General features: G+C 33.7%; 3 protein-coding genes and 1 long non-coding RNA gene across 4 annotated transcripts; 1 reads left to right on the top strand and 3 right to left on the bottom strand.

Moving 5' to 3' along the window:
- Positions 1-5387: 5387 nt before the first annotated feature.
- LOC149217609 (uncharacterized) lies at positions 5388-6409 on the bottom strand. The gene is made up of 4 exons (XM_089390307.1): positions 6334-6409; positions 6114-6243; positions 5936-6009; positions 5388-5839 (listed from the first exon to the last, which is right to left on the bottom strand). The coding sequence occupies exons 1-4, from the start codon at positions 6407-6409 to the stop codon at positions 5388-5390; spliced, it is 732 nt and encodes a 243-aa protein (XP_089246433.1).
- Positions 6410-21558: 15149 nt separating this feature from the next.
- Positions 21559-22461, top strand: LOC149217608 (putative carboxylesterase 17). The gene has a single exon (XM_089391385.1). The coding sequence runs from the start codon at positions 21561-21563 to the stop codon at positions 22086-22088; it is 528 nt and encodes a 175-aa protein (XP_089247511.1). The 5' UTR covers positions 21559-21560; the 3' UTR covers positions 22089-22461.
- Positions 22462-24374: 1913 nt separating this feature from the next.
- On the bottom strand, positions 24375-25009 carry LOC149217607 (uncharacterized). Its single transcript, XR_016250685.1, has 2 exons — positions 24826-25009; positions 24375-24742 (listed from the first exon to the last, which is right to left on the bottom strand). It is a non-coding gene; the product is annotated as an uncharacterized LOC149217607 (long non-coding RNA).
- A 19247-nt stretch (positions 25010-44256) lies between these two features.
- On the bottom strand, positions 44257-45337 carry LOC149217606 (strigolactones hydrolase CXE15-like). Its single transcript, XM_089391384.1, has one exon. The coding sequence runs from the start codon at positions 44942-44944 to the stop codon at positions 44555-44557; it is 390 nt and encodes a 129-aa protein (XP_089247510.1). The 5' UTR covers positions 44945-45337; the 3' UTR covers positions 44257-44554.
- Positions 45338-72089: the final 26752 nt, after the last annotated feature.

Here is a 72089-nt window from a genome sequence, read left to right as displayed (position 1 = left end):
TCTTCCGTATATCCCTAACTTTCCTGTATGTGCATACCTTTCATATATACACGTCGTTCATGTATCTGCATCGTAGATGCGCAAATTCCATATATAGAAATTGGGCATATACGGAAATTTGGCATATACGGAAGATATGCACATGTCTTCCGTATATGCACAGTTTCCGTATATGTGCAATTTCTGTATATTGAATTTGCGCGTATACTATGCAAATACACGAACGATGTGCACATACGGAAGGTATGCACATACAGGAAAGTTAGGGATATACGGAAGACATGGGCATGTCTTCCGTATATGCCCAGTTTCCGTATATGCGCACATCTTCCGTATATGCCCAGTTTCCGTATATGCGCACATCTTCTGTATATGCACAGTTTCCGTATATGCGCAATTTATGTATATGGAATTTGCGCATATACGATGTAGAAGCATAAACGAAGATGTGTACAAATTCCATATACAGAAATTTGGCATATACGGAAACTGTGCATATACGGAAGATGTGCGCATATACGGAAACTGGGCATATACGGAAGATATGCCAAACTGGGAAACTGTGCCAATGGTTGCAAGCACTGGTCTGCTCTCCCAGATGTCTAAGGTTCTTGGCACCTCCAAGGAGCTACCATCCCCATTGGAGCCAATGTTAGTGTCAGTCTTTACAGCCTTCCTACAGTGATCAAATATGCTCTTACAAAGTGTTCTCAGAGTGTCAAGGTCAAATTTTGTCATTTCAGTGAGTCTTCAAGCAAAATTTGGTCACTAAGCATTAGGGCTAGGGTTTGCCTAAATGTCAGTCCATGTCATCATTCAGCTGAGCCTATCATCATTCAGAGGGTTTTCATTGTCATGTCAGTGTCTAATGAGTCATTTTACACCTTGTTCATGCTTCATGTTGCGCCCAGGCAAGGTCATTTCCCTCTCCTAGGGTTTTGAAGGCAATTTCTCTTGGGCGGTCAAATCATTAGAAAAAATTGTTTCTAGATGTTCATACACCTTCCCCTATCCTTAAAGTACCTTATCAAACACTTCCCATCCCTTAGATCCGCCAAATTGCTCATTTTTGCACAAACCCTAGTTTCTAGCTACAATCTGGCAATTTTCTAGGTTGGGCCTGTGTTTCACTCTTTTGAACCCCTCCTCTCACTCAATCTATGAGATTCCACTTTCCCCTACTTCCTAACATCCCTCCCCACTCCCAAAAATTTCCCCAAGAATTTAGAAGCCCCCTATCCCCTTCATTTCGCTCCATTTCGACAAAATCCCTTGTTTCACACATCGGGACAAGTTTCACTCAAAAGCTGTTTCTGAGCAATAAAAGATGAATTTTGGAAAACTGAGAGATGTTTTTGTCCATAACATGCCAAAGAAAAAAAACCTCCTTCACTTTTTACACAGGTGTCATGGTTTGAGAGAAATGTCAAAAATACCGGCGAGAACGAAGGTGCTCCAAGGACGGTTGGCCAAAGCACAAAAATGAAGGAAAACGCCCGATCCACTCCAAACTTTGGCCAAAGCCTCTTTGACTGAGCATGGTACTTGATTGGGGACTCTCAGCCCAAATTTCAAGAAATTTGGAGAAAATTTTGTCATTTGTGATTTTTTTGTGCAATTTACAGGTTTTGGCCATTGGAGTGGTCTCACCCCACGCGCGACCACTCGGGAGGACTGCTCAGAATCACAAAAAGTTGACATTTTTGGAAAGGGCATGCAAAAACTAGAATTACCTATACTTGGGGTCAACTTGATTTTGAGATTTGGGCCTCCAAAAGCTCAAAATACATCAAAATTTTGACTTTCTACCCACTTTTTGAGTTGCAGAAAGTGACCTTGGGAGAATTGACTTTTGAGGGGTCAAATCAACTCCAAATCCAGAAATTCCACTTGGGATGGAAAGTAGACACACAAAGCTTTCCAATGAGCCATCTTGAACTTGATTTGGACAACTAGAACCCACTCAAAAAGTGCTGCAAAGGGGCGCGACCACTCGAGCTAAAATTGCCAGTTTTGACTTTTCAGGCCTGCAAACTCTGTTTTTTACCTTGGTTGATCATTTGTACTTGTAAATGATGGATGTATGGATAATTTTCATGGCACATTGATAGATTTAATCTCTCTTAACCCTTCTAAAAGCTTCCTTGATGTAAATAGTGAATATTTAATGCATGGATGAGTTACCTAAGTTTTAGAGGCAAGTTGTTTTGACTGCCTATTATCTAGTGCTCAGTTTAGAATTAGTTCAAACTGCTCCTAGGAAGCTGAGCTCGACCCCTAGAGGTGGGGAAAGGAGTTAGATGATCTATATTATGCATTCTCTTGCTCATTTTCATGGTTGGACTCTTGAGGGAGAAGCTCCTATTGTATATTTTACTTGTATCTCTGCAATTTGAGGAAAAGGAAGGCCAGGGTTTTGCAGACATCATTGTGGATTCTTGTGGATTGTTGTGTTGATGGTGTGTTCTCTACATGTTATTGTAAGTGTGTTTATGTGTTCCATCTCTTTCTTTGCTGCTAATTGAACAGATGAAGTGATAAAGTTTGAATTCATGCATGCCATGCTCAGCTTTTAATTTTGTTCAATATCTATGTTTTCCACTGTCTAAAGAGGATTCAAAGTTGTTGTTTGCCCTCTTTAGCTCCTCCTCTATCATTCCTGATCATCCATCTCAGATTAAGGCATCAGCACTCACTCTTACCTTGCCCCAAAGATCCCCCTGCAAAAACTGAGCCCAATCCCCGCACCCTGAATTGCACTCCCTCCAATTGCCACCAAAAACCCAAAAAATCTTTAAATCAACCTCCCTTATCAATTTACTAGCCTAAAATCTTTATTCCTAATTGGTCAGCTTATCATATTGAAAGATCTACCGAATCTGACCCGAGAGAGCCTTCTCATACCTCGTAGGGCTAGCTACGAGGTGAAATGGTTTGATGTAGCCTTGAGAGTTTGTCTATCTCAGCCTAGGTGAATTCCAAGCGCTAACAGAATATAGGCGCCTGGTTTCATCATTAGTAAATGAGTCACTGCCCGCTAGTTCACAACCATGTTTAGTCGAGGATTATCGATTCAATTTCAAATTCCAAACCGGCAATGGCACGGATTCAAGCTCTATGGGCGAGCCTTATACAGTCTCCAAAGTATGCTAGCTGGTTGTCATCCTCGGCTTGCCTTCCATACTAGAATGAAATAGCACACTTCGAAATTCAAATTTGAATTCAAATCAAATGGGTAGATGAGTATTAATGTCGACGGACTGGATTACGTACTATCATGTATGTTATGTCCATGAAGTGCATTCTCATCAGTATTATATGGTCATGGAGCAGTCGGCGGAAATAATCACGTTATTTGTTGCCAACAACCAGGGAGATGGGAGTCCCCATATCGAGGCGGCCAAAACCCACTGTCAAGGTACTGTCTCTCATACTCTTAAGGTGTAATAAATATCGTATAGGGGTGGAAATAAGGCTTGCCGAGTATATGACGTTTCCAAAATATTTGACTAATCACATGGCCGTCATCAATTCATTAGTAAGGACCAAGTATAAAAATAATGAGAATAGCATGAATGATTCAAATTAATGCAAGAATTAAGAAATGCTGCTAAGAGTATTTAGGTTGATAGATGTTGGTAGAGTAACTTTTTTCAATTTAAATGTTTATATATATATTAGATATATATTCGATATAATTTTAAATCACATTTATTTTATATACCTATAAAATTATTATTTAAATTATTAAATAACATAATATAAATGTAAATTAAAATAATCAATTAAAAAATCACAATAATTTAGTTTTATCAACTATATTTATTAATATAATTGCAATAATAATAAATAAATTATTAATAAACAAGTGTTATATAGCAGCTATTATATGTTGTTTAGTTTTAATATAATTAAATTAAACTAAAAGTAAAAGTATTAAATTTAAGTTAGTGTTAAGATTTAGTATCTAGTTAATTTAAGTTTTATTGATTGGTAAATTGAGTATTTTGTTAATAGCTGCATTATGGTGGTGGAGAATTCAATCTTACCCAACAATAATAATGGCTTATTGTGCTAGTAGTACATTTGTCGTGAAGGTAGTCTAGAAGGTTTTACATTTTCCACAAAAAAGTTAGATAGATATATTTTAAAAGGTATTTGTTCTTGCCAAAGTATAAATAAATATTGTTCTTGCGAGATATATCTATGAAACATAGATTGAATATATTCCTTAAAATATATATATATATATATATATATATATTAAAATTGAAGTTGATTTATTTACTAAGTTATTTCTTATTTGAATTGAAAATTATTTGAATTTATTATCAATAATTTTATACTTATTTGTTATTAATATTAAGTAAAATCACAACTTTTTTTACTATAAGTAAAATTATTTGTTAAGAACAAATTTTTAAGTGTCAAACTAGTTGTAATATATATTAAATAAAAACTTATTATTTGAATCAATTTTCATTTAATTATTGATGAGTTTATGAATATAGTTATTTATTTCAACTAATAAAGCCTGCATGTACCAATATTTGGTAATATTGAACTTGTTAATTAATAATATTTATTATAAAAGTAGTTTGAATATTATAAAATAGTTAAGTAATGTTTTAGTTAATTAATGGTTGATAAGATTTTATTTTGTTATTATATGAAACTGAGAAATTTTGTTGGTTAGTAATCACTAGAAACTCTGTACATTTACATTTACATATTAATCTTATTTATTTTATGCAAATATTTGATTAAATTATGATAAACAGTACTTGATAGTATTTAAGTGAATATGAAAATGAGCTATTTGCAAGGATTTTAATATAATGATTTTTTATGAAATTTAAATATGAAAAATTTTAATCCTAAAATCATGACATAGATATTACAATTGTATCTAAAAAATTATCACACAAATATAAGTCAACTACTAATATAATGTTAAACAAAAATTGAAAGAGAAATATTAAAAAATGAAACTTGAATCGATAAATAATTTTAAATATTACAGAGAATCTGCAATTTTCTTTTTATTATCAAACACAAAGTAATAGTTAATGAAAATAATACTTTTACTTAAAAAAAATGCAGCACACCTCTCTTAACAACATTTACTATAGTTTTGGAATGCATTGATTGCCACTCTACTTGGTGGAAAGTTTCAGATTGAAATCCCTAAAATTTTATTGGCTCCATTCCCTGTCACGGGATTTATTCATGGTGTTCCAGAAAAAAGTTTGTCCACAGCTCATTCCTTCCGCACGATGTTGCAGCCCAACTTTGTCTAAAGCTCTCTCCACCCATGCGTAAGTGATTGCAACGGGTTTCATGTCTGTAAATAATTGAATTCATGAATACATTCTTTGTCTTTTTCGTTATTGTAGTTTTTTTCCATTGCTCTGTACAAGTCTTCTGATGTAAAATCTGTTGAACAGACGAACAGAGAGGGAGCAAATTACAGTATTGAGACGACTGCTTGTTTGAAACAATGAACTCTCGGCTAAACTAACTGCATCTCCCCCAGAATAATCGTAATGAGGAGATTGCTGGTAACCTAAACTCGACATAGAATAGAGAAAATGTGTAGCTGCTGTTTCGACGGCATTATCAGCCAATGGCAAACCAATACGCTCAAATTCTTCGTTTCCGATGGAATCGTTCACAACTAGGTCGCGCCATGAGAATTTCCTGGTTTCTTGAATGTTCCATAATTTGAAGGCTTCATCTGATATATGATTACTGCAGCCCTCATCGTTATAGCCATTTGCTCTTACAATTCCACAATGTCGCACGACTATTTTTATTTTAACGGTAGTGCCTTTGAACACTGGATTTTGAACAGGAACAAGAGATTTTGATCTTGTTCTTCGATTTTCTCAAGTCCTGGGTTGAGATTTGTTCATTGACAGGCACAACTTCTTGCCCATATGAGTGTTCCAGTAATTCTTGATTTCGTTGTCTGTTCGACCAGGGAGCCGTCCTGGTATTAGAGACCACCTGCAAATACATTGTATAGTTGAGATTAACTCAATGGAAGATTTCCAAAATATTTCAAAACCTAAGAAAACCGAAAGTGTCATGTGCACTGATTTTCTACATACCGATTGCCAAGAAGACGATGCAACCGAATAATGAGCTCCTCCTCGTCGGGAGAAATGTTACCACGTTTAATGTCGGGGCGAATATAGTTAAGCCACCGCAACCTGCAACTCTTTCCACATCGCTTAAGACCTGCAAAACAAAACCTACCCTCTCATTTAGCCTCTCAATGCACATTTTGTTTGCAATAAAAATTGCAATTAGAATTTTACTGAAACTCACCTGCCTTTTTAGGGATATTTTTCCATCCATTGTTGCTATGAATTCGAATGTATTCAGAGAGATTCATATCCTCCATGGTGGACCAAGCCCCACGGCTAAGACCCTTTGAACAACTAGGGGATCTAACCATCTTCAATATTCTTCCGTAACCCATTAAGGCTAACTCAAAACAGCTGATGGTCTGCTCTGACATGGGACTGGCCTCCTCGCTTCCCTTTGAAAATAGCGCGCTTCGAAATTCAAATTTGAATTCAAATCAAATGGGTATATGACACGAGACTGTCCTCCTCGCTTCTCTTTGGAAATAGGGCGCTTCAAAATTCAAATTTGAATTCAAATCAAATGGGTATATGAGTATTAATGTTGACATACTATCATGTTGCGATCAAGGCCGAGACTGAGGTAAATGTGACGGAGGTTGGTAAATGTGGTCATCAATACGCCAGAGGGAGGCCAAAGTGGCTGCGGGCAGGGTCGCCGTCGAGGGGCAGGAGCATGGCAGCCGGAGAGGGATGGATGCGCCGGATGGATGCCATGATGCATGGTCGAGGATGAAAGGGAGCCATGACGTCAACCACGCCGTTTGCTGCTGTAAGAGGGGGTACCTCCATAGCATTAACTTTGCTATGGAGGTGGAAATAGGAACCGCCGTATCCTGATAATGGGTTTTGGATGCCTATTTATTAGGCTTAAGAGTACGAGGGGTTTTGGACGCCTATTTATTAGGCTTAAGAGTACGAGAACCAGTATCCGATAGGGATACTAGTCTGAAATAGCAGCTGCCTCCCGATAGTGGGTTTTGTCTGCCTCGATATGGGAGCTCCCATCTCCCCGGTTTCTCGGCGACAAATAACGCGATTATTTCCAGTGACTGCTCCATGACCATACAATACTGACGAGAATGCGCTTCATGGACATAGCATACATGATAGTACGTAATCCAGTGCCTCACATTAATACTCAGCTACCCATTTGATTTGAATTTGAATTCAAATTTGAATTTCGAAGCGCACTATTTTATTTATTTCAATGCAGATAACTGGATTTCAGCGATTCACCAGGTTAGAAAAGCTGGCCGCGCCGGCAAACAATAAATCCCATGCTATTGGGTATTGAATGCCCTCTAAGAGACAATATTTAATGCACTCTAAGAGCTTGACGGGACAGCCCTGGTCGTTCTCCCGGATACATACATGGACAATGTAAGATTCCTCCGCCTCCGCCTTGATCGCCACCGCCACCACCATTCCATAAGAACGCTGGCATATACGATACATACGATACAGGATATACAATGTACGCATACGTACGCATTTAATTGGCGAATTTGAATTTTGAGTTTGAATGCGAAGCCCGCTCTCAAAATTTTAATTTCTATAGCTGTGACCGCCTGGAGGGTGCAGCAAAAGGCTGCCCGTCCTGCTCTCTGGAGGGTGCAACGAAATGCGGTCTGGTGGTGTCGGTGGCGATCATGGCGAAGGCGATGCCAAGGTCTCAAATCCTCAGCGCGGTGGTAGCACTGCTTTTGAGATACTGGGGACTTCTCTGCAACAGTTGCACGAAGACGCTGAGCCGCAACAAGATATACAACGGCTATTCTAGCAAGGGGGAGAGCAACTTCTTCTGTGATGGTAGTTACGAGCCCTACCTGTGGATACACAATTCCTCTCATGTTGCTAAATATTTCATCTCACCCACGGCAGCCAAACAACTATACATTAGTTTCGATAACCTTCGTGAATGCCTGGAGATGAAGATTTATTTGGATGGAGGGAACGATAGTTTCTCTGTACTCAAGATGCCCAGAATCTACTGAGGTTCTCTTTAACTGTTGAGGTCAGAATATATATCTATATACGCAGTGCAATATATTTTCATCGAACTTTTTCTTTGTTTAAATTTGTTGAGTTTGTTTCTTCTCAGCAACTTTGCTCAGTTACTTCCTACAGAGATCACACATTTTCATTTATTATGTCTTCTGTGTGCGTTTGCAGGTTTACATTTACAGGTAATGGCACGTAGTTATTTTATTGTGAATACCATTTATTTTCTGCTCTGCCAGAGAGGTTTACAATGGCATAGTCTCGGTTATGCTAGATAAGTTTACACTGCATAGTCTCGGTTTCAGAGGAAAAATTTAATCATTGCTTTGGCAAAACTGCTGAGCATACTGGAGCTTTCTACATATTTTTTCAAACATAAGAGAGAGAAAATACCGAAAGCCAGAAACAACTGCTATAGATCTTTGAAAGAAACTCTGGAAAAATGCGAAATTGTTTTGCTTTTTTTTAATGATGTCTGCTGAAACTTTTACAGGTTCATGGGTTCATAAGATGTCTAAGTTGGACCATTTGTAATTTTGCAAATGATTTTTAAAGTTTGAGTACTCGTGTTTTAATATATTCTGGAAATAGAATTGTTATATATCTATATATGTTTTGGTCGTAATGGTTGTGAGGAGGTTATATTTGATTTTAATTTTTTTAATGGTTATTTTAAAATTTGAATGTAATTATTTTTTTAATGGTTATTTTAAACTGTCATAGAAATCTCCTAGCTGGATTCTAGAGATTTGCTAATTAATTTTTATTTATTTTCTCTATTCTCACTTTTTTTTTTAAATAGGTAGGCATCATTTTTCTCTCTAGACTATATATCTTAGATCATGTATCTTTAACTTTTACATAAAATATGTCATTCTACTTCTAGTCACTCACCCAAATTAGAATTTAATATTTTCTATCTAATATTTCTAGACAAAAACTATCTTCAGAAAAAGATCATGTATCTTTAATTTTTACATAAAATATGTCATTCTACTTCTAGTCACTCACCCAAATAAGACCTCAGGACTGAGGGAGAAGGATCCTCTGGATTCCAAACTCGAAGACACTGGCGGGGATGCAGTTCCAAGGAATCACGCATTCTCACACTTTTTGGGCTCAACCAATCCTTCATAACTTTTTAAGCTCCACAACCCTAACCTATTCCCTTAAGTCCTGATAACTGGAAAACACCTCTACTGGCTTCTTAAAACTAATCTTTGATGAGGCCTCTAGGAGTAATCCTAGCCTTGTTAGTTTTGGAGGGGTATTTAGAGATATTATGGACAAACTACAAACATTTATGTTGGAAATATAGGAAATGAAATTAATAATGTGGCAAAACTCTTGTCCTTGGAGTAAGGTATAATAATAGGCAAGCACTTTAACTATCAAAAATTGATCATTGAGAGGAATTCTAAAATTGTTATCCTAATGATAAAAAATCCTACAAAATGGACCCAAGATCATTGAACAAGATCACTATATTGACTATCTGGCTTTGAACAAGATCACTGTCCGGATTAGGTACCCAATCCCACGGATTGATGACTTTCTGGACCAACTAAAGGGGGAAAAATATTTCAGCAAGATCAACTTGAAATCAGGATATCACTAGGTACCAATCGAACCCTTCGATGTGTGGAAGACTACCTTCAAAGACAAGGAGGGCCTTTTCGAATGGTTGGTTATGCCTTTCGAGTTGACGAATGCTCCTGCAACCTTCATGAGGTTGATGGATGACATCTTGCGGCTATTCACCAATTCATTTGTCGTGGTATACTTGGATGACATCCTGATCTTCAGCTAGAGTTGGGAAGAGCACCTCCACCACATCTGAAAGGTTCTCCAAACACTGCGGCAACACAAGCTATGTGCCAATTTGGAGAAATGCACTTTTGGGATGACCCAGGTTCAGTATCTGGGATACATTATTGATGAACGGGGGTGCAAGTGGATCCAGCCAAGATCCTAGTCATTCGGGATTGACCAGCTCCAACCACTCTGACAGAGCTCCGTAGCTTTTTGGGTCTTGCCAATTTCTACCGCAGGTTTGTATTGGGATTCTCTCATATCACTTGGCCCTTGAGTCAATTCACCAAGGGAGGAGCGAAAGAAAAATTATTTTGGTCTGAATCTCAACAAAAGGTGTTCACAGATTTGAAACATCACCTTTGTTCTGCACTAGTTCTACCAATTGAAGCACATGGAACTTCAGTTGCTGATATTCTTAATGACTTTGTTGATCATGAAACTGACAATGATAATGTGGTTGAAAAATATATTGTTACTATTTCACTAGGAAGCAACAATGACCAATTGACATTGCCAAGCCAAGTAACCCCACCATCATGGCTGGTAGAAGCCATATGAATATAAACAAGCATGGTGTCATAAGAACGAATGAAGAAAGCATGAACATGCCTTCACAACAAGTAGAATTAAACAACGAAATTGTTCATTTTTTTATGGACAATAGATCAATGGAAGAAGATAGTGCACATAATGAGGAATCATATGAAGAGAATAATATAGTTCAATTAGTAGTCCCAGATATTGAATGACAAGTGTCAACCAATGGCATGCATCATGCAGGGAATGAGAAGTTACTTAGTTGGTTACTAAAGCTACCAGTGGAGATAATGTCAATGAAAAAAAAGCATGGAACACTAGGTAGTCCTCGTTTGGGCCAAAGTTCACAGTTACTCACCTCATAAACTATATAGCCCTATTAGTTGAGTCTAAAAAAAAGAAACTTGACATTCAAGAATTAAAATGGAAAAAGAAGGATTTAGTCAAGGAAAAGAAGGCAGCAAGGATCGCTGCAGCACTACTTCGAGTAGAGGAAAGGATTGAAAGAGAGAAAGTAAGGCAATAAAAGGACCATAAAAAACAAATAGAAAGGTAGGAAAAGAAGCAAGAAAGGCTCAAAAAATTCTTCAAAGAGAAAGAGGAATAACAATTGACAATGATGCAAACACAGTTAGTGAAACCAGGATGATGTCAACCACATATTGCCAAATTGCAGATAATACAAGATTATTCCAAGACCTCATAAAAATTCAAGTGCCTTAGTATCAGAATGGGGGTTAACCCACTTGCTATATTCCTACTAGTGCAGGTGTCAATCCTGTGTATGCTTATCACGCAAGGAACTCAAAAAGTTTGCACACTGAAGATTTTGGAGGCCATCTAGACTAGGGGTGTGATATGTTTTTTGTTGTAACCACATTATGATGTGGATTTTGGATGGATTGCCTCTTTTTCTTGTCACATGAGGATTTTGGCTTATAATCTAGGTCGGTGTATTCCATATTGTTTGCAACATTGTAATCAAAAGCCATTTTAGAAGCAACATTCATAGTCTATTTGAATGGAGAAATCCTAGCTTGGAATGAAAATGGAGCTTTTGTTCTGCCATTACATACCAAATTATCCACAACATCACATTTTTCTCCAGGTTGCTAAATAAATGACAAATGAGGGAATAACGGTATCATGAAAAACTTAATTTTTATAATTTGAAAACTCCATAAAACAATGAACAACAACAATAAACAATTTAGGTCAATGCAAACATCATGACTCCATTTATTTTGGTGGTCATTTTCAACCTCCTAATTTCTCCCTCACTATTACAATTGAAAATGCATTCAATTCCATTTGACAATGCTTATGGGGGATAGCTCTGCTTCCCTTGCGATTGGGTTAATTATAAACATCGTGAGTCCATTGAATAAAAAAAGAATTCTTTAATCAAACAAATTCACAGCTGTCCTGTTATGACCAGAGAAGAAATTGTGAGGAAAATGTAGTGGATGACTAATTCAATTCAATTTTGTTGATGTGTCATGACTACATTGGATCAAACAAATTCAACATTTTTTAATCAAACAAACTCAGAATTGCCTTGTTATGACCAGAGAAGAAAATGAAATCAAAACACAGTGGATGACAAGAAAGAATACCACACAAACTATTAAAAAACTTGATTTTCCATGAATCCATTGAATCAAACAGATTCAAAACTCTTTAATCAAACAGATTCACAATTGTCTTGTTATGAATAGAGAACAAATGGTGGAACAAACATAATGGATGACAAGAAAGAATCCTAGAAGCATCTGGGCATGTTGAAAAGTCTCAAACGCAAAATGGAACTCATCCTCAACTTCCTTAGTATTACAAATTAAGAAAATTTGTTTATCCCAAGGTGTTTTTAACTCCACAACTCATGTCATTACTTATTAGTCAACTGAAACATATATCATCATTCAAAATCGAGACAAACAAGTGGATTAAATATGAGTGTCAAGTGTAGATTAAATTGTTGAGAAAACTACAACCTAATTTGAGCTAAACCTTATCTGTATAACTTTCTATCTTTTCAGGCATAAGTTAATTGTAAGGAGGTTTAATATCAAGGCCCCTCTCTAAGGATGATTTTTCAAATACAAGCCTTCAACAAGGAGATAGAAACTATGAAGTTGCCAAACAACTGTGAGGCTTTTTCTTAACGAATTTGATGATTATGGCTCAAACCGAATCAAAATGAGATTTATGTAAATGAAAATTGAGAAAAGCGACTATACTTCACCCTTTTGTTTGCAAGAAGAAAAAATACCTTACTTCCATTACTTAAAACAAAAGAGGTTACAAGTAGCATAGATCGGATCATCAACAACAAAGAGATCAATGTCCAACTTAAGTCTTTCTTCCAGGGCAGAATTCACCAAAGAAACATAGATAACAAAAAAAGACATTGTTCACAAAAATTGAAAACAAATTAGACCAAATTATAGTGTAATTTGCAATGTCCAAGGTACCCCAAGGAGTGGCTCAAAACTGTTGAAAGACCAAGTCATAAATTCTAGAATGGACAAGAGATATTTAGCCGGGAGGCCTGCGAGTTACCCATGTTATATCTCCTCTCATTTGTCTCATTGAGTTCTTTCAAATCAATCGCTCTGCACAACACACCAAGATATTGCAGCATGGATCTTCAGAAAGTCTAATACCTCTAATATGAAGGTTGGGGCAGAGGTCCTTATTGAGGCATAGCTAGCCATATTGCAATGCATATTTATATATGTGGATAAAATAGAAGAAATCGAAAAATATGGCGAAAAAGACTACCCTCGCTGAACTATAAGAAACACAAGATGACAGACGAAGGTGAACCCCAAAATCTTCCTAGTGAGATGGAAGTAATCATAGAATGTGCAATGGATTAGGGCCCAATTACTAACTTCGGGTGGGGGATTTGACAACTTTTGAAAGATCAAATGAACAAACTTGAGAAATATATAAACCCCCAAAGAAGTAGCGCTTTTATATCTTTATTTTATGCCCAAGGCGCGGTTAGGGCCATGGAATGTCGACAAAGAAGGTTTTCAGGATCAAAATGACTTATTCTCTTTGGTAGTCAGACTCAAAAGATGAGGGTTCCTCAAATTTATGATGACCCACAAGAAAAAAAAACCCCGCAAAAAATATAGTGAACCTCAAGCATAAAACCCCGGAAAAATTACATTGAACCCAGAGCAAAAATTTAGTGAACCCCATTCAAAAAAACCCTGCAAAATTTATAGTGAACCCAAGAAAAAATTACAGTGAACCCTAAGCATAAAAACAAGGAAATATTTACAATGAACGCCGAGCAAAATTTACAGTGAACCCTATGTAAAATTTACAGTGAACCGTAAACATAAAAACACCAAAGAGCACAAACTTCCCATGGTTTGAATGTGTTTAAAAACACAGAGTTAGCAACTAGTAGGAATGTAATCCTACCAGGAAGTCATCGACGAAGCCACCAAGCTACACAAACCATGTTGCATCAGTGTTGAAGACCTCAACCCTTCACGACACCTCATCTGCGAACCCAACCATGCTCACTTGTCACAAAAATCGCAAAGGTGTTAAAAATAAGTGCAAATAAACCAGTGAAAATGCCAGAAAAATTCACAAGCAAGAGAACTTAACCTCGAAAAAACCCACTGGAGCGCGAAAACCCCGTGTCCACCATGTCCATTGTTGAGCTGATGGAAATTTGGGGCTCGGTCGACAACGAACGACTGTACCAAGCACTAGTGTACCACAACCATGGAGCAACGAGACATAAAAAATGAAGCCTTGAATCACAACCTTCAAACCCATGAATCCCCCACAAATTGCTTCTCTCAGCACACAAACCACTTCTCTCAGCAATGAAACCAGTCGAGCGCAATCACCGAGTGTATGTTGACCAACATCAAGGCATTGATCGAACAACAATGGGGTAGAAGAACACCCACACACCGACCCCAAGCAAAATAACACAGCCTTCCAAATGCAGTAAACGCTAAACCCTAAAAGAGAAGGAAAAACACGAGAAACGAGGCGGGTGTTAATTCCCCAGCTACCACGACAAGTGAGACGATGTGTTAGACACGTGTCGTACAATCGATTCAATACTGAGATGTCATGGCAGAAAAAAACACGCAACAATTGATGTCCCTCCCCTAGTTTTTTTCCTAATGCAACTCTTCTCAGACTCGCCTACTCTTTTTTCAAAATTTGAAAAATAATTGAATTTAAAAAAAATTACTAAAAAAATGAAAAATTAGCAGTAATAGCATGGCTGATGGGATTTGAGCGCACGTAGCTGGTCACAACGTCGAACTCTCCCCACTAAAGCAACGATGAAGCACTATACTTTAATTGGTCCATATGTTTATAAAATGAATAACTAATTAAAACTGTACCTGTGACACCAAAATGGGCTTAGCGTGACATCAACAGTTTTGAGCCACTCCCTGGGGTACCTTGGACATTGCAAATTACACTATAATTTGGTCTAATTTGTTTTCAATTTTTTTGAACGATGTCTTTTTTTGTTATCTATGTTTCTTTGGTGAATTCTGCCCTGGAAAAAAGACTTAAGTTGGACATTGATCTCTTTGTTGTTGATGATCCGATCTATGCTACTTGTAACCTCTTTTGTTTTAAGTAATGGAAGTAAGGTATTTTTTCTTCTTGTAAACAAAAGGGTGAAGTATAGTCGCTTTTCTCAATTTTCATTTACATAAATCTCATTTTGATTCGGTTTGAGCCATAATCATCAAATTCGTTAAGAAAAAGCCTCACAGTTGTTTGGAAACTTCATAGTTTCTATCTCCTTGTTGAAGGCTTGTATTTGAAACCTCATCCTTAGAGAGGGGCCTTGATATTAAACCTCCTTACAATTAAATTATTCCTGAAAAGATAGATAGTTATACAGATAAGGTTTAGCTCAAATTAGGTTGTAGTTTGCTCAACAATTTAATCTACACTTGACACTCATATGTAATCCACTTGTTTGTCTCGATTTTGAATGATGATATATGTTTCAGTTGACTAATAAGTAATGACATGAGTTGTGGAGTTAAAAACACCTTGGGATAAACAAATTTTCTTAATTTGTAATACTGAGGAAGTTGAGGATGAGTTCCATTTTGTGTTTGAGACTTTTCAACATGCCCAGATGCTTCTAGGATTCTTTCTTGTCATCCATTATGTTTGTTCCACCATTTGTTCTCTATTCATAACAAGACAATTGTGAATCTGTTTGATTCAATGGATTCATGGAAAATCAAGTTTTTTAATAGTTTGTGTGGTATTCTTTCTTGTCATCCACTGTGTTTTGATTTCATTTTCTTCTCTGGTCATAACAAGGCAATTCTGAGTTTGTTTGATTAAAAAATGTTGAATTTGTTTGATCCAATGTAGTCATGACACATTAACAAAATTGAATTGAATTAGTCATCCACTACATTTTCCTCACAATTTCTTCTTTGGTCATAACAGGACAGCTGTGAATTTGTTTGATTAAAGAATTCTTTTTTTATTCAATGGACTCACGATGTTTATAATTAACCCAATCGCAAGGGAAGCAGAGCTATCCCCCATAAGCATTGTCAAATGGAATTGAATGCATTTTCAATTGTAATAGTGAGGGAGAAATTAGGAGGTTGAAAATGACCACCAAAATAAATGGAGTCATGATGTTTGCATTGACCTAAATTGTTTATTGTTGTTGTTCATTGTTTTATGGAGTTTTCAAATTATAAAAAGTAAGTTTTTCATGATACTGTTATTCCCTCATTTGTCATTTATTTAGCAACCTGGAGAAAAATGTGATGTTGTGGATAATTTGGTATGTAATGGCAGAACAAAAGCTCCATTTTCATTCCAAGCTAGGATTTCTCCATTCAAATAGACTATGAATGTTGCTTATAAAATGGCTTTTGATTACAATGTTGCAAACAATATCGAATAAACTGACCTAGATTATAAGCCAAAATCCTCATGTGACAAGAAAAAGAGGCAATTCATCCAAAATCCACATCATAATGTGGTTACATTAAAAAACATATCACCCCTAGTCTAGATGGCCTCCAAAATCTTCAGTGCACAAACGTTTTGAGTTCCTTGCTTGATAAGCATACATAGGATTGACACCTGCACTAGTAGGAATATAGCAAGTGGGTTAACCCCCATTCTGATACTAAGGCACTTGAATTTTTATGAGGTCTTGGAATAATCGTGTATTATCTGCAATTTGGCAATATGTGGTTGACATCATCCTGGTTTCACTAACTGTGCTTGCATCATTGTCAATTGTTATTCCTCTTTCTCTTTGAAGAATTTTTTGAGCCTTTCTTGCTTCTTTTCCTACCTTTCTATTTGTTTTTTATGGTCCTTTTATTGCCTTACTTTCTCTCTTTCAAGCCTTTCCTCTACTCGAAGTTGTGCTGCAACAATCCTTGCTGCCTTCTTTTCCTTGACTAAATCCTTCTTTTTCCGTTTTAATTCTTGAATGTCAAGTTTCTTTTTTTTAGACTCAACTAATAGGGCTATATAGTTTATGAGGCGAGTAACTGTGAACTTTGGCCCAAACAAGGACTACCTAATGTTCCATGCTTTTTTTTATTGACATTATCTCCACTGGTAGCTTTAGTAATCAACTAAGTAACTTCTCATTCCCTGCATGATGCATGCCATTGGTTGACACTTGTCATTCAATATCTGGGACTACTAATTGAACTATATTATTCTCTTCATATGATTCCTCATTATGTGCACTATCTTCTTCCATTGATCTATTGTCCATAAAAAAATGAACAATTTCGTTGTTTAATTCTACTTGTTGTGAAGGCATGTTCATGCTTTCTTCATTCGTTCTTATGACACCATGCTTGTTTATATTCATATGGCTTCTACCAGCCATGATGGTGGGGTTACTTGGCTTGGCAATGTCAATTGGTCATTGTTGCTTCCTAGTGAAATAGTAACAATATATTTTTCAACCACATTATCATTGTCAGTTTCATGATCAACAAAGTCATTAAGAATATCAGCAACTGAAGTTCCATGTGCTTCAGTTGGTAGAACTGGTGCAGAGCAGAGGCGATGTTTCAACTCTGTGAACACCTTTTGTTGAGATTCAGACCAAAATAATTTTTCTTTCGCTCCTCCCTTGGTGAATTGACTCAAGGGCCAAGTGATATGAGAGAATCCCAATACGAACCTGCGGTAGAAATTGGCAAGACCCAAAAATCTACGGAGTTGTCAGAGTGGTTGGAGCTGGTCAATCCTGAATGACTTGGATCTTGGCTGGATCCACATGCACCCCCCATTCATCAATAATGTATCCCAGATACTGAACCTGGGTCATCTCGAAAGTGCATTTCTCCAAATTGGCACATAGCTTGTGTTGCTGCAGTGTTTGGAGAACCTTTCAGATGTGGTGGAGGTGCTCTTCCCAACTCTAGCTGAAGATCAGGATGTCATCCAAGTATACCACGACAAATGAATTGGTGAATAGCCGCAAGATGTCATCCATCAGCCTCATGAAGGTTGCAGGAGCATTCGTCAACTCGAAAGGCATAACCAACCATTCGAAAAGGCCCTCCTTGTCTTTGAAGGTAGTCTTCCACACATCGAAGGGTTCGATTGGTACCTGGTGATATCCTGATTTCAAGTTGATCTTGCTGAAATATTTTGCCCCCTTCAGTTGGTCCAGAAGGTCATCAATCCATGGGATCGGGTACCTAATCCGGACAGTGATCTTGTTCAACGCCTGATAGTCAATACAGTGATCTTGGATCCATTTTGTAGGATTTTTAATCATTAGGATAACAATTTTAGAATTCCTGTCAATGATCAATTTTTGATAGTTAAAGTGCTTGCCTATTATTATACCTTACTCCAGGGATGAGAGTTTCGCCACATTATTAATTTCATTTCCTATATTTCCCACATAAATGTGAGTAGTTTGTCCATGATATCTCTAAATACCCCTCCAAAACTAACAAGGCTAGGATTACCCCTAGAGGCCTCATCAAAGTTTAGTTTTAAGAAGCTAGTAGAGGTGTTTTCCAGTTATCAGGACTTAAGGGAAGAGGTTGGGGTTGTGGAGCTTAAAAAATTATGAAGGATTGGTTGAGCCCAAAAAGTGTGAGAATGCGTGAGTCCTTGGAACTGCATCCCCGCCAGTGTCTTTGAGTTTGGAATCCAGAGGATCCTTCTCCCTCAGTCCTGAGGCCTTATTTGGGTGAGTGACTAGAAGTAGAATGACATATTTTATGTAAAAGTTAAAGATACATGATCTTTTTCTGAAGATAGTTTTTGTCTAGAAAGATTAGATAGAAAATATTAAATTCTGATTTGGGTGAGTGACTAGAAGTAGAATGACATATTTTATGTAAAAGTTAAAGATACATGATCTAAGATATATAGTCTAGAGAGAAAAATGATGCCTACCTATTTAAAAAAAACAAGTGAGAGTAGAGAAAATAAAAAAAATATTAATTAGCAAATCTCCTAGAATCCAGCTAGGAGATTTCTATGACAGTTTAAAGGATATTCAAATGTGGAACATGGAATCCATGTTCCAGTAATTTATTTGTGATGGTTCTATGTTGTAGAATCCATCTGAACCATAGTGTCTATTTAGGAATTTTAGAAGCTCTTGAAATATGAGTGTGGAATTTTAATGTTCTGATGAAGAATATCTACTTGAATTTTCTTAATATATGCTTGATCATATGTTTTTCGGTTTGCCTATTTACTTGGGACCTGCTTTTAATAGAATTTTGTGCATTTGATTTATCGTTTGACTCCTGGTTTTTAAAATTTTCAATCGCAGATTGGCTATGTATTTTTTTTAATCAATAAATATCCTCTTTAAAATTCATTTTCAAAAATTCTCTTTATTTACTAGTTGTTCATACATTTAAATGGATTAAAAATTACTAAAATTTTAAAATTAATATTTTAAAGTTAATTAAATTGGTTTGAATTTATGATATGTTTAAAAAGTTTTTTGAGTATATTTTTTTAGTGAAAAAAGTTTAAAATCTAGTAAAGATTTATTGGAATCATAATATTGATTTGTGAACTGTTTCCAATCAAAATGTACTAAAATTGTTAAAATGCTAAATTTTTATAGTCAAAAATAAATTTTAAATAACAAATAATCAAAATCTCACCAAAAAAAAAAAAAAAAATATTTACCCTAATTCCAACCAAAAAATCCAATACATTTAATAAAAATTATTTTAAAATATAAAATTGAAAAAACTTATAATAAAATATTTTATAATATTAAATCTATTTTATATAATTTTAAAATTCCATTTCAATTAAAAAAATAATTACATTCAAATTTTAAAATAACCATTAAAAAAATTAAAATCAAATATAACCTCCTCACAACCATTGCGAGCCAAACATATATAGATATATAACAATTCTATTTCCAAAATATATTAAAACGCGAGTACTCAAACTTTAAAAATCATTTTCAAAATTACAAATGGTCCAACTTAGACATCTTATGAACCCATGACCCTGGGAAAGTTTTAGGAGACATCATTTAAAGAAAAGCAAAACAATTTCGCATTTCGCCAGAGTTTCTTTCAAAGATCTATAGCAGTTGTTTCTGGCTCTCGGTATTTTCTCTCTCTTATGTTTGAAAAAATATAGCTCCAGTATTCTTCGCAGTTTTGCCAAAGCAATGATTAAATTTTTCCTCTGAAACCGAGACTATGCAGTGCAAACTTATCTAGCATAACCGAGACTATGCCATTCTCTGGCAGAGCAAAAATAAATGGTATTCACACTAAAATAATTACGTGCAATTACCTGTAAATGTAAACCTGCAAACGCACAAGACATAAGACACAATAAATAAAAATGTGTGATCTCTGTAGGAAGTAACTGAGCAAAATTGCTAGAAGAAACAATCTTTACTCAACAAATTTAAACAAAGAAAAAGTTCGATGAAGAAGACACAATAAATAAAAGTGTGTGATCTCTGTAGGAAGTAACTGAGCAAGCTAGAAGAAACAATCTTTACTCAACAAATTTAAACAAAGAAAAAGTTCGATGAAAATATATTGCACTGCGTATATAGATATATATTTTGACCTCAATAGTTAAACTTAAAGAGAACCTCAGCGGATTCTGGCCATCTTGAGTACAGAGAAACTACCGTTCCCTCCATCCAGATAAATCTTCATATCCAGGGATTCACGAAGGTTATCGAAACTAATGTACAGTTGTTTGGTTGCCGTGGGTGAGATGAAGTATTTAGCAGCATGAGAGGAATTGTGTATCCACAGGTAGGGCTCGTAACTACCATCACAGAAGAAGTTGCTCTCCCCCTTGCTAGAATAACCCCTGTATATCTTGTTGCGGCTCAGCGTCTTCGTGCAACTGTTGCAGGGAAGTCCCCAGTATCTCAAAAGCAATGCTACCACCGCGCTGAGGATTTGAGACCTTGGCATCGCCTTCGCCATGATCGCCACCGACACCACCAGACCGCATTTCGTTGCACCCTCCAGAGAGCAGGACGGGCAGCCTTTTGCTGCACCCTCCAAGCGGTCATAGCTGTAGAAATTAAAATTTTGAGAGCGGGCTTCGCATTCAAACTCAAAATTCAAATTCAAACTAATATGCCAATTAAATGCGTACTTATGTGTAAGTTGTATATCCTGTATCTTAAGTTGTATATCCTATATCCTGTATCGTATGTATCGTATATGCCAGCGTTCTTATGGAATGGTAGTGGCGGTGGCGATCAAGGCGGAGGCGGAGGCGGAGGAATCTTACATTTTCCATGTATGTATCCGGGAGAACGACCAGGGCTGTCCCGTCAAGCTTTTAGAGTGCATTAATATTGTCTGTTAGAGGGCATTCAATACCCAATAGCATGCGATTTATTGTTTGCCGGCCACGCCTGTCCTGCCGTCCCCACAAGGAACGCTACCTGAGGATTGTGGAGTGGCGTCCAAGGACGTAATCTTGGATCACAATCTCGACCTGTGGATAAGGCTCTTTCTTCCACCAACTCAACCCCATCCCAACGAGAGCAAGCGGATGCCCGTTTTACTCTATTTCCATGGCGGTGCCTTCATCATGGGTTCTCCGGCCTGGCGCTGTTTTCACACTCTCTGTGTTAGAATGGCCACTGCGGCAGGCGCAATTGTCGTTTCTGTGAATTACAGGCTTGCTCCCAAATACCGCCTCCCGGCTGCCTACGACGATTGCCTCACCGCCCTGTCGTGGCTCCGCTCTCGAGCGACGAAAACGGACAATGACAAAAGAAGAGACGGGGATCCGTGGCTTCATTCCCACGCTGACTTCTCCAGAGTGTTTATTGTGAGCGATAGCTCCGGCGGAAATATCGTGCATCATGTGATTGTGAGGGAAGGGTACTCGAATCCTTTGAAAATCAGACGGGTGGTGATGATTCAACCATCCTTCGGTGGAGAGCAACGCACTCAATCGGAGAACGACTCGCCGGAGGACTTAGAACGAAGTGTTAGGAGTCGGATGATGGCTCTGCCTGAGGGCGCTAATAAGGATCACCCTTTCAGCAATCCGCTCGCCGCATCGTCCACTTAACCGACTTTGGCGGAGGCCACTCTGCCTCCACTGTTGATTGTGATAGTGGGGCGTGATATGCTGAGAGACCGGGCAAAGGCATACTATGAGAGTCTCGTCAAACATGGTAAAGCGGCTCAGATGATTATGTTTGAAGAGGAGAACCACGGTTTTTATGCCTTGCAGCAGGACGCCGAGAGTACAGAGGCACTTATGCAACACATTGCTCGCTTTGTTCAACCCAGTAACTGATTCAGCCTTCTTTCGTAATTGAGTTTTGCTTATTGTTATTTTAAAGAAAGTTTCGTACCAACTTTGTGTATCAAAAACCTCTAGCGATTGCAGATTCTGGACAGCTAACGGATAAAGAGAAAAACTGGAGCGTTCACTTTGCTTTCTTGCCCGTTGGCTGCCCAAAACTGGAAACGAGTTGGGCTTTAGGAGAATATAGAGTAAAGCTTTATCCAATCCGCTGTTTAATGGATGGATTTTGAATGTAATTTTGGTAGCTCAATCGACATAACCACTTTGTCGAATGAAACGGGAATCGGACTCCGGGGTTATAATCTTTTGAGCACAAACCCTAATATAGGCTTCTTTTTCATGAATTCATCACTGACAGAATAAGTATTTCGAAATTACCTGGTTTTCTTGATTCAACCAATTGTAATATACCTATTGTGATTTACCGCACGTAAAGTAATTTTAAATTACCAATCAGTTATTCAAACCTGCGCAAAAGTAATTTTAAATTACATTTCAGTTACAACTAATTTTTGGCATTGGTTAAATGGATCAGCGAGCACCCTAACAAGGGAGGATGGAGTTTCCTAAAAAGGGAAAACAGTTGATGGAACTGAAAAATATCCACTTCCCTTAACTGGAAAGATTTCCAGGAAGAAGGGAGGGGGAATGAAAGTTCTTGCTTCTGTGCTGTAGTGACAGACAGAAGGGAATAGAAGAACAAAAGAAGAACATGCCTGGTTTTGAACTAAGTCTGGTAGAGACCAGATAGTCAAGACATTGGTGTAGTCTTACTGAGGATTGGGATCCGGTAAGAGTGAGCTCGGGGGGAGACTCAGGTCCCGAAGGACGAAGTCTCAAGGTTGGGTGGTTAAAGAGCTTAAACAGGAAATTGCAGGAGGCTTGCTACCAGAAATACAACACGCACGGAAACCAGGTAAGTATCGGAAACCTATTAAGTAACTGTTGTTACGGTTTACAGGTTTTTAGACCAGGATACTTGTAAGTCTCTGCTAATCTTAGTATGTAAAGATTGAATGAGAAATAGAATTTGTATTCTGGTTATAAAACCCAATCCTTGGGGATTTAAGGCAATAGTTAGGAATTGCTGCCTAACATTAAATGATGCATTACTCGTAAGACAGCAGAGCTGTAATACTCTCTATAGGAATCTCGAGACACATATCCTGTCCCTGTAGTAGATAGGCCAGGTAAACGAGATTTATTTAATAAGAACAGCAGAGGTTCTATATTATTCTGGTACTGTAACTTGCAGTATAACCAAACGAAGAATAAACCCTTACTCTGTAAGTACTAATAATTTCGGGACCGCGTATGCTGGTCTCGTTTCTTGAAGACAGACAGAGGAAAGTGAGAGCCGTAATAGAGGCTTTGGGTTAGGGTTCCAGCAGAGGCTTGAATGGGCGACGGAGTTAGAGTTGAGCGAGTTAGTGCTCAGATGAAGAAGAGAAAAATGTAAACTAGTAAAACAAGAAAACATTTTCGATAGTGCCGTAATCGGCATAAACACCAAGGCCTGCATTTTATCCAATAAACCTCAGACAGAAGCATGAGGATCTATCGATGCGTAGTATTAACTTCCTCGCATCATAACCTGAGCCAAGAATGCCAGGTATGCATGCAAGAGCTTTCCGCTCTGTTTCCTCTTAAATAAAACAGTTAAGGCCAAACAGAACAAAGCTTATGAAATTGTATAAATCTCAAATGAAGGCTCAGAATCGAGCTTATAAACATGTATGAATTTCACATGAAAGCATTGAATAAGAGCTTGTATATGTAAACCGGGAACAGAGTTTGAAACCACATATGAATCTCAAATAAAAGCAATGAAAGGATTTAAAAGCTGACAGAAATGACAAACCCTCGAGGTATCGAGTGGTAAATATACATTGATAAAATGAGAGCCTGCTATAAGCATAGGAAAGGCGTAAGATAGCTGTATTATAACATCCATTGACATATGTATATAAATGAAAACATGCCATTCGTATATGGTCCATAAAGCCAGCTATACATGCATTTCTGTTGAGGACTTCAGAACTGCTAGAAAAAGAATAACCTTATTAAATATTGGTAACTTGCTGGTTCGAACAGTGGTCTATTCACAGAGAACTCAAGCCGGGGTCGACCATGCACCCATCGAGTTCGGATGCAGGTGCAACCCTTACGACGTTCCTATTATATGTATATAAACATAGAAAACAAGTAAATGCACAACAGAGGAATCGAACCGAATGGAATATGTACAAGCAGATACATAACAGAGGAACTGAACCGAGTATCATATGTGCAAGTAAAATATCATTATATAGACAAGGAAATCGTGTTTGCTTCTCAAGCACTGTACAAAGAAGGAAACCTTTATCTGGATCATAACCATGGTCGCGTTAATCAAAACCGCCATCCATAACCTGTAAACAAGGAAGACTAGTAATTGACATTACTTGAAATTTAACACAGAATAACCTTGAAACATTTAACCAATAAAACTCACTGAGCCAATTCGGTAGCTGGTAGCCCTGGAATGGTGGCGCCATGACAGACACCGCAAGCTGGAGGATAAACTGTATCGGAACCAAGGATTTGATACACAGACGAGACAGAATGGCGCGGAGACAAACGAACGCCGAGTAAAACCAAGGAAATCGCGAGGTATGCGGAGGTCTGCTTTTATAAACACAAAGAGTCCTTTTGAGACGTGGAGCGTCTGCCTCCATTGATCTCTGCCATCGAATAACCTCCGTTGATCATTGCGGGATTACCAAAGAACCGGGCGGGAAAGTTCCTAACGGGAGCCATTCCCGTTCACGTGAAGAAGTCAGTCAGCCTTAAAGGTAAGTCCAGGTGTCATGAGATGGCCTTGCCAACTCTCACCTCCAGCACGGAAGCCAGTACGTGTAGATACAAGATATTAAAGAACTCACCGCATAGAATCATGTGCAGATATTTCATAATCAGGTTATATGAACTATGTTAACAAAACAACCCTTCGACATATATATGGTAAGATATCACGATAAGATCTTATGCACTGTGCAGTTAAGTTGTATATTCACGATTAATGATAATAATGCATATAAGTTCCATGTGCATGGTTAGAATTATTATTACCGCAATCAAATTTTTTTTATGGGCTTAAAGTTAATGAGTAGAGGCGTGACACCAATGGCAACCAATCTTTGATTACATGTGGATCCGGAGTGAATGTAATGTATACTAATGGTAAAATAGGTAATGAATATTTTGAAATTACCTGGTTTTCTTGATTCACCAATGGCACCCAATCTTTGATTACAAATGGATACGGAGTGAATGTATAATGGTAAAATAGGTAATGAATGAGATGCAGTTGGCTTTTAATGTAATGTATAATAATGGTAAAATATGTAATGAATGAGAAGTAGAATAGTTGATTTTGTATGAAGTTAATTATTCATTAAATTAAATTATTGATCTAAGAAAGGTGCTAGTTTATGGATATTATAGATATAGATTTATAGATTTGTTTGGATGGCTGTTGTTTTGCTTTTTTTAAATTTGGTTAAATTTTTTTTAAAAATTAGAATGTTAGTGTTTAAAGTTTTATTTTGATGGTGGAAATGGATTAACACTTTCAAAAACTCATAGGCACTCAAAATCATGAAGTTTGACAACAATAATAGAGACTAAATTTTTATTATTTTCTAAGCTAATTTGTAGATTTTTTAAATTAAGTTTTTCAATTTTATGTTTAATAAAATTGATGATGGCAGTGCTGATATTTAACGTCTATTTAATGTTTAAACCAACTGCAACATAAATTTAACTTAATTTAGAAAAATAATAAAAATATTAATTTAATTTAATTTATATTAATTAATATAATAAAATTATATATATATATATATATATATATATATATATATTTAAAAGTTTGAAAAAAAAATTAAGCCAAAATTGAATTATGATTGATAACGTCTATTTAATGTTTAAACCAACTGCAACATAAATTTAACTTAATTTAGAAAAATAATAAAAATATTAATTTAATTTAATTTATATTAATTAATATAATAAAATTATATATATATATATATATATATATTTAAAAGTTTGAAAAAAAAATTAAGCCAAAATTGAATTATGATTGATTTACATATTTGTTTGCGGAGGAGTTCTACATCCCACACGAGTTTTGAGGGAGATGTTGCCCCATAACTCTACATTTAATATATATATATATATAAGTTAGTAAATGAAAAATAAATAATAATATTAAATTTGTGCCCAAATTAAATTATTAAAAAATATATATAAACAATAATAATTAAGTGTGGACAAAATCCAAGAAAATATAAGGACTCAAAAAAACATAAGGAGTATTAAATAGATTATAAGAAGTATTGGTGTGGAAAATTCTTCAAAAATTAAACGATATAATCTCTAATCATTGGTAATGGAATAAAATTATTTGTCTATAAATTCAATTTTGCTTCACATTAGGATAACAAACTCAGTAGGCTATGGAACTTACCAACACCCTATTTCTCATTCCACTTTTCTTTGATCTCTCACAAACATTATACAAAATATTAGATTAGGTTTTGTTTCTAATGTAAAAAAGCATATAAAATTATTTTCCAAAACTTAGAACTAATTAAATATAGGTAAAATCTTATTAAGTGTAAAATGTTGCATGAAATTGGAATACTTACAATACTAAAATGCTGAAAATAAATAAATAAATTGATATCATAGTTAAAACATTTTTGTGTGAAGTAAAATTTGTCAAAGTAAAAAAATAATTAGCATATAAAATAAATTAATTTATATTATAGTTTAAAATATTTTTGTGATATAGTTGGTATCAAAGTTAAAATGGTTAGAGGTACTCTCTAGTCCATTATGTAAAGATGTTGTATTGTCATATTTATTTTGACATGGTCAAAATAAAACAAAAATAAAAGTAAAAAAAATACACAAAATTATAATTATAATTAACCAGCCTAGATCCATCTTCATTCACCCTAAAAGAAGTTTGCATTTCAAGAGATTTGATCTCTCTCCATGCTTGATCGATCCAGAGTTAAGATGAATCTAGACTCATTAGTTTCATTTAACTTTTAATTAACATTTAAAAATGAATTCGAAAAAGTAATAATATTAAATAAAATATTTTTTTCATTATTTTTTAATTGTAAAGTGTATAATATTGTCATTGCCATATAAGATAAATGGATAATAGCTCATGGATATTAATAGATCCATATTTTTTCATATGGAAAGAGTTATCCTTTGACATTTCTTTTACTTAATATGATCAAAACCCACAATTTATTATTAGTAAAATGGCATTTATTCAGCAAAAGGTTGGGATTTAGACTTTTTTAAATAACTTATGGATCTCGATCTCGAGTTAAAATAGATTTATGTTAAAATCTAAACATTGAAAATTAAATGGAAAAATGAGTAATGCACTGGTAGTTTAATTTGAAATTTCTCTTTTAATTCCAAAATATAAAGGTTTATCATAATAAATATGTTTATCATTATAATTATAAAAATTGAACTTTTGAACTCTTAGATAAAAAAATAATATAAATTTTTGATTAATAACAATTAAATTAACACAGGTGGTCAAATGACCTATTTATTTGTATTAATGGAAAATAAATATTATTAATAAAAAGTTCAAATATTTTAAACTAAGCTTAAGTTGCCTTCCAATTCCAATTTCAATAATGTCTCTCATACATATCTATTCCAATTTCAATAGTGTCTCTCATACATATCTATTTCTATTAATGGAGAACGAATATTATTAATAAAAAATTCAAATATTTTAAACTAAGCTTAAGTTGCCTTCCAATTCCAATAGTATCACTCATAAATAAAAACTTATATTCCCTTTGTCAATGGAGGGAGCAAAGTTCAAAAACCAATAAAATTCCGCTCACTCTAAGATTAAAATAAATAAAAGCTAAGTATTGATAGCAGCACGGTTAAAGCTCTATAATAGGTTATAATCATAATAAACTTTAAAAATGGCAGTTGAGATTTACAATAACATAAAAAAGTCATGAATTGAGAATTATAATAATACATAAATTAATGTGGGAGATAACCTATATTAAATAAATAGGTTTAAGTAAATTTGGTTTCTTTACTGGTTGGAATGAGATTGTCTATTGGAATTGCCGCACATCGACCAACGTATCTACGGATTATGTCCAATTGAACTTAGCTATTCAAATTTAATAAAAGAACGCGATTTTAAGCTCACAGTCAACTATGCCTAGAGTCTCTTTCCATGTAGTTTGCAAGTCAGTGGAGGAATTTGCTATGAGTGGTGCTTTTGGGAAGAAATCGTGCTTGGAGCTCGGGCATATATTGTTTTGCTTGAGATTGTGTTATAAGAGATTAATTTTTTTTTTGGTAGAGACTAAACTTTTTCACCTAATTATTAGATTACATTCTTTAAATTAGTTTAAACTTCAAACATAGACTTAACCACTGCTATAAAAAACATGCATCATTAAATGAACAAAATATCCTTGTATCCTTTTTATGAGACCCATTTGTCTACCCTGTTTATGCACCAATGTCTTCCAGGGTTAATTCTCGCACACTGTCGTAGCAGGCAAGCCTTATTTCCACCCCTATAGGATATTTATTACAGCTTAAGAGTACGAGAGACAGTACCCTGACAGTGGGTTTTGGCCGCCTCGATATGGGGACTCCCATCTCCCCGGTTTCTCGGCAACAAATAACGCGATTATTTCCGGCGACTGCTCCATGACCATACAATACCGACGAGAATGCGCTTCATGGACATAGCATACATGATAGTACGTAATCCAGTCCATCGACATTAATACTCATCTACCCATTTGATTTGAATTCAAATTTGAATTTCGAAGTGCGCTATTTTATTTATTTCAATGCAGTTAAATGGATTTCAGCGATTCACCAGGTTCCATTGACAAACCTCACCATGTGTTGCCTCTTCGTTACTCCTTCAGGCCTGTCGTTCTGGTATGGAAGGCAAGCCGAGGATGACAGCCAACTAGCATACTTTGGAGACTGCATAAGGCTCGCCCACAGAGCTTGAATCTGTGCCATTGCTAGTTTGGAATTTGAAATTGAATCGATGATCCTCGACTAAACATGGTTGTGAACCAGCGCGCAGTGACTCATTTACTAACGATGAAACCAGAAGCCTATATTCCATAGCTAATCTCCCTTGGGCCTTACCACCATTGGAAGATGGAGAAAGATACTGAATTTTCTTGTGCAGAGCTTTCACAGGTGAAGAGGTACAAGATAAAGTTCGCAACCACATTCTCGCATAACCTGTGCCAAGTTCGTTTCGCTCTCACAATTTCGGTGAGTATTCTCAAAACTTCACTCTAATGATGGTTCGTAGATTTATCCTTCCTTTTACAATCATTAATCCTCGCATCCTCCTCTTCTATATCAATACATAGCTTAGACTCTAAAACAAAGGTTTTTGTGTGGCTTATTGCATGCATATCATGCACTATATTATTAAATTGGAGAATCAGATCCCGCTGTGTGTGCTGAAGGGAGTTTTCGACTACATGACAGAGACAAGAGACGCTCAAAGCTTTCCATTCAATCATTTGTTGTTAGATATGTGCCAGGAGGTTTCTCCTTTCCCATGTGACATTTTGTGCCTTGTTATAGCTGAGCATGAGCTTAATATATTGATTTATGAAATGGCAAATGAGTCGCATCCTCTGGGCTGCATCCATACATCCCTTTCTAAAGCCCTACTGATGCAATCTGGTGATGAAAGCCAACAAAGGTGAATGGGAATACCATCGAATGAGTTTAACGACATCCTCAACAAGTTTGTTATATGGATCTGGCATTGTCTCTCCATTGTTCGAGGATTGGGGATGTTATTGCAAATATGTAACAATGCCATTCAACAATAGCTTTTTATTTACAAGAGAGCCCCAAATGGTGATTCACTAACAACGACTCTATCTTTCTTTTCCTCTCGAATTTTGTCTCTGTTAATGATTATAAATATGGAATTTTTTCCTTTTCTTCCCTAATTTAAGGCGTTGGTTGTCCTCTCCAAAAACAGAGTGTGGTAATTCTTTAAATGTGACAATTAACAATCTTTAATTCAATGAAACATTTTTTGTATTTTAACAATAAATTCGATGGTCTACATTATATATCTATCAAACTTTATCATAATGAAATTTCCACTGAAATTTCAATGGTCTACATTATATATCTATCCGATGAGTCTTTTTCAATTTATTTTTATTTATATTTTGAAAATCTTCTAATTAGCTTTTTAACTTACATAGTGCTAAGTTTTTTAGAAGAAAATTACTTTTTTTTTAATATCAAAATTATATATTTTGAAACGAATATTGCATCTAAAATATTTCAAAAATTTAAAGTTTGAGTAAAAATGTTTTCAAATCTTTGGAAAACCAAACATTTCTAATAAACATTAGAAATTTAATGGCATTTTCTAAATAGCTTACATGTTTTAACTTAACAGTTTAATTGTGGGTTTTTTCATGTTAATAACTTAATCATTAATGAATACATTTTAAAAAATTATTAAAATTTTCTGTTTTAAAAGAAAATATTTCAAAAATTCAAAATGTGGTTAAAAATGTTTCATAAAAAAATAAATATTTTTGATAATATATTCAACATTTAGTGTTATTTTTATTTATAATATATATTTGTTAATTTATCATGTTAGTTTTTCTTTTAATGAACATTTTTATTAGTGTTAATGAATATATAGATTTTTAAATATTTTTTAATTAATATAATTAAATTAGTTTTTAAATTTGTGATATATAATTTTAAAATAAAAACTAATTATTTTATAACTATTATTCATATTATATATATATAATAAATATATTGAATAATTAATTTAAATTCTTTGACAAATAAGGAAAGAAAAGAAAAGATTATTCAAAGCAGCTTTGTATGGCATTCTATTTTTCATGGTCTCAAAGGACTTGTTATTGGACAATCAAATATCATTATTTAATTAAGTTTGAATTTTTTTTAAATAGTTTATTATTTTACTCAAGGACAAGTAACAAATATCCAATTACAAATTATTCATGACAATGTATATATTATTTATACAATAAAATGGAGATATATATAATTTAATGTATATGTACAAATATTGATGGCCCACATATTATTATAGACATTGAAAAAATGTTTATTACCATTTTGTTTAATGGAAAATAATAAAATATGAGTGAAATATATATGTGTGTGTACAAATACATAGTAGTATATAGTTTTTGTCCTTCTAATTATAATTTTACTATGATCAACAAAAATTACATATATGAGATTTAATATTTATAAAAGAGTCTCAATGACACTATATATATATATATTTTTTAATGAATACTTCATTCTAGTTTAATAGAACATGAAAAACTACAACCATTTTATTCGTTATACAAACATATAGCTAATATATTCTCTTATTATCCCAAACAAAAACACTTATAGCCTTCACATAAACACTATCTAGATGCACATATACGGAAGTTACATAGACTAAAGTTGCACATACATGGAGGTTATGCATATATATACAGAAGTTGCACATATACATGTAAGATATGTGCATACAGAGAAGTTTCGCATATATGTACAATTTCCATATATGTGCAATTTCCATATAGGGAAGTTGTGCATATACGGTAGATGCAAGATGTGTATATACGGAAGATATGCACATATAAGAAAGTTGCACATATCTTCAACTCTCAGACTGAATGGGTTGAATATGTTAGTCATGCATGCATGTCAGTTGTATGTGTGTCTCTTACACTTATATACTTGTTGCATTGGATTGATGATATATTAGGGTTGTAGTATGGTTATCATGGAGAATTTGATGTTCATTTTATGAAGAGTATTTGTCATGAGCATGTGACAGGTTACATGTCACTTACATGTTGCTTTTATGTCGCCTACTTATATCCTTGTATGTTAGTTTACTTTTGAATATTTTGATTACATGTATCAGTCTTGTAGGTTGATTGCAAGAACTGATCAATTATGTTCAACTACATGCATTTATGCGTATTTGTAGTTGGTTAGGCATTGCTTATGCATATTGTCGGTTGCATGTAGTAATGTGTACAATGGAGTAATGGTTGTTGTCATGCATGAGGTCATAGCATATTGTTGATATGGCCTTGCATTAAAGTTTCACATACATGGAGGTTATGTGTATATACGGAAGTTGCACATATACCTGGAAGATATGTGCATATAGAAAAGTTTCGCATATACAGAAGATATGCACATATCTTCCGTATATGCAAAATTTCCATATATGCAAAATTTTCATATATGAAAGTTGCACATGTACGATAGATGCACATACATAAAAGACGTACATATATGGAAGATATGCACATATAAGAAAGTTATGCATATATGGAAGATATGCGCATATCTTCCGTATATGCACAATTTTTGTATATGGAAGTTGTGCATATACGGTAGATGCACATATATAAAAGATGTGCATATACTAAAGATATGCATATATAAGAAATTTACGCATATACGGAATATATGCGCATATACGGTAGATGCCATATACAAAAGATGGACATATATGAAAAATACGCGCATATGCACAATTTCCGTAGAGGCGCAATTTCTGTATATGGAACTTGCGTATATACGATAGATACACATCCATAAAAAACGTGCATATACAGAAGATATGCACATATAAGAAACTTATGTATATACGGAAGATATGCACATATCTTTCTTATATGCACAATTTCCATATATGCGCAATTTCTGTATATGGAATTTGCGTATATATGAAATTTATGTATAGACAGAAGATATGCACAATTTCCGTATATGTGCAATTTCTGTATATGGAATTTGTGCATATACGATGAAAATACATAAACAACATGCATATACGGAATATATGCACATATAAGAAAGTCAGAGATATACCGAAGATATGCGCATATCTTCTATATATGCACAATTTTTGTATATGGAAATTGCATATATACGGAAATTGTACATATACAAAAGATATGTGCATATCCTCCATATATACGTAACTTTCTTATATATGCACATTTCCGTATACGCGCAATTTCTGTATATGGAAGTTGCACATATACTGTAGATTCACATATATAAAAGACATGCATATACGGAAGATATACACATATAAGAAAGTTACGCATATACGGAAGATATGTGCATATACAGAAGTTGCGCATATACAGTTGATGCACATATACAAAAGATGCACATATATGGAAGTTATATATACTAAAGTTTCACATACATGGAGGTTATGTGTATATACGGAAGTTGCACATATACCTGGAAGATATGTGCATATAGAAAAGTTTCGCATATACAGAAGATATGCGCATATCTTCCGTATATGCACAATTTCTATATATGCAAAATTTCCATATATGGAAGTTGCACATGTACGGTAGATGCACATACATAAAAGACGTACATATATGGAAGATATTTACATATAAGAAAGTTACGCATATACGGAAAATATGCAAATATCTTTCGTATATGCACAATTTTTGTATATGAAAGTTGTGCATATACAATAGATGCACATATATAAAAGACGTGCATATATGGAAGATATAGACGTATAAAAAATTTACGCATATACGGAATATATGCGCATAAACGGAAGTTGCGCATATACAGTAAATGCACATATACAAAAATGGACATATACGAAAAAATGTGCATATATTGCGTATATGCACAATTTCGATATATGGAATTTGCGTATATATGGTAGATGCACATACATAAAAGATGTGCATATACGGATGATATGCACATATAAAAAAGTTATGTATATATGGAAGATATTCACATATCTTCCGTATATGGACAATTTCCATATATGCACAATTTATGTATATGGAATTTGAGCATATACGAAATTTATGTATATACACAATTTCCGTATATGCACAATTTCCGTATATGTGCTATTTCTGTATATGGAATTTGCGCATATACGATGCAGATACATAAACGACATGCATATACCAAAAGATATGCGCATATAAGAAAGATAAGGATATATGGAATATATGCGTATATATTCCGTATATGCCCAATTTTCGTATATGCGCAATTTCTGTATATGGAAATTGCAGATATACGAAAATTGTGCATATACGGAAGATATGCACATATCTTCCGTATATACATAACTTTCTTATATGTGCACATTTCTGTATACGTGTAATTTCTGTATATGGAAGTTGCGCATATACTGTAGATTCACATATATAAAAGACATGCATATACAAAAGATATACACATATAAGAAAGTTACGCATATACGGAAGATATGTGCATATACGGAAGTTGTGCATATACAAAAGATGCATATATACAAAAGTTATATATACTAAAGTTTCACATACATGGAGTTTATATATATATATATATATATATATATATATATATATATATACGGAAGTTGCACATATACCTGGAAGATATGTGCATATAGAAAAATTTCGCATATACAAAAGATATGCGCATATCTTCCATATATGCACAATTTCCGTATATGAAAAATTTCTATATATGGAAGTTGCACATGTACGGTAGATGCACATATATAAAATATGTACATATATGGAAGATATGCATATATAAGAAAGTTACGCATATACGAAAGATATGCACATATCTTTTGTATATGCACAATTTCCATATATGCACAATTTTTGTATATGGAAGTTGCGCATATATGGTAGATGCACATATATAAAAGACGTGCATACACGGAAGATATGCACATATAAGAAATTTATGCATATACGGAAGATATGTGCATATATGGAAGTTGCACATATATGGTAGATGCACATATACAAAAGATGCACATATACAAAAGATATGCACATATATTGCGTATATGCACAATTTCCGTATATGCGCAATTTCTGTATATGAAATTTGCGCATATATGAAATTTATGTATATATGGAACAGATGCGCATATCTTCTATATATGCACAATTTTTGTATATAGAATTTGCGCATATACGATGCAGATACATAAACGACATGCATATATGGAAGATATGCACATATAAGAAAGTTACGGATATACCGAAGATATGCGCATATCTTTGTATATGCACAATTTCCGTATATGGAATTTGTGCATATACGATGTAGATACATAAAAGACGTATATATACGGAATATATGCACATATAAGAAAGTGACAGATATATAGAAGATATGCGCATATCTTCTGTATATGCACAATTTCCATATATGCACAAAAATGCAGTCTCTATATAGGCGCAACCTCTGTATATACACATCTTCTATATATATGCAACTTTTGTACCCAAAAGTGTTATCTGCAAATTTTAATAATATTTCAAGCCCACTAAGCCGCGTTTTACGAAGTTTTCCTTTGTTAAAATATGTTTGTAATATTAAATGAAAATCAACCCCCTGACTGCCATGACCTCTCCTACATCGATACGATTGCGATTTGGTCTCGATTACTCTGCGATCATTTTCTAAGTTCAGAGCTCTTGTAATCCCTGTATATCCTATATGAAGCTCTGTCCTCCCTATTCAGTCTCCCCACACCTTATCACTCCTATGTTCCTTTAATCCTCTCCTCTGTCTCCAATTTTCAAATTTTTCCCTTGTTCATTCTGTAGCATAAATACAACAGTGAGACATGGATGTGACAGCAAGTCAGAAAACGACGCAACGAGCAGGAAACAAAATACTTATGGCTAGCTCAAACTTTTCCAGAATAACATGCAAGACTTTAATCTCTCAAATTTTCAATTCTCCAAAGAGCATATTATTGTCCACAAATTGCTGGTGTGTCGCCAAGAGATCAGTTTCAGGGATCTTTTTCCTTTTATGTGACCCTCTCACTTTGCCTCTTGAAGAAAATGGACCAAGTCTTCTATTGTGATAATAAACAAGAATGGGGATAAGGAAGCGCCTTACCTCAAGCCTTGGATGGAGTGGAATTTCCTTGAGGGAGATCTGTTGAGAATAATAGAAAAGAAAGGGGTTATTACCATGGATCTAGTCCATCATATCTAGTCTTAAGAAAATACAATGGTTGCCAGCATCTGAAAGAGGAATTGCCAATTTAAGTGATCATATGCTTTGGATAAGTCCAATTTCATCAACATCCCTGGCCTTCGTCGAGATTTCAAAGAGTGAGGTATTTCATGAGCCGAGATTATGCCATCAAGGATTTGTTGCCCCACTATAAAGTTTGTTTGTTTCGACCTAATTATGATGGATGGATCTACAAAGTGGTTGGTTCCAGATGGATCTACAAAGTGAATGTAACAACCCTGGTGAAAATTCCATGTAATAAATGTTAAAAACAATAACCACGGATGAATGGGACACTTATTCCAAGCTGAATGTTGGGAAAGACATCCTATGGGTGTTCATTTCGTTGTTGATGGCTAGGGAAATTGGCAAAGGAAGTGACATGAGGAAACAATGGTTCATGGCGATTCTCAGATAAGTAAGATATCCCTACACTTAACTCTGTTGTTTACACCTGTAGGTTACATGTCGATGATATGTTTGATGAAATTCCTGTCATGGCTAGTAGGGGTATGGTTAAGGCCTTGATCAACTATTTACTTTTGCATCATTGTTTCCCTGTACTTTACTTAATTATGAGCTTTCATTCCATTATGGGTAGTGGCCTGGTTTTTGGGCCTGAAAAAGTGGCTTAAATCTCGAAGTTGCTGGCACATAATTAGTAAGTTTCATCCACATTTGCCGGCATGCAGGCCTATGAGAGTGACTTTAGGTCTCTGGTTGCTCCCTTTCCATAACATGAGAGCGACTGAACCTTAAATTGTTAAGAACAACAGTGGGACCCCAAAACAGGTTGTCTGAGTGGTTGACTTGTCTCCCGAGGGTTCTGTTGATGGTGTTGGATGGCTATGTGTGATATTCCATCAATTCCACTTCCTTAAGGTCACCTAGGAGATTGAATCTAATCATAGTAGCCTCTCATCTCATGTTTACCCTAGATGGCACGATAACTTGGGTGGATGTGGGAGGAGGGTTTTACAGTGAAGCATGCAGCTCATGGGAGCATCAAAAAGTACAAGGCTAGATTTGTGGCCAAAGGATTCTCTCAGTTAGAGGGAGTGGACTATGAAGAAAAATTTGCCCCAATTGCAAGATATTCCTCCATCAAAACCATTCTAACATTGGATGCGCAAATGGGCTACAAGATCCATTAGATGGATGTGAAGACCACCTTTCTCAATGGTGTTGTTGAGGAAGAAATTTACATATAGTAGCCAAAGGGATTTGAGACATATGACTGGGAGACACATGTGTAGACTCAGGAGAGCCTTGTATGGTCTCAAACAGGCACCTCGAGCATGGTACACTCAGATCGACACACATCTCAGTGGATTGGGCTTCACCAAAAGTATGTCAAACATCAATTACAAAGACCTCTTATTGGAACTTCTGACCCACAAATAGCAAAGTATTTCGTTCAGATCAGAGATTTGAATCCGAAAACTGTATAAAGCTAAACATTCAGAAATCCAATTATTAATTATGCTTATAACTATAAAAAAAATGGTGAATAATTGGTTGTTGTGAATAGGATGAAGTGGCTTAGAATTGTAGAAAAATATCTTTTAATGCCAATATTTGAAGAGGGAAAGTTCTCATGCTCTTCCAAAGGTTGGATTTAGTATCGAGAAACTGGCATATTCATTTCATAACTCTAAGGATGGCCATATTCTTAATATTTTCATCTTACCTTTTACTAGTTTTAGTTTATCTAGATAGTGTTTATGTCAAGGCTATAAGTTTTTTTGTTTGGGATAATAAGATAATATATTAGCTCTATGTTTGTATAAGGAATATAATGGTTGTAGTTTTTCATGTTCTATTAAACTAGAATGAAGTATTTATTAAAAAACAAAATTGAAAAAAAAAATATAGTGTCATTCAGACTCTATTATAAATATTAAATCTCATATATGTAATTTTTGTTGATCATAATAAAATTATAATTAGAAGGACACAAACTATATACTACTATGTATTTGTACACACATATATATTTCACTCATATTTTATTATTTTCCATTAAACGAAATGGTAATAAACATTTTTTCAATGTCTATAATAATATGTGGGCCATCAATATTTGTACATATACATTAAATTATATATATCTCCATTTTATTATATAAATAATATATACATTGTTATGAATAATTTGTAATTGGATATTTGTTACTTGTGGTTGAGTAAAATAATAAACTATTTAAAAAAAATTCAAACTTAATTAAATAATGATATTTGATTGTCCAATAACAAGTCGAGTGAGAACATGAAAAATAGAATGCCATACAAAGCTGCTTTGAATAATCTTTTTTTTTTCTTCCTTATTTGTCAGAGAATTTAAATTAATTATTTAATATATTTATAATTTAAATATATAAAATAAGAATAATAGTTATAAAATAGTTAGTTTTTATTTTAAAATTATATATCACAATTTTGAAAACTAATTTAATTATATTAAGTAAAAAAATAAAAAATTAATTATATTAATTAAAAAATATTTAAAAAGATATACATTGACTAATAAAAATGTTCATTAAAATAAAAACTAACATGATAAATTAACAAATATGTATTATAAATAAAAATAACACTAAATGTTGAATATATTATCAAAAAAAAAAAAAATTTACGAAATTTTTTAAAAATATTTTAAACCAAATTTTGAATTTTGAAAACATTTTTAACCACACTTTGAATTTTTGAAATATTTTCTTTTAAAATAAAAAATTTAATAATTTTTTAAAAGTATTCATTAATGATTAAGTTATTAACATGAAAAAAACCACAATTAAACTATTAAATTAAAACATGTAAACTATTTACAAAAATGCCATTAACATTAGAAATGTTTGGTTTTTCAAAGTTTTGAAAACATTTTTACTCAAACTTTAAATTTTTGAAATATTTTATATGCAATATTCGTTTGAAAATATATAATTTTGATATTAAAAAAAATGTAATTTTCTTCTCAAAAACATAGCACTATATAAGTTAAAAAGATAATTAGAAGATTTTCAAAATATAAATAAAAATAAATTGAAAAAGACTCGTCCGATAGATATATAATGTAGACCATTGAAATTTTAGTGGAAATTTCATTATGATAAAGTTTGATAGATATATAATGTAGACCATCGAATTTATTGTTAAAATACATAAAATGTTTCATTGAACTAAAGATGGTTAATTGTCACATTTAAAAATGACCATATACTGTTTTTGGAGAGGACAACCAAGGCCTTAACTTAGGGAAGAAAAGGAAAAAATTCCATATTTATAATCATTAACAGAGACAAAATTCGAGAGGAAAAGAAAGATAGAGTCGTTGTGAGTGAATCACCATTTAGGGCTCTCTTGTAAATAAAAAGCTATTGTTGAATGGTGTCATTACGTATTTGCAATAACATCCACAATCCTCGAACAATGGAGAGACAATGCTAGATCCATATAACAGACTTGTGGAGGATGTCGTTAAACTCATTCGATGGAATTCCCATTCATCTTTGTTGGCTTTCATCGCCAGACTGCATTAGCAGGGCTTTAGAAAGGGATGTATGGATGCAACCCAGAGGATGCAGCTCATTTTCCATTTCATAAATCAATATATGAAGCTCATGCTCAGTTATAACAAGGCGCAAAATGTCACATGGGAAAGGAGAAACCTCCTGGCACATATCTATCAACATATGATTGAATGGAAAGCTTTGAGCATCTCTTGTCTCTGTCATGTAGTCGAAAACTCCCTTCAGCACACACAGCGGGATCTGATTCTCCAATTTAATAATATAGTGCATGATACACATGCAATAAGCTACAAAAAAACCTTTGTTTTAGAGTCTAAGCTATGTATTGATATAGAAGAGGAGGATTCGAGGATTAATGATTGTAAAAGGAAGGATAAATCTACGAACCATCATTAGAGTGAAGTTTTGAGAATACTCACTGAAATTGTGAGAGCGAAACGAATTTGGCACAGGTTATGCGAGAATGTTGTCGCGAACTTTATCTTGTACCTCTTCACCTGTGAAAGCTCCGCACAAGAAAAGTTGGTATCTTTCTCCATCTTCCAATCATGGTAAGGCCCAAGGGAGATTAGCTATGGAATATAGGCTTCTAGTTTCATCGTTAGTAAATGAGTCACTACGCGCTGGTTCACAACCATGTTTAGTCGAGGATCATCGATTCAATTTCAAATTCCAAACCAGCAATGGCACAGATTCAAGCTTTGTGGGCGAGCCTTATGCAGTCTCCAAAGTATGCTAGCTGGCTGTCATCCTCGGCTTGCCTTCCAAACCAGAACAACAGGCCTGAAGGAGTAACAAAGAGGCAACACATGGTGAGGTTTGTCAATGGAACTTGGTGAATCATTGAAATCCATTTAACTACATTGAAATAAATAAAATAGCACTCTTCGAAATTCAAATTTGAATTCAAATCAAATGGGTAGATGAGTATTAATGTTGACAGACTGGATTATGTACTATCATGTATGCTATGTCCATGAAGCGCATTCTCGTCAGTCTTGCATGTTTATGGAGCAGTCGCCAGAAATAATCACGTTCTTTGTTGCCGAGAAACGAGGGAGATGGGAGCGGCCAAAACCCATTGTCAAGGTACTATCTCTCATACTCTTAAGCTATAATAAATATCCTATAGGGGTGGAAATAAGGCTTGCCTACTGCGACAGCGTGTAAGAATTAACCCTGGAAGACAATGGTGCATAAACAGGGTAGACAAGGTCTCATAAAAAAGATACAAGGATATTTTGTTCATTTAATAATACATGTTTTTTATAGCGGCGGTGAGTCTATATTTGCAAATTTAGAACTAATTTAGAGAATATAATTTAATAATTAGGTGAAGGAATTTAGTCTCTACCAGAAAAATTATGATACAATCTGAAGCAAAACTATATATGCCCGAGCTCCAAGCACGATTTCTTCCCCCAAAAAACCACTCATAGCAAACTCCTCCACTGACTTGCAAATTAAATGGAAAGAGACTCTGGGCATCGTTGACTGTGAGCTTAAAATCACGTTCTTTTATTAAATTTGAATAGCTCAGTTCAATTGGACATAATCCGTAGATACGTTGGTCGATGTGCGGCAATTCCAATAGACAATCTCATTCCAACCAGTAAAGAAACCAAATTTACTTAAACCTATTTATTTAATATAGGTTATCTCCCACATCAAGTTATGTATTATTATAATTCTCAATTCATGACATTTTTATATTATTGTAAAACTCAACTGCCATTCTTTAAGTTTATTATGATTATAACCTATTATAGAGCTTTAACCGTGCTGCTATCAATACTTAGCTTTTATCTATTTTAATCTTAGAGTGAGGGGAATTTTATTGGTTTTTGAACTTTGCTCCGTCCATTGACAAAGGGAATATAAGTTTTTATGTATGAGAGATACTATTGCAATTGGAAGGCAACTTAAGCTTAGTTTAAAATATTTGAATTTTTTATTAATAATATTGGTTTTCCATTAATACAAATAGATATGTATGAGAGACACTATTGGAATTGGAAGGCAACTTAAATTTAGTTTAAAATATTTGAACTTTTTATTAATAATATTTATTTTCCATTAATACAAATAGATATGTCATTAAGCATATTTATTATGATAAACATTTATATTTTGGAATTAAAAGAGAAATTTCAAATTAAACTATAAGTGCATTACTCATTTTTCCATTTAATCTTCAATGTTTAGATTTTAACATAAATCTATTTTAAGTGGAGATCTATGAGTTATTTAAAAAAATTTAAATCCCGACCTTTTGTTGAATAAGTGCCATTTTACTAATATAAAAATATTTTATTTAATATTATTACTTTTTTCGAATCCATTTTTAAATGTTAATGAAAAGTTAAATGAAACTAATGAATCTAGATTCGTCTTAACTCTTGAAATGCAAACTTCTTTTAGGGTGAATGGCGATGGATCTACACTCTTTAATTATAATTATAATTATAATTTTATGTATTTTTTTTTTTTTACTTTTATTTTTGTTTTATTTTGACCATGTTAAAATAAATAGGACAATACAACATCTTTACATAATGGACTAGAGAGTACCTCTAAGCATTTTAACTATGATACCAATTATATCACAAAAATATTTTTAACTATAATATAAATTTACTTATTTTATATGCTAATTAATTTTTTACTTTGACAAATTTTACTTCACACAAAAATGTTTTAACTATGATATCAATTTATTTATTTATTTTCAGCATTTTAATATTGTAAGTATTCCAATTTCATGCAACATTTTACACTTAATCAGATTTTACCTATATTTAATTAGTTCCAAGTTTTGGAAAATAATTTTATATGATTTTTTACATTACAAACAAAACCTAATCTATTATTTTGTATAATGTTTGTGAGAGATCAAAGAAAAGTAGAATGAGAAATGGGGTGTTGGTAAGTTCCATAGTCTACTGAGTTTGTTATCCTAATGTGAAGCAGAATTGATTTTATAGACAAATAATTTTATTCCATTACCAATAATTAGAGATTATATAGTTTAATTTTTGAAGAATTTTCCATACCAATACTTTTTATAGTCTATTTAATACTCATGTTTTCTTGAGTCCTTATATTTTCTTGGATTTTGTCCACACTTAATTATTATTGTTTATATGTATTTTTTTTAAGAATTTAATTTGGGCACAAATTTAATATTATTATTTATTTTCCATTTATTAACTTATATATATTTAAATTTTTTAAATGTAGAGTTATGGGGTAACATCTCCCTCAGAACACCTATGGGATGTAGAACTCCTCTGCAAACAATTATGTACATCAATCATAATCATAATTCAATTTTGGCTTAATTTTTTTTTTCAACTTTTAAATAGTTAATATAGAAAATTTTATTATATTAAAAATCAAAAATTTAAATTAATTATATTAATTAATATAAATTAAATTAAATTAATATTTTTTATTATTTTTCCAAATTAAGTTAAATTTATGTTATAGTTGGTTTAAACATTTTATAGACATCAAATATCAGCACTGCCATCATCAATTTTATTAAACATAAAATTGAAAAACTTAGTTTAAAAAATCTACAAATTAGCTTAGAAAATAATAAAAATTTTGTCTCTATTATTGTTGTCAAACTTCATGATTTTGGGTGCCCATGAATTTTTGAAAGTATCATCAAAATAAAACTTCAAACACTTTTAACCAAATTTAAAAAACAAAACAAAACAAAACAACAGCCATCCAAACAAATTTATATCTATAATATCCATAAACTAGCACCTTTCTTAAATAAATAATTTAATTTAATGAATAACTAACTTCATAAGAAAATCAACTATTCTGCATCTCATTCATTACATATTTTACCATTATTATACATTACATTACAATCCAACTGCATCTCATTCATTACCTATTTTACCATTATACATTCACTCCGTATCCATTTGTAATCAAAGATTGGGTGCCATTGGCGAATCAAGAAAACCAGGTAATTTCAAAATATTCATTACCTATTTTACCATTAGTATACATTACATTCACTCCGGATCCATATGTAATCAAAGATTGGTTGCCATTGGTTGAATCAAGAAAACCAGGTAATTTCGAAATACTGTATTCTGTCAGTGATGAATTCATGAAAAAGAAGCCTATATTAGGGTTTGTGCTCAAAAGATTATAACCCCAAGTCCGATTCCCGTTTCATTCGACAAGGTGGTTATGCCGATTGAGCCACCAAAATTACATTCAAAATCCATCCATTAAACAGCGGATTGGATAAAGCTTTACTCTATATTCTCCTATCGTCCAACTCGTTTCCAGTTTCGGGCAGCCAACGGGCAAGAAAGCAAAGTGAACGCTCCAGTTTTTCTCTTTATCCGTTAGCTGTCCAGAATCTGCAATCGCGAGAGGTTTTTGATACACAAAGTTGGTACGAAACTTTCTTTAAAATAACAATAAGCAAAACTCAATTACAAAAGAAGAATTACAGAGATAACTGAATGATTCCGTAGAGCTGAATCAGTTACTGGGTTGAACAAAGCGAGCAATGTGTTGCATAAGTGCCTCTGTACTCTCGGCGTCCTGCTGCAAGGCATTAAAACCGTGGTTCTCCTCTTCAAACATAATCATCTGAGCCGCTTTACCATGTTTGACGAGACTCTCATAGTATGCCTTTGCCCGGTCTCTCTGCATATCACGCCCCACTATCACAATCAACAGTGGAGGCAGAGTGGCCTCCGCCAAAGTCGGGTAAGCGGATGATGCGGCGAGCGGATTGCTGAAAGGGTGATCCTTATTAGCGCCGTCAGGCAGAGCCATAATCTGACTCCAAACACTTCGTTCTAAGTCCTCCGGCGAGTCGATCTCCGATTGAGTGCGTTGCTCTCCACCGAAGGATGGTTGAACCATCACGGCCCCTCTGATTTTCAAAGGATTCCAGTACCCTCCCTTCACAATCACATGATGCACGATATTTCCGCCGGAGCTCTCGCCCACAATAAATACTCTGGAGAAGTCAGCGTGGGAATGAAGCCACGGATCCCCGTCTCTTCTTTTGTCATTATCCGTTTTCGTCGCTCGAGAGCGGAGCCACGACAGGGCTGTGAGGCAATCGTCGTAGGCAGCCGGTAGGCGGTACTTGGGAGCAAGCCTATAATTCACAGAAACCACAGTTGCGCCTTCCGCGCAGTGGCCATTCTAACACAGAGAGTGTGAAAACAGCGCCAGGCCGGAGAATCCTGGATGAAGGCACCGCCATGGAAATAGAGTAAAACGGGCATCCGCTTGCTCTCGTTGTGATGGGGTTGAGTTGGAGGACGAAAGAGCTTTATCCACAGGTCGACATTGTGATCCAAGATTACGTCCTTGGACGCCACTCCGCAATCCTCAGGTAGCGTTCCTTGTGGGGACGGCAGGACAGGCGTGGCCAGCTTTACTAACCTGGTGAATCGCTGAAATCCATTTAATTGCATTGAAATAAATAAAATAGCGCGCTTCGAAATTCAAATCAAATGGGTAGATGAGTATTAATGTCGACGGACTGGATTACGTACTATCATGTACGCTGTGTCCGTGAAGCGCATCCTCGTAACGCTGTGTCCGTGAAGCGCATCCTCGTCGGTATTGTAGGGTCATGGAGCAGTCACTGAAAATAATCGTGTTATTTGTTACCGAGAAACCAGGGAGATGGGAGTCCCATATCAAAGCGGCCAAACCCCACTGCCAGGGTACGGCAACAAATAAATCCTAACCTATTGGGTATTTAAGACTTCTCAGAGTACATTTAGTCAACCTAAAATACATCTCGGCATGTGCATGGGCATGAGCATGGCAAGCTATATTTAATTGATTTTTCAGTATGGAGGTGACATCCATTCATATGGTAATACATACATGGGATAGCATGTATGAGAGATGGTCCGCTTCTTTGCCGAACTTTCCGATAATCGCCAAAACAATCCCCATACCGTCCACGTTGCCATACACCGTCAGCGCAGACCAACTCAATTAAAGCATTAAAGTATGGATCAGCGACTATTCTTAATTTAAATTTTGAATCTTCAAAATGCCGCGCATAGCTACATGACCACTAGAGAGGCAGGGTTTCTATGCCCTGGATTTTTGTCAAACATAGTGCCCCTGTTTCAGTGGCTCTGCTGTTTAGTGTGAATTGAACGCAGAACTCTGCAGGAAGGATATATTGGGTGCCCTCTGTGTAGCGCTATCAGAGTTAAATTATATTGATGGGTTCAGGGATCGATCACACGGCGTGGAGATTATGAAAAAATAACGCTCTATGGATCATCCTCAGCTTTAGTATTGTAGTTCCCTAAGCGGCAGCGTTGAAGAATTCTTTGCTCTGCTGCAACGGATCGAGGCCACCCAGAGGCATTGCTAGACGAGAGATTATAACCCCACTTTTGCAATGATGTTTTTAATTGAGATATTCCTAGTTCGTTTGTATCTGTTGTTTATTGTAAGCTTATAATTTTAGATTAGTTTTCTATTCTCCTAAATTCTGTTAAGAAGTTCGGTCTGTTTGTGGGAGGTGTATGTGGACAGATTTAACATAAGAGAAAACATGTCTCTGTTAGAGCTCAATTTAAACTGTGAGATATAATTAAATAGACATATCTTTGTGGCTGTATATTAACCAAAAATAAACCTGTTTTATTTTATGGAATTTTAGATTTTCTTTTGCTTTTGCAAAATGTATTGCTTTCATGGGCATATAATCAGTATCATATTCATCAAAGTTTGAGAAAATAAACAACTTTTTTTTTAATATATATAATGTGAGATATTTAACGAATGGTAAAGGAATGGGTTTTAACATTAAAATTATAAAGTTGTTTCAATTTAATATATGTTATGACGATCTTGAACAACAGGATTCTCAGCGGACACGAAGGCTAAAAGGCTCTCAGATTCCCTATAAAATCCATCATGAGTTATTCAAAACCATATTATACCTGCCAAATTTATATAATTTGTACGCCAAACGGCTTGTAAAATTCAAATTTTAATTTGAAATTCTATTTCTGAATTTTTTTTATATTTATTTTCACACTAAAATCTCTTTTAGCAAATCTAATTTTAATTTTAATATTTTTCTGTTTGGCGTTAAAAGTTACAAGATTTATTAATAAACTTATAGATCACTCGACGTTGATTTTGCACCCTTAAAACCATCTCATTGGTTACAAATAAAACTATTTCTTTTGTTATGAAAAGGTGTATTCTTATTTTTTAAATAGGTTAGTTTTTATGTTTTAAAATGTTATTATTTTTATATAATTAAAAAACTCATTATTAATTAATTATAATTTTTTATTCTTTTATTTTAATAGAAATTTTTAAAGTATATTATTATATTGTATTTTAGCCATCTTATTTTTAAATTTAATATATTTACCTAATTTAAGATACATTAAAAAAATACAAAAAATTAAAGAGTGTTTTTTGAAATCGATTTCAAAACCTTAAATAGTGTGCAATTGAAAAATTAATTTATGTTTTGAATATTTTAATTTAATTAATAATTTTTCTATTAGTTAATTAATAATTTATTATTTATTAATTTATAGTTTATCCTTTAATAATTTAGTAGTTTATTTATTATTAATAATTCAAATTTTATAATTTATTAGTTTATTAATTATTAATAATTCAAATTTAATAATTATAAATTTTATTAGTTATTTAATATTTTATAAGTTGATATTCATTATAATTTTTTAACAAATTATTAATATTAATTGGTTGTATTAGACCTTAATATTTTTTTATCTTTTAGCAATAAATTAATATTTAATACTATTCTTATTAGTTATTAATACTTTAATAGTTTATTGTTTATAATTTAATTTTTAATAGTTTATTATTATTTTTTCTTTAACTTAGATCTTAATTATGAAATAAATAGATTTAATAGTTTTAATAAATTCTAACCTCTAATATGAAATAAATAAATTTACTATTTTTAATAAGTTCTAACCTCTAATCCCTAACTTCTCTCGTGAGACCACTATTCTTAAAAAGGATTGGTACCTATTTATCTTCTTCTTTGCTCTTGTTTTATTGTTTTTAAAAAAGATGTATGACAACTATGAAATATGCATTTAAAAATAATTAACTAATTATTATTATTAATTATTAATATTTTTTTATTAATATAAATATTGTTTTTATAAATAATTTTTAATATAGATATTTATTAATATAAATATTATTTTTTAATAATCTATATTAATTAAGTTTAATTAATTAAACACAATGATTTATATTTTACTCAAGGACTAATATTAAAAGCCTATGAATAACATTATACCCTAAGAATATGAACCCTTAGATTAATAAAATGAAGGGATTGATATTATAAACCAAAGAGATTTATTCTAAAAACCCAAGGAAATAATATTAGACCCAAGGGAAGATATCTTATAATTAAATATCCATCCTCAATATTTATATTATCAAATAAAGCAGAGGCGTATAGACAGATTTCTATCCCTAAAACTTATACATTTGAGAGATGACAAAATGCAATAATTAAATGATGCAGAGGTGTTAATTTAAACAAATTGTTTAATTAACTAATCTCAGTGACGATAATAACTTTGCAGGGGCTATCAGGGAGATCAAAAATCAACCTAGCCTTACCCAGTATTTTTGTTTTATCTCAAATATATGAAGAATAACAAAAATGATTACACAAAGGAGACTCACATGAAAACAAATGCTGCTAGAAATTGAAGCTATAAGCCTTTAATTATCTTCAAGACTTCCAAAACACAATAATGTCCTTGGTTCTATCAAAGTTTCAACCCTTCTTACTCGAAATTACGATGTATATATATATAGAGTGTAATTCAAAATTATCTAATGTTTTACAACCTTTTACATAAAATATGTTTTATCCAAAATAATTTGGATACTTCTAATTAATACAACTCAAAATAAAATTTTGACATTGATTCAGAATTTTTACATTATTCTGTTGGAAATACTCAGAGACGGGTGAATTTTATTACCTCCAATGCCAACTTGTGATGAAGAACTACTGTTGTTGTAGTCATTCCTAAATGGTGAATCTGGACGTAGTGGGAATTAAATAGGTGGATGATTCAACAATTCTTTGTATTCTTCCTCTCTAAGTCTTGATCTTAATGCATATTTCTCTCGAGTTGACTTTGTGGTGGGGTACACCGGAAGATGGTAGGTGGGTCGCTCTTCATCACTAGAATTCGAATTTCAAAAAATATTGAATGGCATTAGTATAATATCAATGTTATTAGTAAGCACATCAATGCAATTAGTTTGTTGAAATTACATTATACCAAACAATTATTACCATCGTTGATCCAGGATTGCGGTTGGAAGATGCCATTGTTAGAGATAATGGAGAATATCCTAGAATAGTGAGAGTTGGTTCATGAGACCTCAGGATAGGAATTAATTTCTATTTCCTAGGTTATGGTTCTAACTTTCCTAGAACTATGATTACTATATAATGTGTGATGTACATGGATAATGTAGAGTGTTTTGTAGTGCCAGACTCTCCTGGTTCAGACTCTCTGTTGTAGAGCTGACTAGTGGGTGTTTTTTATTAATTCAAACATCGCTCTTTAACATGGTATCAGAGCGTCAGGGTCGAGGAATCTATACGCTGAGTAAAGAATCTGCTCGGCGTGCTTCAGTCAAAAGCAACGCATGGTTTGGGCACGAAATATCTGGAAGCATTCTCGGCACGATTGAAGGGTGGGACAGCACAAATCTGTGTTGGATAATCTGATAATCACGCTGACTGTGCAAATAAAAAAAGGGTTGCGTCTTGGTGGTGGTTGCTTGTTGATTTCCTTTGAGGTGGCTACCGAGAGAAGGTTGTGTGGAGGGCGAGGTTGCTATGGTGATCGTGGAGGAACAACCGCGTGGAGAAATGTCATGGAGTTCACATGCTTTAGGCCACATATCATTGATCTGGTGCCTCTAATCCGGTGCCATTGAATTGTGCAGAGTGGTGAGAAATGTTGTGTAAAGCGCGCAGATTGGAAGACATGTGGTGACTGCTCATTTTTGTCTGTCGTGGAGGACTACCATGGTGAGTGCACATTGTGGTGAGGACTACCGAGTGTGCCTCGAAGTGGTGCAGTAGTCATGCGTTTAGCCAATGAGCCTATCCTTTCGCAGTTTAGCTCGACGTTCGACTGAGTTAATCCCATCTTGGTCGAGGGATTAATCAGAATCCATCTTCCCATCGATCTTGTGGGCGACCTCTTTGAAGGATTGGGTGTTGTCACCCTTTTTGATCTCATTGTTGGCCATCCTATCTCATCTTAGACCATCAACAGAGCCTCCATCCCCATGCCCTCATTGTCACAGTGGTTGAAGGAGGTCGTTGAAAATAGCAGAGATCGAACTGGGGGAGATTGTAAACACTGTCTTTCACAGTACCATCTCCCTCAGATATGAAAGATAGTGTTTACAATCTCCCCCAGTCCGATCTCTGCTGTTGTCAACGACCTCCTTCGACCACTGCGACAATGAGGGCATGAGGATGGAGGCTCTGCTGATGGCCTAAGATGAGATAGGATGGCCAACGATGAGATCAAAAAGGGTGACAACACCCAACCCTTCAAAGAGGTTGCCCACAAGATTGATGGGAAGATGGATTCTAATTAATCCCTCGACCAAGATGGGATTAACTCAGTCGGATGTCGAGCTGAACCACAAAAGGATGGGCTCACTCGCTAAATGCATGACTACTACACCACTTCGAGGCACAATCGGCAGTCCTCACCACTACGCACACTCACCACGGTAGTCCTCCATGATAGACAAAAATGAGCAGTCACCAGATATCTTGCAATCTATGCGCTTTACACAACATTTCTCACCACTCTGCACAATTCAATGGCACCGGATTATAGGCACCAAATCAATGATATGTGGCCTAAAGCACGTGAACTCCATGACATTCTCCACACAGATGTTCCTCCACGGTCACCGCAACAACCTCGCCCTCCATACAACCTTCTCTTAGTAGCCACCTCAAAGGAAAACAATAAGTATCCACCGCCAAGACACAACCCTTTTTTTTATTTGCACAGTTGGTGTGATTATCCGATTATCCAACACGGATTCATGCTGTCCCACCCTTCGACCGTGCCGAGAATGCTTCCAGATATTCCATGCCCTAACCATGTGTTGCTTTTGACCCAAGCGCACCAAGCAGATTCTTTACTCAGCGTATAGGTTCCTCGACCCTGACGCTTTGATACCATGTTAAAAAGCAATGTTTGAATTAATAAAAAACACCCACTAGTCAACTCTACAACAGAGAGTTTGAACCAGGAGAGTCTGGCACTACAGAACACTCTACATCGTCCATGTACATCACACATTATATAGTAATCATAGTTTGAGGGAAGTTAGAACCACAACCTAAGAAATAGAAACTAATTCCTATCCTGAGGTCTCGTGAACCAACTCTCACTATTCTAGGATATTATCCATTATCTCTAACAATGGCATCTTCCAACCGCAATCTTGGATCAACGATGGTAATAATTGTTTGGTATAATGTAATTTCAACAAACCAATTGCATTGATGTGCTTACTAATAACATTGATATTGTACTAATGACATTCAATATTTTTTGAAATTCGAATTCTAGTGATGAAGAGTGACCCACCTACCATCTTCCCGTGCACCCCACCACAAAGTCAACTCGAGAGAAATATGCATTAAGATCAAGACTCAGAGAGGAAGAATACAAAGAATGGTTGAATCAACCACCTATTTAATTCCCACTACGTCCACATTCACCAATTAGGAATGACTACAACAATAGTAGTTCTTCATCACAAGTTGGCAATGGAGGCAATAAAATTCACCCGTCTCTGAGTATTTCCAACGGAATAATGTACAAATTCCAAATCAGTGCCAAAATTTCTATTTTGAGTTGTATTAATTAGAAGTATCCAAATTATTTTGGATAAAGCCTTTGCACTCAGGGCCGATTTCCGTCCGGCCCGAGGAAACCTTTGCACGCCTCCGTTACCTTTTGGGAACAAGCCTTTTGAGACAAGCCCTATTAGTCTGTACAGAGTAAGAGCCCCATTGGACTCGACTAGCTGAAGTATTAGCCTATTGGACTGGTGTACTAGTACCCCCCTATGGATGGATGGAAGGCCTTAAGCCCTGGGCCAACTACTGAGTAAACCGGTTATGAAACTGGATCATCCGTAGAGGGATCTGGATCTTTACGAGGTGGTGGCCTTAGAACTGAACCTTAAGTAGGTAGGTCCATCCGTATATGCATATGGCCTTGGAATGGGATAAACTCCAATTGGTTATTCGACTGGAAATGGAACCTTTTATGTAAAAGGTTGTAAAACATTAGATAATTTTGAATTACACTCTATATATATACATTGTAATTTGAAGTAAGAAGGGTTGAAACTTTGATAGAACCAAGGACATTATTGTGTTTTGGAAGTCTTGAAGATAATTAAAGGCTTATGGCTTCAATTTCTAGCGGCATTTGTTTTCATGTGAGTCTCCTTTGTGTAATAATTTTTGTTATTCTTCATATATTTAAGATAAAACAAAAATAGTGGGTAAGGCTAGGTTGAGTTTTGATCTCCCTAATAGCCCCTGCAAAGTTATTATCGTCACTGAGATTAGTTAATTAAACAATTTGTTTAAATTAGTACCTCTGCATCATTTAATTATTGCATTTTGTCATCTCTCAAATGTATAAGTGTTAGGGATAGAAATCTGTCTATACGCCTCTGCTTTATTTGATAATATAAATATTGAAGATGGATATTTAATTATAAGATATCTTCCCTTGGGTCTAATATTATTCAGTTGGGTTTTTAGAATAAATCTCTTGGTTTTATTATTTCCTTGGGTTTATAATATCAATCCCTTCAGTTTATTAATCTAAGGGTTCATATCCGTAGGGTATAATGTTATTCATAGGGTTTTTAATATTAGTCCTTGAGTATTAAAAAATAATATTTATATTAATAAATATCTATATTAAAAATTATTTATAAAAACAATATTTATATTAATAAATAATAATAATAATTAGTTAATTATTTTTAAATGCATATTTCACAGTTGTTATACATCCTTTTTAAAAACAATAAAACAAGAGCAAAGAAGAAGATAAATAGGTACCCATCCTTTTTAAGAATAGTGGTGTCATGAGAGAAGGTAGAGATTAGAGGTTAGAACTTATTAAAAATATTAAATTTATTTATTTCATATTAGAGGTTAGAATTTATTAAAACTATTAAATTTATTTATTTGATAATTAAGATCTAAGTTAAAGAAAAAATAATAATAAAATATTAAAAATTAAATTATAAACAATAAACTATTAAAGTATTAATAACTAATAAGAATATTATTAAATATTAATTTATTGCTAAAAGATGAAAAATATTAAGGTCTAATAAGACCAATTAATATTATTAATCTGCTAAAAAATTATAATGATTATCAACTTATAAAATATTAAATAACTAATAAAATTTATAATTATTAATAACTAATAAACTATAAAATTTATAATTATTAAATTTGAATTATTAGTAATTAATAAACTACTAAATTATTAAAAGATAAACTATAAATTAATAAATTATTAATTATTAATTAACTAATAGAAAAATTATTAATTAAATCAAAATATTTAAAACATAAATTAATTAAATCAAAATATTAAAACATAAATTAATTTTTCAATTGAATACTATTTAAGGTTTTGAAATCAATTTATTTTTGAATCAGTTTTGCTTATATCAAACTCTTGAATTTTTTGTATTTTTTTAATGTATCTTAAATTAGGTAAATATATTAAATTTAAAAATAAGATTGTTAAAATGCAATATAAAAATATACTTTAAAAATTTCTATTAAAATAAAAGAATACAAAATTATAGTTAATTAATTATATAAAAATAATAACATTTTAAAATTCAAAAACTAACATATTTAAAAAATAAGAATACAGTTTTTCATAACAAAATAAATAGTTTTATTTGTAACCAATGAGATGGTTTTGAGGGTGCAAAATCAACATCCATTTATCTATAAGCTTATTAATAAATCTGGTAACTTTTAAGGCCAAACAAAACACAATTTTTTAATTAGAAAAATATTAAAATTAAAATTAGATTCGCTAAAAGAGATTTTAGTGCGAAAATAAATATAAAAAAAAGTTCAGAAATAAAATTTCAAATTAAAATTCGAATTTTGCAAGCCTTTTGGCATACAAATTATATAAATTTGGGAGGTATAATACGGTTTTGAATAACTCACGATGGATTTTATATGAAATTTGAGAGCCTTTTAGCCTTCGTGTCTGTTGAGAATCCTGTCGGTCAAGATCATCCTAACATATATTGAATTGAAACAACTTTACAATTTTAATGTTAAAACCCATTCCTTTACCATTCATTAAATATCTTACATTATATATATTAAAAAAAGTTGTTTATTTTCTGAAACTTTGATGAATATGATACTGATTCCATGCACATGAAAACAATACATTTTGTGAAAGCAATACATTTTGCAAGAGCAAAAGTTTTAGGCGAAAGAAAATCTAAAATTCCATGAAATAAAACAGGTTTACTTCTGGTTGAAATACAACCAAAAAAAAAAAGACAAAAAAATATGTCCATGTGAATTTTTTTAATTGTATCTCACAGTTTAAATCGAGCTCTAACAACATAGACATGGTGTTTTCTCTTATGTTAAATCTGTCCACAGACACCTCCCACAAACAGACCGAACTTCTTAACAGAATTTAGGAGAATAGAAAACTAATTTAAAATTATAAGCTTACAATAAACAACAGATACAAACGAAATAGGAATATCTCAATTAAAAACATCATTGCAAAAGTGGGGTTATAATCTCTCGTCTAGCAATGCCTCTTGGTAGCCTCGATCCGTTGTAGCAGAGCAAAGAATTCTTCAACACTGCCGCTTAGGGAACGACGATGCTAACACTGAGGATGATTCCAAAGAGCGTTATTTTGTCATAATCTCCATGTCACAGAATCGATCCCTGCACCCATCAATATAATTCAACTCTGCTAGCGCTGTGCAGAGCACTCAATATATCTGCAAAATTCTGAGTTCATTTCACACTAAACAGCCGAGCCATTGAAACAGGGGCACTATGTTTGACAAAAATCCAGGGCATAGAAACCCTGCCTCTCTAGTGGTCATGTAGTTATGCGCGGCATTTTGAAAATTCAAAATTTAAATTACAAATAGTCGCTGATCCATACTTTAATGCTTTAATTGCGTTGGCCTGCGCTGACGGCGTATGGCGACGTGGACAGTATGGGATTGTTTTGGCGGTCATCGGAAAGTTCGGCAAGGAAGCGGACCATCTCTCATACATGCTATCCCATGTATGTATTACCATATGAATGGATGCCACGTCAATACTGAAAAATCAATTAAATATAGCTTTCCATGCTCATGCCCATGCACATGCCGAGATGTATTTTAGGTTGACTAAATGTACTCTGAGAAGTCTTAAATACCCAATAGCTTAGGATTTATTTGTTGCCCCAGGGTACTGTCTCTCGTACTCTTAAGGGGTAGTAAATATCCTATAGGGGTACCGTCTCTCGTACGCTTAAGCTGTAATAAATATCCTATACGGGTGGAAATAAGGCTTACTGCCTAATAGATCCACATAGTATTCGCTTTGGTGATATCTAATTGGAATTACTCATTACTCTTGAAATTGGTAACCAGATGATGATATGGTGTTCATATATTACTAGCTCCCTTTGATTGGATCGACATATAAAGTTCTGTGTTATTTTATTATGGTGCAACACGTGGCTTTATTACACCATAGTATATGGTACGGTCATATCCTAAAAAAACTAAAATAAAATAAGTAATTAAAAGGGTGGGTTTGGAAGTTTTTTCAATATTTTATTTGCAATAATTTTATAGTGGTATTAGAGCCATAATCTTGGGCAGTTGTGGGATGCCAAGAAAGGAAAATCAAAAAAGGATTGCTATCAATTGGAAAGGAAGAAATGCTAGAAGTCAAGGAGGGAAGAACAAAGTGATCATCACTAAGGACCAAGAAGTGTCCGAAGAGTTAGACGAACCGATGGGTGATCATGAAAGTACCAACCTTGAAAATGAATTACAAAAGATTGCCGACACTCAAGACACAATTGTGGAACTAATCACATTGCAGATCGGGGAACCTAACTTTGAAAGCAATAATGGGGAAGGTGGCTCTCATTCAAGCAGGGACGGTCCATCACATGACCATGCCAACATTCAAAGCAACCCATTTAGTAGACCAACTATGCCTCCATTCTTGGATGATTCCTCCTGGGAGCAAGAATCTCCTTCACCAATTGCGGAGACAGTTGCAACTTGGATGAAGGAATATGATATGTTTTCCCCTAACATGAAAGCAATTTTAACCATTAATTACTATCATTTCATGAGGAGAAAACAACAAAGGAAGGCAACAACATATGGGGGCCATCAGCAAAATTAGGATCTACAAAAGGCTGTGGGGAAAGTAACTCTTCCTTTACTTTGATAGATCAACAAAGTGTTTCACAAGATCATGGGTGCAAAATTTAGATAGATATTTCCAACTTAATCCCATGTGTGAGAGAGATGCCATTAAATATGACACGCTTCATCTTGATGAAGAAGCACACGAATGGTTGCAACATGGCATGATGACTCTAGGACATGTAAACATAATTTCTTTTACGGAACACAAAGATTGATATAGATATTTGACAAGGACCCGGATTTGTACTTCCAGGAGCTAACCCAATTCCGATAGATAAAAAGTGTTGAATATTGTATCACAGAGTTCCAGAGGCTTGCAGTAATGGTCATTGACCTCTCAATGGCTCGGATGGTCATGTTGTTCATAGAAGGGTTGTCAGAACCCCTGCGTGGTTGGGTAAGATCCTACCAACCCATGAACTTGCAAGACACAATTAACAAAGCAAGGGATATGCAAGATGCAGTACCCAAGGCTAGATTCCTACCTAAACCAACTATTCCTCAAAGGGGAAAGGAAGTTAGGCAACAAAGGGAGTCACTAGGGAAGAGCAAGTTGGATGCTAAAACCATGAAAGATATCAGGAGGAGAAGGTTATCATTCTCTTGTGAGGAACCCTGGGCACCAACGCATCAATGTACTAAGGGAAAATCCCACTATATTGAAGTATTTTTTGAGAGTGAAGATGAAGAAGAGGAGCCAGAGTTGCTTCTCTTATAGGGGTCCCAAAATACCACACTCTTCGAGTCATGGGAATTATACAATGAAAAAAAGTGATCGCGTTGATTGATGGTGGGGCCTCCCACAACTTCATTGATGCATAATTTGTAGCTAGAAGAGGATTGGAAACTGAAGAATTTGGAGGATTTACAATTTTGATTTCTAGGAAGAAGGAGCACAACCGCATGCCATGCACCAAAATAGTCCCTAATATGAGTCTAACAATGGGAAACTACACAGTTACAGATAAATTTTTTGTTGTGGATTGTAGAGACTCCCATGTAGTATTAGGGGTTCAATGGATGTATTCAATTAGGACTCATATAGTGAACTATCAAGACTTGGAATTTTCATTTACAGGTCCAAATGGTAAGAAGGTGATGTTGAGAGGAATGCATTCATACCCACCCAATATTGTGACATCCAATAGAATGGATGCAGATGTTCGACATGGGGATATTGTATGGGTTGTGGAGTGTCGAATCATGGAAAAGAAACCAACGGAAACAACATAAGGTTTATCCCCCTCACATCATGGCATTGTTGCAAAAGCACCAGAAGGTTTTTAGAGATATACCACCAGGACAACCACTAGATAGGGAATTTGAGCACATCATTGAACTAGAGGAAGGGGTCTATGTTGTCATCACTATCCCTCACCAAAATACCAAAGCATATAAGGATGAGATAGAGAAGGAAATCCAAGAGTTTTTGGCATTAAGACACATTCAACCACAAGCCCTTTTTCTTTATCTGTGGTTTTGGACAAGAAGAAGGACGGGTCCCTAAGAATGTGCACACACTATTGGAAACTAAACAAAAAGGCCATAAAAAATTAATATCCTATCCCGAGGATCAATGTGCTAATGGATGAAGTGAAGGGGACCAAGTAATTCTCAAAGATTGGCCTCTGCTCATGTTATCACCAAATCAAAGTTCGAGATTAGGACATTCCAAAGACAAATTTCAGATACCATTATGGACATTATTAGTCCTAGCGATGCCTTTTGGATTGACCAATGCACTTGCCACATTTTAGTCGTGTATGAACCATGTGTTTAACAAGTAGCTATGCAAATTTGTGTTGGTCTTCTTTGATGACATCTTGATTTACAGTCGAACATGGGAGGAGCATCTACAACACTTGGACGAGGTTTTGGGAATACTAGAGGCATAACAATTCTATGCCAAAATCTCCAAATGTGAGTTTGGCATGACATAAATGTTATATTTGGGTCACATAATCGGAGGCCAAGGCGTCAAAGTGCACCAGGAGAAGATTGAAGCCATTCTCAATTGGCCCACTCCCAAAAATGTAACAAAATTAAGGAGCTTCTTGGGTATTTGTACTTATTATAGAAGATTTGTTAAGGGATATTCACAACTGGCGGCACCTCTTACTGACATGACTAAAAGGGGATCCTTTGTATGGACAAAAACATCATAAGAGAAATTTGAGCGAATGAAAGAAGTGATGAGTTCATGCCCATTTCTAGCCTTGTTGGACTTCTCCAACCATTCGTATTGGAGTGTGATGCTTCTAGGGAAGGAATTGGGGGATGTTTTAACACATAATCATCATCCAATTTATTTTGAGAGTAGGAAGCTCTAGGATTATGAGTGCTCTTATTCCATTTATGACAAAGAAATGCTAACAATTATGCATGCACTAGCCAAGTTTCAACCATATCTAGAGGGCAATAGGTTCAAGGTCAAAACTGATTGTAATAGTCTCAGGTACTTCTTGGATCAAAATGGATTGAACAAGAGATGAAAAAAATGGGTTAGAAAGATCCAAGCCTATGACTTAGAGATTAAATACGTCAAAGGAAAAAACAATGCACTAGAAGATGACTTATCCAAGAGACCAACTACCTTCTCACTCATAAACATTGTGGAAGACTAGAAGTCCCATCTTCTGGTGGAATACTCGAAGAACCAGTCATCCTGTGAGATTCATGATGGGCAGTGATTAGAAAACCGATATAGAGTTTCCAATGACATTACCTATTATAAGGACCGAGTCTATCTAGTACCAGTGTCCCAGTTGAAGATGAATACCATACAAGCAGCCCACGACTCCCCTCTAGCATGACATCCGAGATTTTTGAAGACTTATAGGACCATTAGGGAGAGGTTCACATGGAAGGGACTCAAGAAGGACATTATCAAATACGTCTAGGAATGTGGTACCTGTCAAAGAAATAAGGTTGAACATACACACCTGGCAGGTTTGTTACAACTGCTGCCCATTCTGGAACAAAAATGGGAGAGTCTCTCCATGGATTTCATTATAGGGTTACCCTAATACAAGAAAAGATTGTATCTTCAAGCTGATAGATCATCTAACCAAGTATGCCCACTTATTTGAGATTTCCTCCAGAAGCTCTGCATCTCAAATAGTAGAAATATTCTTCCAAGGAGTATTCCGTCTACATGGTTTTCCAAAAACCATTGTCAGTGACCATGATAGCAGCTTCATGGGAGAATTATGACATGCGTTATTCAGGCTAGTATGTATAGAACTCACTCCTAGTACAAGTTACCACCCACAACCAGATGGATAGACAAAATCAATAAATAAATGGGCAGAAGGTTACTTATGGAACCATGTCACAGGGCAACAAAGAGCATGGGTCAAGTGGTTGTACTTAGGAGAATATTTCTATAACACAACTTATCACATGTCCATAGGGATGTGACCTTTCAGAGCCTTATATGGATATGAGGCACGGTCTTTTGCAGACACAACATTTGGATATAGTAGGGAACCATTAGTGAAGGATTGGATGCAAGGATGTCAGGATATTCTCCAGGCACTCAAGGATAACCTACAGATAGCTCTGAATCAAAAGAAGTTATATGCGGATCGACAAAGGCTAGAAAGGAGTTTCGAAGTGGGAGATGTATTTTACCTCTGGCTACAATTGTACAGATAGTCTACCTTGAAGTACAACAGAACATAAAATTTAAAGCCACGGTTCTACGGGCCCTATCAAGTTGTCCGAAAAATAGGAGAGGTGGTGTATGAATTGGAGCTTCTAGCAGAGAGCATAATTCATAACATATTTCATTTTTCTTGTTTGAAGAAGACGGTAGGGGAGAACGTCAAATCATCGCCTGATTTACGCCCATTAGATGATGAGGGACATCTTCAACTAGTTCCAGAGGCGGTGTTGGACATTCAAGAAAGGAAGATTCGAAGCAGGACCATCCGAAAATATTAGGCACAATGGAAAGATTTGTGTGACAAAGACGACCACCTCGGAAGGAGAGTACATATTGCAACATCCAACATTGAAATGGCTTGACGACAACAATGTCAAGGAAGGGGAATTGTAATATCCCCAATTAGTTGACTGAATTGGACTGAAAAAAAAAAAAAAAAAAAAAAATAAAAAAATAAAATAAAATAAAATATATTATAATAATAATAATAATAATAAAATAATGAAATAAAGGCACATGGTTTTGGTCCGAGGTAATTCTCAACCAAGGTATTTTTCTCGTGGTTTCTTTCGAGCCATTAAGCTTCAAAAGGGAACGGTAGCGGACATGGATTTGGAATTTATCTAAACATTGTTTGAGAGCTCAAACGAGTTTTCAACAAAGAAGCGTTTCAAGAGATATCCTTCCAGCTAACGTCGGTAGGGTTCAACTTCACTCTAGTGGGCAAATCCAATTTCAGTGGTTCTCGAAGTCAACCTAGCTGGTCCAATTTTTATTTTATGCATTGTTGTATTTCTAGTTCTAGTTGTGGGTATTGGTTTCTTGGGTTCCTTTGCAGATCTCATAGCGAACTTAGCTGGATCAAAGTACCAGGCAGTGGATAGAGTCGCTTGCATACTATCTCATCAATCATCAAGCAGGTAGCTAGAAGGCAGAGGCGCTGAAACAAGTGAAAATCAAATTGTGAGGCTGTGAGACCATTCTCTGTGACATTAGAGATACAGTGAGATCGTTCGTCCCGCAGTGTGAGAGAACCATACAGGGAGTTGTGGAACTTGTTACCAGAGGAGCCATCGTTATCTGCCAATGCTGGATGGGACCCGTTGAACAGTAATTTTCAGAATCAGGACAGAACCGGTCGAGGGGTTAATTGATCTCCCTCTAAATCACTTGAGGGACCTCCCTGAAGAGTAAGCAAAGTCTCAAGGCCACAGGTGGAAGTATTGGAGAGTTGTGAGAAAAATTCTAGGGCTCCACGTGCTCGCTGTTGTTGCAAAAGAGAAGGGTCTGCACTAGTGGATTATTAAGTTGACCAACTGCGTAGTGGGTGAGATTCAGATCCAATAAGCTGTGCAGTGCAGGAGGGCAAGGGCTAACCAGCCATATATTGTGTATTAAATGCTGGCCCATCTATGTATTTCAAGCAAGTCATGGGGGTGCATACATATCCATGGAATGGGACTCCGGCGGCCACCTTGCGTTTCCAGTGACGAACGCGGGACCCTTGCCGTCCATCCAGCTACACTTCGTGCCTCATAATAAGCCAATATGACTTCGTGCCTCATAATAAGCCGATATGACACTGAAAAGAAATGGTACGTCATGGTACGTCATGGTACATCTACACTTGATTGATACAACTACCGCATTCCTCCCGCGTGTAATTTTAAAATTTGGGCATTTCTCCTCCCGCCTGTAATTTTTTGAATTTTTAAAAATTTCAAGAACTTGCTCTGGGCTTCTTCCTCCCGCGTCGAACTTTTGAATTTTTTTAAATTTGTGAATTCTTTGGCCCCCGGGTAGCATAGTTATCTCAATGGTTAGGAGGGAGATTTCACGAGATAGAGATGGTCTTTCTATTCAACAGGTATGAGAACTTTTCATTTATGCAATTCCTCCATATTTTCATAAAACGGTGGTGCTAGTAATTCGCTTTGGATGTTATTAACGCCCCATGTAGTAATATAGGCTCTTTATGAATATGCAACTAATATCTGAATCAAGAGATTTATCCCACAGGGAGTATGGTATTTCATATTGGATATTTCAGGCTCAAAACGAATAGCTGCGTCATGGTTTGCTTCCTCTTCCGTCGAAGGATGAAATTTGTTGGGAGAGTCGTTTCATTAAAGAAGAAAATTTTCTTATCAATATCGCATTATTAGATTTCAAACTCTTTTTTCGTGATGATTTCATAAGAATACATACTTCATTGATTTGCTGTATTTGTTTCTTGCGAGGCGCAATGATTTAAGCGTTAGCACTTAAATAGTTAAAGAGTTGAAGATTTTCTGGATTGGTTGTGAGACTGAGGCGTTGGGAGTATATCATTCGTATGGACCGATGCGCTGTGATTCCAATATGTGTTGCAAGGTTTAGTTTTCTTAAACTGATACACGTTTATGTGTTGTGAAGGTGCTCAAGAAGAGACGATTGGGAAGGAGTTGATCTGCTCATGTTGTGTTTGTGTTTAGACTGATACATGAATGTGTTTGGAGCAAGGGCCAACTTTTTTGGATGATCCAAGGAGCCAAAACGTCCGTTTAATAGGAAATTTTCTGCTTATCAAATTTGAAACTTTTTAGAGAGCCCAATCGGCTTTTATATTTTGAAGTGCTAGATTTTGTAATTTCGTAACAATGTTGGGTAATGGTTCTGTGCTATATTTCATGATATGAATAAATCTCACTATATTTTATGAGATTTTCATTTTGATCCGGGTAAAGTTATTTTAATGGAATAAATTTTTGGTTATTTATTTGGTTATTAATTTTATTTTTTTTCCATTTTAATTTGTAATTAATATTTGTGACAAGTAATTTTCACTTTTTTCAAATTATATTATCAAACATGTGTTTAGATATAAATTTAAAATACATGAAAATATGTTTTCCATCATCATCCTATGGGAGAATTAGTTACGAATGTGGGTAGTTGTAGTAAAATATATTTACACAGGAAAATATGTTTTCCATCATCAACCTTTGTCCAGAATAAGTAAGGAAAGTGTATAGTTATAAATTTAATTTATTTTATTCAAAATAAATTTTTAAAATATAATTACAAATAGTGTTATATAAAAACGCTTATAATTTATTGATTTTGTTATTTTAATGTATATAGTTTAAACAATTTAATAATGATTTAATTTAATAATAATTTTGTTATTTTAATGTATATAGTTTAACTGGCTTAATAATCAAGAATATTTATTTTTTAAAATTATACATTAAATATGCATGTTTTTTTAAATTTTAATATTCAAATATTTATATAAAAATAAAAAATTATAATAATTTTATTACATTAAAAATGAAATAGTGATAATAATAATAATTTATTATTATTTAAATATAATTTGATCTATTTTAAAATAATATAATGATAATAATTTATTATTACTTAAATATGATTTAATCTATTTTAAAATAGTAATAATAATAATAATTTTTTATTATTTAAATATGATTTAGTCTATTTTAATTTGTTATATCATTTTAAGTTATTTTAATTATTTTTCAAATTTTCATAATTTGAAAACTAAGGTGGAATAAAAATTATAATATTTATTTAATATATAATTATATATTTTATGAATATTAATAGTTTGTTGTATTTAACTCAAATATGTATTATTTATTATTTAAATATTTGAATATGTATTATTTATTATTTAAATATTTGAATTTGTTATTGGTGTGTTTTTGAAAAAAATAATATAATAAATAAATAATATTTTATAAATTAAAAAGTAATAGAATATGATATTAAAATATTTATTGTATTAAGATGAAGATTTCAAATTTAATTTTTTTAAACTAAAATAGTTAAATATTTTTGTATATAAAAATTGAAATAGAAATAATATATTTATATTTAATTTAAAATATTTATCTAATTTTAACTTATCAATTTTAATAATTTTATACCTTAAAATTTGTAATTTATTTAATTAATATATAAAATATTGGGCATTACTTCATAAGTTCTAAAATATAAATGGTAAGAAATTTTTAATTCAAATTATTTTAAAAGGAAAAAGAAAAACAATCCAAAAAGAATTTGATTTTAACATGTTTTCAATATATTATTTATTTATTGGGTAATACTTTTTCATTTAAATATAATGATTATTTTTCCCCTTAAATTCAAGAGGATTTTCAATCTTTATGCATATTTAAGAATTGTCTAAAATTTGAGTATGATTGCTAATATTCACAAAATGAAAATCATGAAAATTAAATTTAAAAGAATAATATAATACTTAGGTATATAACAACTAACAATATTTTGAGGAATTTCAAATATATTTTGGAATTCATAACACAAATTCAACTAGAATTATGGCATTTTGAATAGGATTATTAGAGTTTGGAAAGTTTATTATGGATATCAAAGAAGTTTTGAAAAAAGATATAGCATATTCAAACAAATTAAATTTCCAAATTAAAGGAAACATCTTATTCTACTGTTTTTAGGGAAGCAAATCATTTCCTTATTTAGAGCATGGCTATGACTTTGTATCTACTGTATAATAAAAGGTTAAACCACATGGACAACATTGACTTTCTAAAATAGCTTCAAAGTCTAGCCACAACCACTTTTGAATCAAGTGGGATGGTATAAGGAGGCATTATCTTGGTTAGACCATGGAGGGATAATGGAAGAGATCATTTTGCACACTAAAAGATAATATTAGAAATTATGGTGCCATAAGGAGTTAGAGATATATACATTCTTAAAATAAGAACAAATTTTCATGAGCTTAATTCTCAAAACCTTTGAGTAAATCCAATTTTGAAAATATTTGTCATGCTTTCAACCTTTTTAACTTTTTAATTATGCAAAACTAAGTTGATGTTGAAATTTTTTTCTTGATGTATTTAAAGCATAGATAAAAACTTGTAAATAATTTCAAGTAATATTTTACTTACATTAAATCTAAAGTTCAAAACAATTGTTGCACTTTCAATTTCTTGACCTTTTTATTCAACAACACTATGACTATCTTGAAACACTTTTGCTTAAAGTTTTTGAAGTATAGAAACAAACTTCTAAAGAATTTCAAGTAAAAATTTATCTTCTTAAAGTTCCATAAAACATTTTTGGTCTCAATGCATATTAATCATACTTGCCATCATATATATTAGATTCATCTTAACTTGGATCTTTCAAAGAGTGTGAAGAATATAACTTTTTAATCTAGAATCATTTAATTTTATGTTGCTTATTAAGAAATTTGACTAGTCTTTGTACTAGATAGATCAAGGTCTTGGTTAAATAGATTTAGGGTAATCTTTAATTATATTAAATGTTGTTACATATATTTTTAAAATAACGGGAAATCCTATCAGAATGCAGTTGTCAAACCAACAATGGGGACAACCATCACTGGCTACTATCCACAAATGCAAGTTGACTCATTATTGTTGTTCAAGGAAAACCATGCCACCTGTATTAGCCTATTGGTGGTCCGTAAGGTGGCATGGTTTCACTCCTTTCAGATGCCTCTCAGTCTTGGGCATATGTGTTTTCTTTTTCTTTTTTCCTTTCGGTTTCAAGAGTTATTTGAAACTTGTGGTCGTTGGGCACCATGTGGCTTTTTTTATAGTTAAGGGTGTCGGGATGTAAGGTTTATGTGGCAGGGTTCTCCACGTCTAAATTACTTTGGAATTCTTCTTGTTTTGATGGTTTTTGTTATGAGTGTTGGTGATGATGTTGTGGGATGGTGTTTTAAGTCTGGGGGAGACTATTTTTTGTGTTGTTTTTTGTTTCTTTATAGGTAGAGGAAGATTTAGTAGCTTCCACAGGTGCACTCCCTCTATTGCTACCATGCTTCCCACGTAGCTTATGCATTGTCTCCGGGGGGAGGTAGTAGTCTGCAGGGGTATCAGAGGGTGAGGCTCTTCGCTCAATATTTTTCTACTACATATATGTAGTGCCACCAGAAGCAAGAAGAGAAATACGTAAGTTGGACATTGAAACTGGGTTGGAGAGGAAATCCTATTTTGATTCTGAAATCATGGACGAAGTGTCTACTTAGATTTCATACCCTAAACAGACTAGGGGAAGACATCAGTATTTGAACTCAGTGGCTTTACAAATGCATATGAAAACTCTGCTGGGGCACAATGTCTTCACCACCTTGGAAGAAATTAAGAGAATGTTGAGGAACAAATGGTTCACCATGGATAAATTGGATGCAACGCTCGCCCATGTGGATGGACACTTCTATAGTGAATCTGATAATGATGAACCTCCAAGATCAAGTGTTAGAGCTCTAGCTACTATCTCATCTTTAGATTCTGGTGACTCGTTCTGTCTGTCATTTCTTTTAGTTTTTTTGTTATGTATATCTAGTTTTTTTTTTGGATAGCCAAATAATATATCTTTTAGTATTCTCTATTTTTATTTGGATTTAGTTATAATTTTGAGTTTTGGGGCCATGGATTATGTTAGGAAATAATTTTGTTGGTATCTGGAATCCATGTGTTATAGTTGCTACAACAACGTAATTATGATTTTTTTATAATACAAAGTATTAGCTTACAAAAAAAAATCTATATGGATCTACTCAAAAGTATATACAATGGGCACCCATTGGATACATAATTTAACTATACATCCAAATAGTTCCAACACTTGAAATTTAAGTAAATGTATAAGAAAATAAGACAAAAATACCACACACAAAAAATTATTTGTCTTCCTTTAAAAACACATAACTCTTATTTTATAATATTTACTATTACTTTATTATATTCTTTAGGAAGTCCATTTTATACCTCAAAGTTAATAAAATAGGCAGCTCAATATGGAAGATACCTCGATAGAGATCAATGGATATTTGGATACTACATCGATGGGGATGTCGATGAAACACTGGACTAAGTTGGATCAAAGGGTGAAGAGCACAATGTAGTTATGTCTCCCAAATTAAGTATCACTAATTTTTTCAGGAGAAGATACAATGAAAGAATTGTGGAATAAGTTAGGGGCTTTGCATTAGTTTGTGTTCCTATTGAATAAATTTTTCTCAGAAAATACATTTTATTCCGTGAGAATGAAGGATGAAGATTTAATGATAGACCATTTGAACATCTTCAATATTGTAATAAGACAACTATTATCTATTGATATTAATATTTTAAATAAAAATAAGTGTATAGATTTGTTGTGTTCTTTGCTAGACTAGTTGGATATTTTAGTTGTTGTCATAGGTAGTAATGCAACTATTTTAAACTTTGATGAAATAGTCTCATCCTTCATATTTGAAAAGGTGAAATGGAAAAACATAGAAAGTCAGAATGCACATGCCTTATATAGAAGAGGACACTCCAAGGATATGAATAAAAATAATTCCTTATGTAGGAGATCGAAATCTAGAGGAAGACCTATATCTATTGGAAAATTTGTAGATGTGGGTTGGAGATGTGGAAAAGAGGGCATTACAAGAAACATTATAGATCAAAAATTGTTTAGAAAGGGAAGGGCACTGATGATACTCCTATAAAGGTAAAAACCTCTTTAGATCAAGTAGAGGATGTGTACTTGGATTCTTAAACCACGCCTGTAAATCATAAGACATGGCTAGTCAACTTAGGTGCATCTTTCCATGTGACTATTCATAGGGAGTGATTTTGGGGCAATAAAAAGTATGATGGCAGTGATGTTTTCCTAGGATATTACTCAACAACCAAAATCATAAGGCGAAGAAAAGTCAAGTTGAATCTCATGTATGGAAGGATTAGAACACTCCTTAGTATTTTTCACAACCCATAATTAATCAAGAATTTGATTTATGTAAGAAAGATGAATGATGTAGGTGTAAAAATGGGGTTTGAAAAGGAAACCTATAGGATGGTTCGAGGAAAAATGTTGTGGGTGAGGAAAGTTTAGATTGGAACTCTATATGAGATGCTAGGAAACGTTATTAGTGATTGGTGCAATAGTTTCATTGATCCTGACAATGAGTTTGTAGAAGGAAAAACTAGGAAATATCATAGAGAAAGGCCCTTGAGTACTCAATGGTAAAGGTATGGTTAAAGATATGCCTAAATGCTCTCTGCATTTTTATTTATGTTAACAACACTATATAGGATGTTGAATCATGTAAGATTATAATGTGGTGCTATGAGGGAAAAATAATATTATATTTGGTATAAAATGACATGTTTGGACCTATTTCAGTTCCATCATTGAGTAAATCTATATATTATATCTCACTTATAGATGATTTTTTTAGAAATACAGGGATTCATTTCATTAGGAAGAAATATAAACTATTTGACAAATTTAAAGAGTTTGAGGCTTTTGTGTATAATCAGGCAAAGAAGATAACAGAGTTGTTGAGGAATGATACTTGAAGATTATTTTGAAGGATTAATTTGAGGAATTATATAATAAGTGCAATATACAAAAGAAGAAAGCTACTCCATACGCACCTCAACAAAATGGAGTTGTAGAAAGGATGAATAGGACATTGATCGAAAAAATGAGCATTAGGAGAAGAATTTTGGGTAGAGGCAATGGATATTGCATGTTATCTAGTAAGCTGATCACTTTCACCAACATTGGATGACAAAAATCCATGTGATATATGAATTGGAAAGAAACCAGCCCTTAAACAACACAAGGTATTTGGCTATGATGCTTATGTATACATTCCAAAGAAAAATAGGAATAAGCTTAATAATAAAGGTGAGAAGTGTAGCTCTATTGGATATAAATATGGTTTGAAAGGTTATAACCTTTAGATCCTAAAAACTAATAATGTTGTGTATAGCTGAGATGTTACATTTAACACTAAGATTTTACCATGGAAATCCATAAACAAAAAAGAAAATACTTAAAGATTTTTCGATGTGTTATTTATATACAATGTTACTATGCAATATGTATATCAATAGATTTTAGATTTTTGTGGTGTGTATACTTCGCAACATCCATAAACCCCCAATCTATTAATCCTATGTTAAAATAAAATTGTAGTTCCTTAATTGTAATTGCAAAACAATGGGATGAAACACTATGCATTACAAAAATTCTAAAAGCCAAAACCGTGTGTTGAAAACCATTAAAACCGAATGCAAAAAATTACCCAAAAAAATTATTGGAAGTAGATAGGGAAGGTTATTTTACTCCCTGTGAGTCTCATACTGCATCCAATACATATGAGTTGTGTGTGGGATTATAACTTATAATATTAATATTAAAATCAATACACCTTATCCTACCCACCTCATAAAAATGAGCTTCTCCCCACTAAGTGCATGACCATGGTTAGGTACTTAATGTAGAAGAACAAAATAAACAAAATGCATGACAAGGGGCTTCTTAAAATCACTTTCGAATAAAAATTGATGGCTAACGCGAGGATGGCATCAAGACATCTAGTCTTGGTTTAATCAATGGGGATTGAGGAAACTGTCATCATACAAGATACAAGAGATATTAATAATATTATTACATCTAAATTTAAATAGAATGAAGAGTTACAAAAGGAGAAAAAATTAAAATATACTACAAAGAGGTGGTCAACTATAATCTAAAATATTAAAAGTGTCTTTTAGTACTCACCAACACAAAGAGGAAAATCAACACTAAGAGGAAAATCAACACTAATAAAATATGAAGTAACTCTAATGAGCTACATACAAAATTTTGGAAAACACCATGTGATCGAAGAACCTCTTATCTTTGTGACACTAAGAGTGTTGGAGGTGAAAGACATTTCCTCTTAAAATGCCCTACATACACCCATATTAGAAATCAATTTAAAATATCTATTATGCCACTGACCCTCTCAATATTTAAAATGTTATGGTAATCTAAGTAAGTTTTACCTTTTTTAAAATCAAATGCACCAATTTTAATTTTAATCAACAATAACTATCATTATTATCAATTTAATTATGAAATATATGTGAAAAGTTATGTGTCATAACATTAATTCAAAAATTATATAAATGGAAAATCATATTTGTATTAAAATTTAATGCTAAGAAATTATATTTTATATATACATATATATAACATAAATTATATATTTATCATCATTATCAATTTAATTATGAAAAATATGTGAAAAGTTATGTTCCATAACATTAATTCAAAAATTATATAAAGGGGAAATCATATTTGTATTAAAATTTAGTGCTAAAAAAAATTGTATTTCATTTTTTTTAATTTATAATATAAATTATATATTTTGAATGTAGAGAGAAATCAAAATAATAATAATAGTTTCTTCATAAAAAAGTTATATTTTTATTAAATTAAAAGATATTGCATTAAGAGTGGTGAGGCGTTTTATATTTTATTATAGGGTATATGTTGTACCATAAATTTTTATTGAAAATATTTTAAAATTAAATATAAATTAAATAAAAAATAAATAAATCACTACAGATGTAACAACATTATAGCCTGGATCATGCCCTAAATTTTCCTTTTCTTGGCTAAGAGCTTGTCTTCCTTGAATATAAGGAAACCTGTTACAAACCCAAGACCTAGAGGCATTTAGGAGTGAAACCATGCCCCCTTACCATACAAGTGACATGCTTTTCCTTGAATAACAATGATGAGCCAACTTACATTTGTGGATAACAGCCAATAATAGTTGTCCCCAATGTTGGTTTGACAATTGAGTTCTCATAGGTTTTCCCACTATTTTAAAAATGTATGTAACAATATTTAAAATAATTAAAGATTACCCTAAATCTATTTAACTAAGAATCTATTAAATATTGAGGCTAGAGAAATTTCTTAATAAGCAACATAAAATTAAATGATTCTCGATTAAAAATTTATATTCTTCACAATGTTTGACAGATCCAAGTTAAGATGAATCTAATATATATATGATGGAAAGTATGATTAAGACCAAAAATGGTTTATGGAACTTTAAGAAGGTAAATTTTTACTTGAAATTCTTTAGAATTTTGTTTCTATGCTTCAAAAACTTTAAGCAAAAGTGTTTCAAGATTGTTATAGTGTTGGTTGAATTAAAAGGTAAAAAAATTGAAAGTGCGGCAATTAGGTTTAAATTTAATCAAGTAAAATATTACTTGAAATTATTTACAATTTTGTATCTATTCTTGAAATACATCACGAAAATCATTTCAACATCACCTTAGTTTTGCATAATTAAAACCTTAAAAAGGTTAAAAGCATAACAAAAATTTTCAAATTTGGATTTACTCAAAGGTTTTGAGAATTAAGCTCATGAAAATTTGTTTTTAATTTTAACAATGTGAATATCTCTAACTCCTCATGGCACCATAATTTCTAATATTATTTTTAAACGTGCAAATGATCTCTTCCTTTACACCTCCATGGTCTAACCAAGATAATGCCTCCTTATACCATCCCACTTGATTTAAAAGTCGTGGCTAGACTTTGAGGCTATTTTAGAAAGCCTCTTGTTGTCCATGTGGTTTTACCTTTTAATAGTCATGCTCTCAATGAGGAAATTATTTGTTTCCATAAAGAGAGTAGAATAAAATGTTTCCTTTAATTTGGATTTTTTTTTTTTAAATCTACTATATCCTTTTTCAAAACTTCCTCGATATCTATAATAAACTTTCCAAACTCTAATAATCTTATTCCCCATGCCATAATTCTAGTTGAACTTGTGTTATGAATTCCAAAATAGATTTGAAATTCCTCAAAATATTGTTAGTTGTTATATACCTAAATATTATAAATGATCCTTTTTAATTTAATTTTCATGATTTTCATTTTGTGAATATTAACAATCATACTCAAATCTTAGAAAATTCTTAAATGTGT

Source organism: Pinus tabuliformis, chromosome 1_1 (genome assembly GCF_031772625.1).
Source record: "Pinus tabuliformis cultivar Carrire ecotype Pingquan chromosome 1_1, CPIR1, whole genome shotgun sequence".
NCBI lineage: Eukaryota > Viridiplantae > Streptophyta > Pinopsida > Pinales > Pinaceae > Pinus > Pinus tabuliformis.
The sequence above is the reverse complement of the archived record's forward strand: the minus strand, read 5'-3'. Positions and strand labels throughout refer to the sequence as shown.

What these genes read in the sequence shown, in the direction of transcription:
- LOC149217608 (XM_089391385.1), top strand. Translation starts at nt 21,561, where the DNA reads ATGCCCGTTTTACTCTATTTCCATGGCGGTGCCTTCATCATGGGTTCT.
- LOC149217609 (XM_089390307.1), bottom strand. Translation starts at nt 6,409, where the DNA reads ATGGAGGATATGAATCTCTCTGAATACATTCGAATTCATAGCAACAAT. An exon ending in AAATATCCCTAAAAAGGCAG is followed by an intron (nt 6,244 to 6,333) that starts GTGAGTTTCAGT and finishes TTTGTTTTGCAG; the next exon opens with GTCTTAAGCGATGTGGAAAG. An exon ending in TTACTGGAACACTCATATGG is followed by an intron (nt 5,840 to 5,935) that starts GCAAGAAGTTGT and finishes TTCAAAATCCAG; the next exon opens with TGTTCAAAGGCACTACCGTT.
- LOC149217606 (XM_089391384.1), bottom strand. Translation starts at nt 44,944, where the DNA reads ATGGTTCAACCATCCTTCGGTGGAGAGCAACGCACTCAATCGGAGATC.